Source organism: Sorex araneus, chromosome 1 (genome assembly GCF_027595985.1).
Source record: "Sorex araneus isolate mSorAra2 chromosome 1, mSorAra2.pri, whole genome shotgun sequence".
NCBI classification, from domain to species: Eukaryota; Metazoa; Chordata; class Mammalia; order Eulipotyphla; family Soricidae; genus Sorex; species Sorex araneus.
Window position 1 is genome coordinate 446,342,318 of NC_073302.1, and position 69,930 is coordinate 446,412,247.

Genomic DNA, 69,930 nt, shown 5'->3' on the forward strand with positions numbered 1-69,930 from the left:
TGCGGCCGAGAGCGTCCCCTTGGCCAACGGCGGCCACCTGCCCCGCGGTGAGTCAGCGCGGCCGCCCCGGGCCTGCCCGGACCCCCCTGGCCAAGCTCGCGGCACCCGGGTTCCCGTCTCCGGGGAGCTCTGCACCCTGCACAGCCGCGAGGTGGCCCCTGGGGGATCGTCCCTCCCCGGGCCCGCGCCCCCCGGGGGCCAGCGAGTGTCCCCGCAGCGGCCACGCAGTGCCCGGGGCCGCGCGCGCATCCTCGGACGCACAAAGGGTCGGGCTCGGGAGCCGGTCCCCGCGGCGCGGGGCGGGTCGCCATGGCAACGGGGCGGAGGGGGTCACCCCGAGCGCGCGCGCGGGCCCCGGCGCCCCGCCCCGCCCTCCGGCCGCCGGCCCCAGCCCGCGACTGACCCTCGGCAGCTCCTGTAGTCACGTGGCGCTGGGAACCGGGGGGGGGCCGGGGCCGGGCCTGGCGCCCTGAACTCGAACCTGCCGCTGTCGCCGCGGCGCTGCGGCCTCATGGACGCGCCCCGCGCCCCCGCGCCCCCCGCCGGACAGGTGCGTCCCGGGCAGGTCGCGGGGGGCGCCCCCTGCCCGGCGCGTGACGGCGCGCGCGGAGGCTGGGGGGCGCCCCCGGACCCGCACGGTGGGGGGCGAGCCCGCGCACCTGCGCACCTGCGCGGGGGGGGACCCCTGGAGGGCCCGTCCGGGGGGCGCGAATGAGGACGGAGGAGGGAGGGACACGCGCGGATGCCAAAAGGGGGGGCTGGGGGGCCGCGACCCTTGGCCTTCTGGGCTGCGTCGGGGGCTCTAGAGCGAGTCCTGGTGCCCGGCGTCTCGGCGCGGCCCCGGGAAACGGGGGGGGCCCGGAATTGGGGTCCGGAGGAGGCCAGGGGAGCCGGGTCCTGGAGAGGCGGCCAGAGGCCGGCCGCTGGCCATCGGCTCGGGGCCCCGTGCCCGTGACCTTACCCCGGGAGGAAGTGACCCCCAAACGCGGCCAGCACTTCCTCGTTGCAGGGGGCGCGCGCGCGGGCGCCCCCGTGTCCATGGGGTGCGGGGAGGGCCGCGGGGACGGGGGGCGGGGGGGAGCGCGGCGCCTCACGCTGCCCTCGCCCCCCTCCCCGCAGGTACGGCCCGCGGCTCTGCAGCCAGAGGCCTGAGCTCTGCCATGGGGGTAGGGGTGTCCTTACTGCTGCAGTTCTCGCTGACTTCTGGGGGCTACCAGAGTGTGGGCCGGACCAGGCGCTGCAGCCACCGAAGTCTCCCCGGGACTCGCCCCGACAGCAGCTGGACAAGGCCTCGTCTCCAGCCCCGCGGTCTCCAGGGTAGTGTGGCCCCTTGGCCCCGGCGGGACGCGCGTCCTTCTCTCCCTCGGGGTTAACTGTGTGCGCTCAGGGGGCCCCAGCCCCGCGCTGCCCCCGCGGCTCGCCGGGACTCTGGGCTGTGTCGGGAGCTCGTGGGCAGGCAGAGAGGGTCCCTCTGGAGTCTGCCCGCCACCCACCCCCCCTCCAGCTGGAGGCCGCCTCCCCTCCCCCCCCCCCGCGGGGCAGCCCTTGATGGGCAGGGGCCACCGACCCAGTGGCCCCCACCCCCTGGGAGAGGCTGGGCTCGGGCTGCCCCAGTTGGGGACCAACTCTGGGATGTCCCAGTGGCGTGAGGATGGAGGACAGGCCTGGCTCAGGCTGTGCTGGCGGGGGTACCTCACGCTCCCCCCTGCTCCCCCCAAGGGCTGTTCCCAGACTCCTGCTTCCTCCCGAGAGGGGTTTAGGAAGCCTGAGGTGCTCCCCCTGCACACAGCCCTGCAGCCCTGATTAGGTTGTGACCCGGAGAGGCTGCTGGCACGGAGATGCTGTAGAGGTTCTTCCCCAGGAGGCCTTCCGGAGCCTGGAGTGCCCGAAGCAGGGGTGCCAGTCCCCGAGGCCGGGTTCTGCCCCGTTAGGGTCCCCTCGGGCATGTCCCAGCAGCTCTGCCTCCTCTGCCCGGTTGGGAGCTCAGCCCTTCCCCGGGGCCTCTGCGAAGCTCCGATGCGGCCGCGGGAAAGTAGGGAAAGCAGAGGGCGGCGGGGAAGGCGGCAGGGGCTGGGCAGGGGGACCTGGGCTGAGCACTGTTGGGAGAGTGGGTGAGCTCCAAGGTGGGACTGTTTGCTTAGCCAATACCAGCGGGTTCCCCAGCGGGCCCGAGAGCGTCAGTAGAGGCGCAGAGACACGCAGGAAAGGGAAGTCGCACAAGAGCCCCGAGTGACAACAGTGCAGCGATCGCAGGAAGTGGCGGGGTCTAGTTCCAGGGCACTGGGGTCCCGGGCGGCGGGGGGCGGGGCGCGGAGCCCCCCAGTGACTGTGCCTTTCTGCCCGCAGAGGAAGAGCCCATGCTGGAACGGCGCTGCCGGGGCCCCCTGGCCATGGGCCCGGTGCAGCCCCCGCAGGCGCCGGGGAAAGAGCCCCGCGGGCTGAGGTCGCCGGGCCCTTCCGTGGCCCCAGCGGGCAGCCAGGCCCCCGTGAGGGCGCATCGCTGTGCCCACTGCCGGAGGCGCTTCCCGGGCTGGGTGGCCCTGTGGCTGCACACCCGCCACTGCCGGGCGCGGCTGCCCCTGCCCTGCCCGCAGTGTGGCCGCCGCTTCCGCCACGCCCCCTTCCTGGCGCTGCACGGCCAGGTCCACGCGGCGGCCACCCCCGACCTGGGCTTCGCCTGCCACCTGTGCGGCCAGAGCTTCCGAGGCTGGGTGGCCCTGGTCCTGCACCTGCGGGCCCACTCGGCCGCCCGGCGGGCCCTGGCCTGCCCCGACTGTGACCGCCGCTTCTGGCGCCGGAAGCAGCTGCGCGCCCACCGCCGGCGCTGCCCCCCGCCGCCGGCCCCCGAGGCGCGGCCCTTCATCTGCGGCAACTGCGGCCGCAGCTTCGCGCAGTGGGACCAGCTGGTGGCTCACAAGCGCGTGCACGTGGCCGAGGCCCTGGAGGAGGCGGCCACCAAGGCCCTGGGGCCGCGGCCCCGGGGCCGGCCCGCCGTGACGGCCCCCCGGCCCGGGGGCGACGCCGTGGACCGCCCGTTCCAGTGCGCCTGCTGCGGCAAGCGCTTCCGCCACAAGCCCAACCTGATCGCGCACCGGCGCGTGCACACGGGCGAGCGGCCGCACCAGTGCCCCGAGTGCGGGAAGCGCTTCACCAACAAGCCCTACCTGACGTCGCACCGGCGCATCCACACGGGCGAGAAGCCCTACCCATGCTCCGAGTGCGGCCGCCGCTTCCGCCACAAACCCAACCTGCTGTCGCACAGCAAGATCCACCGGCGCTCGGAGGGCGCGGCCGCCGCGCTGCTGCCCGCGGGGCCCCTGGAGCCGCCGGCGCCGCCGCCGCCGCCGCCGCCGCGCGCCGCCCCCGAGCCCCCGCCCGCGCCGCGGGCCGAGCCCCCCGCGCTGCTGTTCGGCTGCGAGGACTGCGGCCGCACGTTCCGGCTGGAGCGCTTCCTGCGCGCCCACCAGCGCCAGCACAGCGGCGAGCGCCCCTTCGCGTGCCCCGAGTGCGGCAAGACCTTCGGCAAGAAGACGCACCTGGTGGCGCACGCGCGCGTGCACTCGGGCGAGCGGCCCTTCGCCTGCGACCAGTGCGGCCGCCGCTTCTCGCAGGGCAGCCACCTGGCGGCCCACCGGCGCGACCACGCGCCCGAGCGGCCCTTCGTGTGCCCGGACTGCGGCAAGGCCTTCCGCCACAAGCCCTACCTGGCCGCGCACCGGCGCATCCACACGGGCGAGAAGCCCTACGTGTGCCCCGACTGCGGCAAGGCCTTCAGCCAGAAGTCCAACCTGGTGTCCCACCGGCGCATCCACACGGGCGAGCGGCCCTACGCCTGCCCCGACTGCGACCGCAGCTTCAGCCAGAAGTCCAACCTCATCACGCACCGCAAGAGCCACATCCGGGACGGCGCCTTCTGCTGCGCCATCTGCGGCCAGACCTTCGACGACGAGGAGAAGCTCCTGACCCACCAGGGGAAGCACGACGTCTGAGCGGGGCGGCGGTCCCCCTGGGGCCCTGGGTGGCCGCCGGGGTCGCCTGGTGATTGGCTGCCCGCCCCCCCAAGGGCTGGGGGAGGCGGGGAGGGAGCTGGGCCCCGTGAGGAGGTTGGGCGCCCCCTCCCCGCCATGCCCACCGCAGGGCCCCGGGCTCCAGCTGTTGGTCTGCCTGGAGAAGTAGCAATAGCAGCTCTGTGTACCCCGTAGGGCCATCTGGCTGAGGAGTCGCTGGCGCCGGAAGAGCCTCCGGTGCAAACGCCTTAACGTCCGTCTCTTAGTAGGTCCCTTCTGTGCTCTCCCGGAGGTCGCCGTGCTACAGAGCTTAGTAACCCAGTATCCGGAGGGTGCGCCTGTTGGGGCCGCCCCGGAGAACCCACTCGCCTTGTTGCAGCGCCTGGGAGGCGAAAACGAGCTCCTCCGGCCCACCAGACCCCCCCCCTGCGCTCCCGCCATCCGGCAGGGGACACGCGCTCCTGTTAGTGGCTCCCCGAAGACCTTCCTCCTTGGTCAGATCTGCTTTAGATGCCGCGAGAGTGGCCCCTGGCTGTTGGCTGCACCCCCGCGCTTGCCGCATCCCTCCAGAGCTCAGCACCCGTGGGGAGCAGCACCCATGGGGAGCACCACCCGCCCCAGCAGCGGGGGTGGGTGAGGGGAGAGGGCAGGGAGTTCGCTTTGCATTTCCCAGTCGCTGAACACTCAGGTGACAGGGATCCCCCCACCTGCTGCCACCCAGGTTCTGTCGTAGGGTAGTTGTTAGAAATTCTTCCGTACCGAATGGAATCTGCTGTCCTCTGATTTCTACCTGTTGGGCTTTGTTCTGTCCTCTGGAGCGGAACCACCACCTCTCACCCTCCTTTTTCAACTAGACAATAAAGATTCGGTTTTAGAGTTGGTGGCGAGGAGTGTTCTTTCTCCCGGAGACGGGCTGCAGGGGTGCCTGCTAGCCAGCCGAGCGCCCCCCTCGAGCCCCGCTGGGCCCTGCCTCTGGGTCAGCCTCTGCAGAGGGGCTGATTCTCTAGAAGCTTCACCGTTGTGTGGGGTCAGGGCAGACACAGGGGTGCCAGGCGGCAGGGAAAGGCCTGCCAGGTCCCGTCCCCCCCCCCGCCTGCTGGACAAGCTCCTGGCACGGCTGTGCCTACTAATTAAAGTGCCTATTTTTGACAGCTGTCACTAGGCCAGCTCTGTGCCTCTCGGTAGTTTCTTCATGGTGGGGGGAGGGGGAGCGTAGCTGGCCATGCTCAGGGTTTACTCCTGACTCTGTGCTCAGGTACCTCCTGGCAGGGCTGAGGGGACCATGTACAGTGCCAGGGATTGAGCCTCCGTTGACCACATGCAAGGCCAGTGTCGTACCCTTTGTATTGTCTCTCCAGCCCCAGTTTAATGATTTCTGCACAGGTCCTTGACACCTCGTACTGTTTGGTGCATAATAAGTATTACACTTTATTCTTCTAGTTTGCTTTTTATTTCGTTTTGCCACCTGCAGTGGTGCTCAGGGCTGACTCCTGGCCCTGCACTCAGGAATCACTCCTGGAGGTGCCGGGGATCAAACTTGAGTTGGCTGCATGCAAGGCAAATGCCCTACCCACTGTACTATCTCTCTGGCCCCACACTTTATTCTTGTGACTTGCAAAGGAGTTCACCGGAAATGATCTCAGCTAATCCTGGAGTTGGTGGGTCCTCCACCTGTGTGCGAGCGAAAACACTGGCTCAAGGTCATTCGAATTCTCGCCTGACTCTGAGACTTTGATTCAGTCACTTCAGCCACCATCACCACGACACCATCATCACCCCAGAGCCCTCCTGGCTGCTTCCCACCCCCTCCAGCACACGGCCCTCCACGGCTTTCAGCACCTCTACTACATCACCATCCTGTGTGTGTATTGGGTGACTGGAATATACCACTGCTGCCCCTTGCAAAGAAGAGAATTTTAAACGTTCGGGGAGCTGGTAGCAGGTTCACAGGGTTCAGAGCCAGCCCCACAGAGAGGCCGAAGCTGAGGGTGTCTGTGCACACACAAGGGCAGCGGTGGGTGGGTCTGGAGTGTGTAGGATGAAAGGGGCAGCTTCAAAGCTTCCCGTTGATTTATGGGGCTTGGGCACGTAAAGAGCCAGTGGCTGATAGCAGCTTGTTTTTCAAAGCCAGTGTGTGGGCATTGTCTCAGGAAACCTCAGTCTTCAGGAGGCCAGAGAGTCAAGGAAGGGGGGCAGGAAAGTAGGCAGGGGTCCGGAAACGCTGGGTAGGGAGTGGCGGACAGGTGGTCATGACATTCTCAGCTGGTGTCGGGCGCGGAGTGGAAGGGCAAGAGTGAGGAACCTGCCCACGGCTCCGGAGTTTGGAAGCAAAGGGCCTGGCCATGGGGAAGTGCACGTTCCCTCAGAGATCTCTCTGGCCCGCGGAGAGACAACAGTGGAAAGCGCTCCTAATTGGGTGGATTCTGTGAGCAGTCCAGATCTGAAATAAAACTAGTGAGGATAATAAATAGGGGGCTCAAGATGACACATGCCGATCAAGAGCAACTTTATTAACAGCCATAATGGTTTTATACTTTTCCTAGCAGGGGGTTGGTACATAAGTTGTCAATCATCAGGGAAGTGTCTTCTCAGACCAAATAAGGAAAGGTTCGGGGCGTACTTTGGTGGGCTTACAACATTCTCCAAGAGTAGGTTGAGAAATAGTGGGGAGGGGAAGGCAAGGGTTTATCTGGCAGGAGCATCTGGCAGGAGGAAGGCACAAGGCTTTTAATGTAGAGGAAGGCACTCTACTTTACAGGCTTTTAGGGGTCTCTTAGTTAACTGCCCTGGGCTACTTTTACCTCTTGAGTTTAGCTATTTCTTTGTCACAAGGGCACCTGTGCCTCAGGTCATGCAAAGCTGGTAATGGAATTTTCCGGTTTGTCCGGAGTAAAGGTTTTGGGGTCCTCTTTTGTTCAGGGTCCTGAGCAGTCCCCAACAGGGAAGGTGGTTGTGTTGCCTCTTCTGGCACCCTTTTGCCCACTCTTTTTTGGGCTGAAGTTCAGGGAAGTCTATGGAAGCGCCTGTTGGGGGGCGGGCCTGGGTTGGTAAGGAGGAACAGAGAGATCTTGGCAGTGGATCCTTCCGGAGCCCCCGGGCCACCGGGGACGGTGCTGTCAGCAGTCTGGAGGGAAGAACTGCCCAGACTGGAGGCTCAGGGCTCTGTGGCGGGGGTACCCTGTGTGCAGCTTCATTACTTCTGCAATTATAAACATTTTCAAGGGTGCGGAAACACTTTACCCATATGGAAGTCCTTTTTACCATAGAGTTTGAGGACATCCTTGGTGTATGCAGATACATGACTCCCTCCTCACCCCACTTTGTTCTTTATTCATTTTGTTTGTTTAATAGAAATAGGATCCCGGGGCCAGAGCGATAGCACAGCGGGTAGGGCGTTTGCCTTGCATGCGGCCGACCCGGGTTCGATCCCCGGCATCCCATATGGTCCCCCAAGCACTGCCAGGAGCAATTCCTGAGTGCAAAGCCAGGAGTAACCCCTGAGCATCGCTGGGTGTGACCCAAAAAGCAAAAAAAAAAAAAAAAAAATAGAAATAGGATCCCAGGTATGCTTCCTTCTTTCAACCCCTGACTTGCCCTTGATCATGAAATATCTGGAGGAATCCTTCACTCTGGGCACAGAGAGTAGAAGCAATACAGATTTGGAACCAGGATGCTGAAATTTCCTGTCCTCTAATGAGTCTCACTGGGTGCTCAAAAATGAGATGAGGGGCTGGAGCGATAGCACAGTAGGTAGGGCGTTTGCCTTGCACTCGGCCAACCCGGGTTCGAATCCCAGTGTCCCTTATGGTCCCCTGAGCACCGCCAGGAGTAATTCCTGAGTGTAGAACCAGGAGTAACCCCTGTGCATCGCCAGGTGTGACCCAAAAAGAAAAAAAAAAGAAGAGATGAATGAGACTTTCTAGTCAGTATCTGGTCTCCATGTACATATCACAGTGTGTGTGTGTGTGTGTGTGTGTGTGTGTGTGTGTGTGTGTGTGTATGTATTGCCAGTGATGGCCAGGGCCACTAAAGTCACACCAGGAAGCGCTTAGGGGCCACTAGGGTCACACCCAGCAGTGCTAAAGGGGTCATGTGATGCTGGGGATCAAACTTGAGGCCTTCCACATACACTCCTTTGAGCATCCCTCTGGCTACTGCCTTAAGGTTTTCCACTTTGCAAACGTTTCTCTTGAACCAGTTAGAGTCCTACAAAAACCCAGTCAAGTTTTTGTACGTAACCAGCCAACTCTTTTGCACTTATGACTAAGTCAAAGTCCAAAAAGAATCTTTTATAAAAATGGCCCAGGGAAATCTTGGCTCCTGGCTTCTGGCGTCAGGAAGTTAAAGAGCTGTCGGAACGTTGGTGGATGCATTGTTTAGGATAAGGCTTGTCGGCTGTTCCCTCCCAGGTCCCAAGGTGGTGTGTGCGCAGCTCCGAGAGAATCCTGCCAGTGGGAGCTCGCCTAGAGGATGAAATGGGAGGGATTTCATACACATAAAGGGGCATTTTCCTTCCAATCTGGATGGGTAGACAAGAACATTCTCTTTCCAAAAGTTTCCCTGGAACAGACTTGGGCACCCTGACTGCCTTGGCAGCTGGGGAAGACAAATCCACTTAAGTGAACTAAGTCCACCCAGGATCTTAACTTTGCCAGCCAGCTGTTTCCTCAACTAGAAAGTTCAGTGATTGGGAGAGGTCCCGCGGCTGCGGCCCGTGCGGGTGTCTGCCTTGTACCCGGGTGCGACCCCTGGCACGGCCAGGAGTGATCCCCGAGTGCAGAGAGGGCGTCGGGTACGGGGCAGGTGTCGGGGCCCACGTGCCCACTAGGTGCCTCTCCGTGCAGGGGTGGAGGGGTGGAGGGCGGCTTCTCTCCCTAGATACGCTACACTCCCCTAGCTAGAGCACCAGAGGCGCTAAAGCAAGCGCCCAACGCCATCGCCGAGTCTCACGCACAGTCGCGTATGCGCGTCAGAGAGCGTCATGGGCGTGTGCCCCCACCTGGCTGGCTCCTAGGGTTCGCGGCGGGGCGGCGGTGACGCGCGCCGCTGGGCCACCCGCTGCCCCCTCCCCTCCGGCCCGGGCCCCGCGAGGCCCGCGGGAGGCGAGGTCGGCCCGCCCACTCCGGCTATTGGCTCAGGAGAACAAAGGGGCCGCCCCGCGAGTTTCTCCGATAGGGCCGGGCTGGTCATCTGAGGGGAACAGCCAATCAGACGGCGGGGCGGCCCCCGAGACGGCCAGGCGCGTCGTCCAATCAGGGCCCCGGTCCCGCCCCGCCTGCCCCGGGACTGGCGGGGCCCGGGAGCCCGGTGCCCAAGGCGCCCTGGGGTGCAGTTCCCGTTAACCTTAGCCACAAAGTCAAGGTATTTATTCCCGTCCCCTCCCTCCGAACGCGGGCGGGGAGGGGCGGGCAGAGGGTGCGGGCCGTGCCCTCCCGCGCTGCCTCCACCCAGTTTCTGGCTGCAGGGCGGCCTTGGGGGCCCCCGGGGATCCCCCCGCCCCACCCCCCGCCAACCCTCTCTATAGCCCATAAGGGAGAAGGAGCCGGGTCGTGCGTGGGGAGGGCCTCGGTGGGGAGCCAGAGGGGCCCGGGAGAGTGGGAGGAACTGGGAGGTGAGCCGGGGGTGGGGGGGTGGGACTGCCCGCCCAAGGGGGCGCGCTGCAGCCCGTGCCCGACCCACGTTCGGGATGTCCAGGGGCTTGTGTCAGTCTCCCCGAAACACTGAGATTCTGGAAGGCCAGTGCTCGCCGCAGAGTGACACATAGTAGGTGCTTAATAAGTGACAAAATGAGCGAGATTAAGGATGGGGGTGTGAACAATGAAAGGGAAGCCCACAAGGGGGGTGCGTGTGTGTTGGGGGGTGCTATGTGTGTTGGGGTGTGTGTGTGTTGGTGTGGCATCTTCCTTCATGAAAGCCCCCTCCACTCCAGAGAAATGGGCACAGCCCAGATCTCGGTGGGTGTGCGGGCTGCAGGACTTTCCTGGTAAAGGCGTGGGGACGGGCAGGAAGAGCCCTGAGTGGGTTTTGGGCAGTGGAGCTGACAGTCACTGTGACCGGCACGCTAGAGGTGGTGACACCCAGACCCCACTTTGGTTTCTTTGGGGTGTTGGGGTGTGTGTCTGTTCATCTGTAAGAGGACGAGGTTAGAGAGCATTTGATGCCTTGCATTCTGAAGTTCTGTGATTTCACACTTCCACTCTCTTTGGGATTTAAATTTTAATGTTCTCTTGTTGAAACTTTTACATGGTTTACTGGGGCCTGTGGGTACTGGGTGGGAGAGAGAAATGCTGTAGCTTAAGATGTCAGTTTTTTTGTGGGGTCACACGGGGAGATACACAGGGGTTACTCCTGGCGGTGCTTAGGGGACGCTGGGAATCGAACCTGAGTCGGCCGCGTGCATGGCAAATGCCCTCCCCGCTGTGCTACCGCTCCAGTCCCTTAAGGGGTTCTTATTGTCAGTCTCACTGAGACGGATTATTATGCCATGTAGGTCGCATGGGGTCGGGTGGCTGCACACAGGGCCCCTGATGGAACCTGGTGTACCCGTGGGGGCTTCCTGGTCAAACAGCCCAGACCTGGGCGGGCAGGAGGGGTGTGGGCATGAGAGGACCCACACGCACATCTGCACCGCCCAGATGGGTGAGCGGAGGTTGGGTTTCTTTCTTTTTAGTGTTTTTTTTTTTTGGGGGGGTGGGACACACCCAGAAATGTTCAGAGGTTACTCCTGGCTCTTCACTTAAGAATTTGTCCTGGTGGCTCCATACTGGGTGCCGGGGATTCAACCCTGGTCAGCCGCGCGGCAGGCAGACGCCCTCCTCTGTCCTCTAGCTCTGGCCCCTGGATTTTAAACCCTTTTGCCAAGAAATTTTTAGCTCAATCTGAAAGTTGTTGGGGACCCACTGAGGTATTTCAAGCAAAGTAGCAACCTGTTCAGATGGTGACTTGAGGAGGATTAGAGTTCTGGTTGGTGGCGGGCTGTTGGGGGCCGAGGTGCCGGGAGGTGACAGTTCCCCATTCCCCGAGGGAGCACTGAGTCCTGAGCACAGCCGCTCTGGGCCACTTGGCCTGGGCCGTGAGGCCCCGAGCTCTGTGCTAGTCACGGGTCCTGAGGCCTAGAGATCTGCCCCGCCCCCCTCAGAGAGCCTCCCCAGAGGCTGGGGGTCCGGGGCAAAGGAGGCCCGAGTTGTCCATTTGTCCATGTGGTGAGTGGTCCCCGGAAGGATCCCAGGTTTCTGAGGGCAGGGGTATCTGGGCGGGAGACCCCAACGGGGTGTCGCCCCGGGCATGGGGTGAGTGGGGTCCCCCCCCCCCGGCAGGCTCCTGGCGTGGGGCAGAGGAGTGGGGCTGGGGGGAGATGGCCGGGCAGAGCCTGGGGAGGGTGCCAGGGTGGGGACACGCGTGGGACACGCATGCTGGAGGGGGGGCAGAGTGGGGATCAGATCGGGAGGCGGCTGAGTTGAGGGGGGCTGTCCATGGGATCATCCCGGGGCCTGCAGGACGGAGGCCCAGGAAATGGATCTTGGGGTGCATGCGTGCGGCCGAGGAGCAGAAGATGGGGGTCTGGAGGGATGGGGTCCTTTGGAAGTTGTCCGGAGGGTACTGGGAGCCTGGTGCTGGGCACAGGTGGGCTTGGGGGGCGCAGGGTGGTGCTGGGGACAGGCTGGACTGACCCTGGCCTTCTGGTAACTCTGAGAAGCGTCTGTTGGCGGCTGATGTGTGTGTGCGTCTCCGTCCCGCACTGCAGTGACTGCGCGGGGGATGGCACCTTGGCTCTGGGCTGAGGAGCTGCCCCCCCTAGCTCCCGGTGGCCGGCACACGTCCCCAGCCACTGCTGGGGCGTGAGGGGCAGTTTCCGCCTTCCTGCCCCAGGCGGGCCGGGTGGGTTCAGGGCCCAGCGGGCCGTGGCCGGGGGCTGCAGGGGGGCAGGGGACCTGGGTGCATCCCTGCCCGGCCTCTGCCCTGGGCCTTGCCCTTTGTGTGGCCACACCTGGCAGTGCTCAGGGGCTACTCCTGGCTCTGGGCTCAGGGATCACCCCTGGCAGTGCTCAGGGGACCAGATGGGGCATTGGGGACAGAGTCCGGACAGCCCTGTGCAAGGCCGGCACCTTCCCCACCGTGCTGTGACTCGCCCAGCTGTGCTCTGCTCCCCTTCCTGAGTCTCTCGTCACCCTCCCTGCTGTCCCCACCCCCAGCCTCGCCACCTGCTGCAGCCACAGTCAGATCGTCGCGGCCACAGCTGCCTGCGGGCTCATGTCCCAGCTGTGTCCAGGTCGGCAAAGACCAGCTGCACCCGGAGGGGAAGGGTCGGGGCCATGGGGGTGGGCCCGGGCAGCACGTTGCCGTGAGGTCCTGCAGGGAGATATTCCCAGGGGTGGCCAGGGACCGAAGCCCCATTTGCCAGCCCCGACGCTGACTCCTTCCTCCCATCTCTCCCCAGACGGCAGGACTGGGAGCTGCGGGGCGGATGCTGCGGGCGGTTGCCCCGCCATGGACAGCGGCCTGGCCGGCGCCAACACAGGTGAGAGAGGGCGGGGGACAGAGCTGAGCCGCCGGCTGTTCCGGTCTCGGGCTGAGCTGAGGGCTGAGGCTGGGTCTGAGGTCTCTCTGCTGCCCCACGCCGCAGACGCAGGGGCTCAGGCTGGGACGGACACTGAAGGGCGGAAAACGAGGAAACTGAGAAAACCACCGGGCACCAAGCCCAGCCCATGACTTGCCAGGTCAGAGACACACACACACACACACACACATGCACACACACACACTCACACACATGTACACACATGCACATGCACCCCTCCCCCAAGACCAGGGGCACCAACCCCAGCCTGTGACTTACCAGGTCAGTGACCACATACACACACACATACATGCATGCACTCACATGCACACACACACACACACACACAAACACACATGCACATGCACCCCTCCCCCAGGATCAGGGGCATCAAGCACAACCTGTGACTTGCCAGGTCAGAGACTACACACACACACACACACACACACACACACACGCGCGCACATGCACACACATACACACATGCACACACAAGAATGCACATGCATGCACACACGCACACACACATGTGCCCCTCCCCCACGACCAGTGGTTTTCAATCTTTTCACACCTGTGGGCTGCACGGCCTGTCGGTTGCCTGGCAGGGCCTTGTGTGGCCCAGCGCTAGTCCTTGGGCTGTGACTGGGGCAGTGTGCACCCGGCCAGGCACGGCAGGCCCAGCCGGTGTCAGCTGGGCCCTGAGGGTTCCCGGAAGCCTCTCCCCACCCAGCTGCTCTGCTCCAGGCCAGGGCCGCCCTGGCGACCATGCCCCTGTCAATCATTTCTCCCAGCCCCTGTCACCAGCCTGGTCACCGGGCAGCCAGCGGGAATCTGGATGGCATAGGAAAGGGGGGTGCCTGAGCAGAGGGGGATGCTCGAGGCCTGAGCGCAGGCGCTGACCCCCAGGGCCGCAGGTGCCCACCCAGGGCACCTCTCCGCTGGGCAACTTTTATTTCCCTGTCAAGTTTTCTTTCATTGGGGTTACATGAAATTACATGAAATTTGAACCACTGGTTGGTTTTTGGGCCACACCCAGTGGTGCGCAAGAATTACTCCTGGAGGTGCTTGGCGGATGATGTGGGGTGCTGGGGTTCGAGCCTCAGTCAGCTACATGCAAGGCAAGCGCCCTGCCCCTGTCCTGTCTCTGGCCTCATTACACCGAGTCTCATGGCAGGGGACAGGGAAGGGGCACCACTCACGCCTGCGCCCGTGGAAGCAGGCTGGCAGCAGTGTGTGCCAGGGCACTGGGCGAGGTGCCCCGCCAGGCACGGCTGCTCCTCTGGCTGCTGAGAACTTAGTCTCTTTTTCACGGGTGCAGGTGAGGTACAGACAGCAAGGTTCACGCAGATGAGGTGTTCTGGGCCAGGCTGGGTGCCCTCGGAGTGCTGGATGGTGGGGATCCAGGCTTAGCCTCCCAGACGCTGGTCTGGGTCCTAGTGCAACCCCCCTCTAAGAGGGACCGCGATGCCTCTGTGTAGGATAACATTGGGTGTGTCCTTTTAGCCTTGCTGCAGGGAACTTAGTTTACCTTAAAGCAGTGTCCTTCTGTATGGACACAAGAAGACAGTTAATATTGTGCTTTGTAACTTGGGAGTTGATTGACTCCAATAATATTTACTCCTGGGCATCTGCTTTCTCAACTCAGTTGCCTTTAGTTCCTAGGACCCCCAAAGCAGGGTCCCAACAAGGGACGGGATGGAATAGAGCCAGGGCAAGCTGTGAGTTAATCTCCTGTAGGAGTGGCCATCCCTTTTTTGTTGATTTGTTAATGTTCAACCCACCTTTGTATCGCCACCCTGACATGATTGCTATATAAATTAAGACTGTAAGAGCGGAGGGGCACAGAGTCAGAAGTGAGCGAGTGAGAATCCAGAGAAGCAGAAGGGCTCCAGAGAGAGAGATCGGGAGAGACCAGAGGAGAGACTACAGAGACAGTCAGAGATAGAGAGACATAGAAGAGAGCACAGCGGCACACACAGAAGCAGAGCACGGAGGAGGAGAGAGAGCCAGCCCGAGAGCCCGCAAACAACACACATCTCATCTCTTCCCCGCGCGCGAGTATATATATATTTCTTGCACCTCTGGGTAGGTCACTTTCTGCTCGCGTCCTGGGTTGGAGGATTCAGTTGGTTTGACATCCAGACCAGGATGGTGTCTGCCCATCTCGCTGACCCTCTGCCGTTCCCCCTTCCGCCACCCCCCCCTTTCCTCTCGCCCCTTTTCAGCCCTCCTCCCCCCAGTGCCCGCTGTCCTTCGAGGAATCCCCTGGCCGCGAGTGATTGTCCCTTTGCCTCGCAGGAGCTGGACCGATGACGAGGATCAAGCAGGAGAAGGCCGAGTGGCCGCTGCCCGCGCCGGCCGAGAGGGATAAGGAGAACATCTGCCGGCAGCCTCGGGGCCGCCCGCCGTGCCCGGGCCTGGGCAAGCCCCGCGCGCGGGGGGCGCAGGAGGAGGCGGGGGCGCCCCGGTGGGGCCCGCGGGCCGAGCCGGCGGGCGCGGCCCTGGCGCCGGGCGAGGGCCACTTCGCGTGCCTGGACTGCGGGAAGCGCTTCAGCTGGTGGTCGTCGCTCAAGATCCACCGGCGCACGCACACGGGCGAGAAGCCGTACCGCTGCGCCAAGTGCGGCCGCGGCTTCAGCCAGAAGCCCAACCTGGCGCGCCACCAGCGCCACCACACGGGCGAGCGGCCGTTCCGCTGCGCCGAGTGCGCGCGGCGCTTCAGCCAGAAGCAGCACCTGCTCAAGCACCAGAAGACGCACGCGCGGCCCGCCGCGCTCGCGTGCCCCGTGTGCCCGCGCAGCTTCCGCCACCAGCTGGGCCTGCGCGTGCACCTGCGCGCCCACGCGCGCGCGCCGCCCGCGCCCGCGCCGCCGCCCGCGCCCGCGCCGCCGCGGGGCTGCCGCCTGCGGGGCCGCGCCGCCTGGGCCTGGCTGGGGCGGGGCCCGGGCTGGTGGCGGCCGCCGGGGGGCGCGCGGCCCGACCACCCCGCGCGCAGGGCGCCCGGCGAGCCGCGCCAGTTCATCTGCAACGAGTGCGGCAAGAGCTTCACCTGGTGGTCGTCGCTCAACATCCACCAGCGCATCCACACGGGCGAGCGGCCCTACCCGTGCCCCGAGTGCGGCCGGCGCTTCAGCCAGAAGCCCAACCTCACGCGGCACCTGCGCAACCACACGGGCGAGCGGCCGCACCCCTGCGCGCACTGCGGCCGCCGCTTCCGCCAGAAGCAGCATCTGCTCAAGCACCAGCGCACGCACCAGCCCGCCCCGCCGGCCCCGCGCTGCGCCAGCTGCGGCCAGAGCTGCCCCAACCGCGAGGCGCTGCGGGCCCACCTGCGCGACCACCACTCCGCCCCCGCCCCCGCCGCCGCCGCCGCCGCCCCGGACCCCGCGGCCCAGCCCGCCCCGCCGCGCGGCATCCGGCGCGCCCGGAACCCTGGGGACGCGCTGTGGGGCCGCGCGCGCGCGGCGCCCGGCGAGCCGCGCCAGTTCATCTGCAACGAGTGCGGCAAGAGCTTCTCGTGGTGGTCGGCGCTCACCATCCACCAGCGCATCCACACGGGCGAGCGGCCCTACCCGTGCCCCGAGTGCGGCCGCCGCTTCAGCCAGAAGCCCAACCTCACGCGGCACCGGCGCAACCACACGGGCGAGCGGCCCTACAAGTGCGCGCTCTGCAGCCGCGGCTTCAGCCAGAAGCAGCATCTGCTCAAGCACCAGCGCACGCACCGGGGGCTGCCCGCGCCCGCCGCCAAGGACCCGACGCTCTAGCCCCGCGCCGCGGGTGCGCCTGACAACGGCCCTGCGTGGTGGCGGACCCGGGTGGCCAGGGAGGCGCCAACCCAAAGCGTTTTTCCCTCGAGGCAAAAGGACCCCAAAAACGGAATCCAGAAGTTTCCCCACAGGGACTGCACGAGGGCCCAGGGGCGCTGATGCTGACCCCCGTCCTAGCTGTGTGATTTGGTCCAGCTGCATCCTTGGCTTGGGTGGGACCGCGGGCCGCTGGTCCATCACTCTCGGGCGCAGCGAGAGTCCCCCTGGCTCCGTGGTGCCACAGCCCGGACGCCGGCGGGGACCGGGCAGTGTGAGGCTTGTGGCGATCAAGCATAAACAGGAAGGAACAAACGTCTCTTGGTCTCACCTATCCGGGACCCACTGCCTACGGTGCTGCTTCGGGGGGCCTGTGGCGCGAGGGGCCGGGTAGGGGTACTCCCAGAGTGCCCCAGGCCCCTGGTAGTGGGCCCCGTCAGGGGGGTGTTGTGGAGGAACAATGAAGGATTGTGTCCATCTCTGCCTCCTTGTCCTGGTTTGTTTCTGGGCCACACCCAGCGCTGCTCAGGGTCCTACTGGCTCTGCACTCAGGAGTCACGCCTGGTGGTACCCCGGAGACCATCTGGGACGCCGTGACCTCCACCCAGCCTCCCGCAAGGCAGACGCTCTCCCCGCGAGACGCCCATCACGAGGTGGGAGGGAAGGGGGACCCCAGCATGACGGCACTGCACCTGCCAGCCCCCCAGTCTCCACTCTTCGAGTGCCTCCTCCTTGGGGTGCTGTGCTGGGCACCCCGGGTTCTGCGCTTCCCTGGACCATGCACTGCTGTCGAGTGACCCAGCAGCTCCAGGGCACCCCGTACGGCCTGGCCCCAGCCTGGCCCCTGGAGAGGCAGAGGGGGGGGGGTCTATTCAAGGACCTCCCCGCCCCTCCCCAGTGACGGCCTTTACACTCTGCCACGGCTGGATGCTGCAGCTCCTGAGACCAACCCTAGCAAGGTCACCACCTCCAGGAGCGCGTCCCAGAGCAGCAGCCCTGCGTTAGGGACCCCCAGGGCTAAGGGCAGACCTGCAGACTATATCAGTGTAGGCGGGCCGCAGAGGGCTTGGGAGGGGGCTTTTGGACAGCAGCTGTGTCTTCCTGGAACGGTTTAATGAGCAAAGCGAGCAGGCCGAGAGGGGGTGTCACCAGGCCCCAGGCAGCAAGTTCTCAAGAGTGGCTTCTCCCAGGCCCCGGGCTCTGGCCCGTCAGAGGGAGGAGGACGGGTGTGCAGACCCCGCCGGCCACGTCAGGCAGCACAGCCGTGCTCCATCGGGGTCGCTGCCGCCTTAGCACACACCGGGTGTGCTTAGATGACAGACTTGGGGGTCCAAGCTGTGGGTTTGGGGTCCCAGGGAGGACCCAGCATCCCGAGGTGCTGACGGCCGCCACCTTCTGTGTCGTCAGAGCTGGGAGGGGCAGGGAGGCTGGGACGACAGCTGTCCAGTGTCTGAGCTGCCCGAGGACCCCGCCCTCTCCCTCATCCGCCCTAACACCCCTACAGAGCCCCGCCTCCACGGGCATGGTGGGGGGCCCGTGTATGAGTCTGGGGGCACATGAGCCCTGGAGCTCGTGAACGTCGGTCTAACACTTCTCAGCGCAGCTCAGGCGGGTTTCCTGATGCCGTCAGGGCTGCAGGAAAGGGGGTGGCCGGAGTCCACCAGGTCAGACGGGGGCACTTCCGCCTCACCCAGGCTTCTCCAGTGGCGGCCTGGCTTGGCAACTTTGCTTTTATTCCCGTTAATTTTATCATTATATTTTGTTCTGGGGGCCACAAGAGGTGGCGTGTGGAATGCAGGCGCCCTACCTGCTGTGCATCTGCCCAGCCCCCTGATGGTATTTCTATTTTGGCGGGTTGAGTCACATCTGGTGGTTTGGGGACTACAACTGGGTCTGTGTCAGGGCCGGAGCGATAGCACAGCGGGTAGGGTGTTTGCCTTGCACGCGGCCGACCCGGGTTCGATCCCTGGCATCCCATATGGTCCCCCAAGCACTGCCAGGAGCAATTCCTGAGTGCAAAGCCAGGAGTAACCCCTGAGCATCGCTGGGTGTGACCCAAAAAGCAAAAAAAAACAAAAACAACTGGGTCCGTGCTTGGGGGTCACTCCCTGGTCACTTGGGAGCCAGGTAATACCAGGGTCGGCAGCACGCAAGGGAAGTGCCCTGACTAGCCCCAGTGTGACTGTTTCGGCTTTTGGGCCTCACTTGGCGGTGCTCCTGTTTATTTTTAAAATCGTATAACGAGGCCAGAGATGGCTTAGGAAGAGGAGACAGACCCAGCCCAGTGGACGGGGCCCTGAGCGAGCTGAGACAGAAGGTGACTCGGGACGGGAAGTAGCCCCAAGTCAGCCAAGATGTCAGAGCACCAACCTCCCCCTGCCCGTGGCCAGGGGCCCAGTGGGACACGCCCGGGCCAGGGGAGCACGTGAGATCAGCTGCCCCTCTGTTGGGAGGGGCTGGCAGCTAAGGAGACCCACCTGCCTCTCGCCTCAGAACATGCTTGCCCGGGCAAAGGGCAGGTGCTTCCGGCCAGCTGGCAAGGGGCTGTCCCTGAGGGTGCTCCGGGGGCAGCCGCTGGAGGCAGCGTGATGCTTCGGGGGTCTCTTCTTCCTTGTCCGGTGGTCTGGGTCGGGCACAGCGAGACCCGGACGAGAACGCCATCACAGCGAAAGGACAGGTAGCAGGGCGCTGGGCTAGCTGACTGGGGGTCAGTCCTCGGCACCCCTTCTGGTTCCCTGAGCCCCGCCAGTAGTGACTCCTGAGCACAGAGCCGGAAGTAAGTCCTGTGCACAGCCGCGTGTGCCCCAAAACACAAAGCTTGTCCTTAAGAGGGACAACTGGTAGGGCAGGAATGGTAGCTGGCAGGAGGCCTGCTGGGTGAAGTGGAAACTCTCGGGCCCGGACATGGAGATGGTGCAAAGGGCTGGAGCACAGGCTCCGAAGCTTGAGGACCTGAGTTCAGACCCTGGCACCACAGTGCTCCTGGCCTCACTTGGCGGTGCTCAGGGCTCACTCCTAGATCTGTGCTCAGGGCTCACTCCCGGTGGTGCTCAGGGGGACATACGTGGTGCAGAGGGTTAGAACGGGGTCAGCTGTGTGCAAGGTAAGCACCCTCCGCCTCGGAAAGCGCTCCTGGAGCAGCGCTGGGAGTGATCCCCGAGCACCCGCAGGTGAGGTCCTAAAACCAAAAAGAAGAAAAAAGGACCAGAGAGAGCACAGCAGGGAGAATGCCTTTGCATGCGGCTGACCCGGGCTCGATCCTCAGCATCCCATAGGGTCCCCGCCCCCCCCCACCAGGAGTGCTCCCTGAGCACTGCTGGCTGTGGCTTAAAAACAGAAATGAGGGGCCGGAGCGATAGCACAGCGGGTAGGGCGTTTGCCTTGCACGCGGCTGACCCGGGTTCGATCCCCGGCATCCCATATGGTCCCCCAAGCACCGCCAGGAGTAATTCCTGAGTGCAAAGCCAGGAGTAACCCCTGAGCATCGCTGGGTGTGACCCAAAAAGAAAAAAAAAAAAACAGAAATGAAAATTCAAAAAAAGAAAAGAAGCGACCGTCTTCCACATTCCGCACGCAGATCTGGAGGGAGCAGGGCTCGAGACATCCCGGCCCGGGCGGGCAAACTTTCAGGGTTGATGACATAGGCCTGGCGTTGCCCTGCACCAGAGCACAGGCCATCGGAGGCAAGTGAACACCGGGAACGCGGCAGAGGCTAGAGCGGAATGGAAGACGACGTGATCGTGAGGTTTAGATCGCGGCACGCAGCGCTCAGACGGTCCAGAGCGAGAGCCAGCGTTCCCGCCCAGCGACAAGAAGCTAGAAGTCTAGGCATGCCTCCCAGCCTCGCCCTCCCCGCATCTGGAGTGAGCCTTTGTGGGGGTACTGGGTAGAGTCAGGTCATCCCGGGGGGCGCTGGCTTGGCGGGGCCGCGCAGCGATGCGCACAGCACGGCCTCAGCGCCAGCCTGATCTGCCCGCGGCTGCTCGCACGGCGGCTGTAGGAGCGGAGGGAAAGGGAGAACGGCTTCTGCGGAGGCCCCACGGGTGACAGGCACGCCTGGGCAGACTGTGCATGCATTTCCAGGCCCGCTCAGTAAGGACAATACCGCGAGAAAGTGGGCCACGCCGGCCTCTTATTTCCAGTGCCTCCAAAACCTCCATCTCCCCCACGCCCCAGTTTAAGCGTGCAGTAACATTCTGCCTACGAGATGTGCACTCCTGAATTAAAATATACTTTATTGCTAAAGATGAGGACCATCCCCCAAGCCTGCGGAGACCTGCAATCTTTGTGCCGGTGGAAAGTGCGGGGAAAGCAAAGACACACACACACACACACACACACACACACACACACACACACACACACACATACACACCACCACCACATGCCCTCCAAGTGTGATAAAATGGGGTGCACTTGTAAGCACCCCAGAGCTAAGCCTGCCGAAAGCTGGCTGTCCTGACGTCAGGTCCTGTGGAGGTCGATGTGGAGGTCTCGTCCTGTTCAGCAGGGAGAACCCTTCATGGGGCTGAGAAGGGCACGCAGCCGAAGGAACAGAGGCAGAGCCCGGAGGAGGGAGGAAAGGCGTTTATTCCACGGCAGTTACAGTATTCATACCTCCCTGCTGGGAGGAGGTGGTATAGGATGCACGCCGGGACCCCCAATAGAAATGCAGGGTGTGGCACGGGCCTTAGCTAGTGATAAACAATGGTGACAGGATAAGGTCAGTAAGGTAAAATGGCTCCTACAAGGTCCCATCTGGGTTTTAAACCTGAGGTAAAGAGAACTTTAGAGCACATCAGAGCCTGCCACCTGAGCCCACTTCTCCAGGGGCTGTGACCCAGCGTCCGCCCCCGCTGGCCTTGCGGCAGTGAGCTCATGCGCACAGCAGTGACCCCTGGGGGCTGGGAGACAGCCCCAGAGCAGCCAGACCCCCGCTCTCACAGGTCTGCTGAGGCCCAGCCTGAAGCTAGCATCGGCCGGCGGGGTGCTGGGGAGCCCAGGAGCTGGGTAGGTGACTCCAGTGCGGGGGTGCAGCCCCGGGGGAGGGGCCCGGGCGGGATGGGCCTCCCAGAACTGCAGGGTCAGTGGGCCCAGCTGTCCGGGGGAATCCACGTTCCTGCCGCTGGGGTGTCCCCGGGGTGAAGGTGCAGGAGCCCGAGCAGGGCCACGGGTCAGCTGGTTTCTGGGCCAGTGTGTGTGTGTGTGTGTGTGTGTGTGTGTGTGTGTGTGTGTGTGTTACAGGGCCTGTCTGTGTGTCTGAGCAGCTCTGTGTGTGTGTGTGTGTGTTACAGAGCCTGTGTGTGTCTGAGCAGCTCTGTGTGTGTGTGTGTGTGTGTGTGTGTGTTACAGGGCCTGTTTGTGTGTCTGAGCAGCTCTGTGTGTGTGTGTGTGTGTGTTACAGAGCCTGTGTGTGTCTGAGCAGCTCTGTGTGTGTGTGTGTGTTACAGAGCCTGTGTGTGTCTGAGCAGCTCTCTGTGTGTGTGTGTGTGTGTGTGTTACAGGGCCTGTCTGTGTGTCTGAGCAGCTCTGTGTGTGTGTGTGTGTGTGTTACAGAGCCTGTGTGTGTCTGAGCAGCTCTGTGTGTGTGTGTGTGTGTGTTACAGAGCCTGTGTGTGTCTGAGCAGCTCTGTGTGTGTGTGTGTGTGTGTGTGTGTGTGTTACAGGGCCTGTGTGTCTGAGCAGCTCTCTGTGTGTGTGTGTGTTACAGAGCCTGTGTGTGTCTGAGCAGCTCTGTGTGTGTGTGTGTTACAGAGCCTGTGTGTGTCTGAGCAGCTCTGTGTGTGTGTGTGTGTGTGTGTTTGTGTGTGCAGAAAAGCAGGGAAACCAGGCGACTCAGCAGAAATCCTGCCAGGGCAGAGGCCGGGGGTGCCCAGGATTCTACCAGCTGGGTCCTGAGGTGGGGGGAGGGGAAGTTTCGGGGCCAGTATCTGCACCTCCTGGCCCCCAGCCTAAGTTCTATTTTGGTACATCCTACCCCAAAGATGCAGCTAAAACGGTGGGTGACCCCTCTGAGATGTGTTTGATGCTCCGGTTGAAACCCGGGCGGCGAGGTGTGTGGCTCTGGGGGTGACACGGGCTCAGGGGCTGCTCCCTCACCAAAGGTCCTGGGGGGGGACTCACTGGAGGACAGGGGGTCCCGTGTCCACCGAGGCCTCTTCTGCTGTAATCCCCTCCCTGGGCCCCACAGTCTCTTTGTGTAACTCAGGAACTTCATGGTCGGTGCCTGGGAGACAGGCCAGAGCACAAGGTCAAGCCCGCTGACAGGGGCTGGCAGACCCCAGGGGACTTTCCGGGACACACAGAACCTCTGGGGAAGCCGGTGGGCTGCCTCCGGGCTGAGGCTGGAATAAGGGCTGGGTTTTAGAGCCGTGCACCCCACCAGCAGGTTTCAGTTCCCTGCTCTGCAGGAATGCAGCCCCCCACGGGCGCGGGGAGGCAGCGTGTCGGCCAGAGGACCCAAACAGGGGCTGGGCAACCCCAGCCCTCACACCCGACCCTCCCCCCTCTGCACAGGACCTGCCCACTGGAGCCTCCCTGCCTCTAGCAGCTACAGAGACCCCAGAGGAAAGGGCTGGTCCCAGCGGTCTGTGCATCTCGAGATGTGGGTTCAGAGCCAGACCTGGCTGAGCGGATCTGGGTCACCAGCCCCTCCCCTGCCTGAGTCTAGGTCCAGCCGAGCCGGCTGCAGTGCGCTGGACTTTGGCGCTGGGCCTGGCAGAAACCAGTCTCCCACTTCATTTTCTTTTCCCATCTATAACCCGGGCTAATCACGCCTGTCCGGCCTTGGGGTGCGGGTTATTGGCGGCTCCCACGAGTTAATGGGTGGGAAAGAGCTGCACCCAGGGGAACGCGTAGGTGCGGGCTGTAGTTACTGCTGGCCCCAAGGCGCATCCAGCCCTGGGCACTGCCGCAGCTGTCCCGAGGTGTTAGAAGTGGCTCTTTTATGGGGTATCTTTGGCTCCACGGGGCTGGGTTCAGGTTTAAGGGCGGTGTATCTGCGGTGGGGGGGCATGACCCGGTCAGACAGCGGGGGTAGGCTCGGGCCAAGCAGCTCCTGGGAGCTTTCTGGTTCTCCCCTTCCCTGGGGAGGGGGGTCTCTCCCCATCCCCCCCAGCCTGGAAGAGCGCCCCCTCTTTCTGCTGCAAGGGAAGGCTTTGTTAGCCCCAGCCCCGCACCACCAAGGCCTTCCTAGAATCCTGGGGGTTGGGGGGGCGTTGGCGCCCTGCCCAGGGGTGAGGTGAGAAGGCGAGGGCGAGGCTCCCGGCGCCCAGGGGTCCCGCTTGCGGCTGGGCGCGGGGGGCGCGCCCGCGGGTGCGGCGTTAGACCTCCCCGCCTCACGGGGCTGCTGTGCGTCTGTGCGCGGCGACGCGGGCGACTGCGGCGCTGCGGCGGGGAGGGAGGCGGCGCCACGTGAGTCCCGGGCTGGGCCTGGCCGGGCCGCTCCGAGGTTACCGTATTTACCGAGGCCCGAGCCGGACCCTGGGGGGCGGGTCACTGCGGGCGCTACCGTATTTGCCGGGAGCCGCGCAGACCTTTTTCCGGAGCGGGGAGCGCCGCGACTCAATTGCGTATTTATCCGGCGTTGCGTGCTCGCCCCGGGGGGCGCCGCGGGGGCTCGGGGCGGGTGGCACTGGATCCCGGGGGGCGTCGGGGCTGGCGGCAGGGTGGGGTGCCTGGCGGCAGGCCGCGGGGTGGGAGGCCTACGTTTTTCCGTGGGGGTGGGGTTGCGACGCAGTTTCCCCCCTTTCTGCAAGGGTCGCCCGGCCGCTGGAGTTGGCGGCGCTGCTGGCCGGGCCCGGGTGGGTGGGGTCCGCTCTGTGCATGGACGCGGCGGTCTGGGGCGGACAGCGGCTGGGAGGCGGCTCTCTGGGGGCGGGGGCGCAGGGGGCGCTGCGGGAGACTTACCGTATTTGCGGGGCGCAGCGCAGACCCTAGCGGAGAGAATCCCTGCTGGAGCCCGGAGCTAAAGGGGGCGCAGCCTGGGCTGTGAGTGGGGGATGAGGTGGAGGAAAGTGGGGGAGCGCGAGCGCGCCGCGGCCTCGGCGCCGCGGGGTGGGGCGGGGCGGTGGTCAGGGGTGCAGCCGCGAGCAGGGGGCAGGCTGCGGGGTCCTGGGCGAGGTGGCAGGGTGGGGCCCAGTGAGTGCGGCTTGTCCTCTTCCCGGGGGAGAGGGTCTGAGAGGGGGCTGGGGGCGGGGGCGCCGGAGCCCCCCTGCAGTCAGACCCACTGAGGCCGGCGCAGCGTGAGACCGGAAGTGGGGTGGGCCTGCCTGCAGGTGGGGTCAGCCTGCTGGTCCCAAGGGGAGGGGCTGGGGCGGGACCGGCAGCTCCGTGCTCAGGAGCAGACTTGACGGTGTCCCCCAGGAGACCCGAGCAGTGGCCCGTTGGGACCTGAAGGCCCTGGGGTAGTTGGGGGCGTTGTTGGTTTTGGGGTGTGTGTGTGTGTGCTTTGAAGCGCGTTTACTCCTTGGCCAGCTGGGACCCCTAGAAGAGCCATCAGCTTTAAGCCTAGCCCTGGTTCACCTTTACTTGGTGACCTTGAACAAGTGTGATGACTTCACTGAGCCTCAGTTTCCCCATCTGTGAAGTGGGGTTCACAGGGAGCACAGTCCGTTCCGCAGGCCTCTCTGAGGACGACGGGAGCAGTTTATTTCCCAGGAATACGGAGCCTGGGGGCGCTGGGGGGGCCTTTGGAGTGCTCGGGTCTTGCTCTCGGGCCTGGCTTCTCTGGGTGGGGGGGGGGTTTGCCCAGAGTAGCAGGCTGGGGCGCACATTCTGGCGGGGGGGGTTTGCGGGGGCGGCCAGCCCTCCCCCGCGCGGCCTCGTTTTGATCGACGGAGAGCTGTTGCCTTCTGTGTAGAATAGGTCACTTTCAAGCACAGGGTTTGTTTTGTTCAAGTTTTGCCAAAGTATCTTTCCACCCCCGGCCCGCCCTCGCCTCCCTCAGCCTGTCCTTGAGAGTCGGGTGGCAGAGAGCGACTCTCGCAGCAGGATAACGGCAGGCGCCCGGTCGCCCGGGGCTTACCCACAGGTGTCTGGCTCGGGTGTGCACGCGTGAGCGCGCGTTTGTGTGCGGGAAGCAAGGGGCTTCGTGTTGGGGACCACGGAGCGCGGCGTTGTCCCCTTAAGGCCCCTTGCAGTGGTGGTGAGCGGGGGTCCCAGGATGGTGGTGGAGGGGGGCGGGGGTGCTGGTGGAATCAGGGAAGGCCTCTGGAGGAGGGGGCACTTGCCAAGGTCCTGAAAGAGGGGCAGGGTCGGGGCAGAGGAGGAAGAGGGCCCACGGAGGGGCCGGGGCTGGGGTGTCCCGCGGGTCCCCCCCCACCGACTCCTCTCTCTGCTTCCGCCACCGCAGGGGCTGGTGATCGCCGCTGGACGTGCCCATGACCGAGCTGGTGCCCTCCGGGGGCGGGTCCCCGGCGGGGGACGGGGAGGAGGGCCTGGGCGACGAGCGAGGCCTGGTCATCCACCACCCGGCGGAGGAGCCGCCGCACCGCTGCCCGCTGTGCGGCCAGACGTTCCCGCAGCAGCCCAGCCTGGTGCGGCACCAGAAGCTGCACGCCGGGGCGGGCCGCGCGGCCGCCTTCGTGTGCCCCGAGTGCGGCAAGGCCTTCAGCGTGAAGCACAACCTGGAGGTGCACCAGCGCACGCACACCGGGGAGCGGCCGTTCGCCTGCGCCGAGTGCGGCCGCTGCTTCAGCCTCAAGCAGAACCTGCTCACGCACCAGCGCATCCACAGCGGCGAGAAGCCGCACCAGTGCGCGCAGTGCGGCCGCTGCTTCCGAGAGCCGCGCTTCCTGCTCAACCACCAGCGCACGCACGCGCGCATGCCCGCGCCGCACCCCCGGCGCCCCGGCGTCTTCGGGGAGCGGCGCCCCTACTTCTGCGCGCGCTGCGGCAAGAGCTTCGCGCGCGAGGGCTCGCTCAAGACGCACCAGCGCGGCCACGGCCACGGCCCCGACGGGCAGGGCGCGCACCTGGGCCGCGTGCTCTGACGCCCCGCGCTGCGCCCCGGCCCCGCGCATCCCTTTCTCCACGTGACCCCCCACACCCGGACGGCCCCCGACCCCCGGGGACCCTGGAAGAGCCGGCCGTCTCCTCCCTTTTCTCTCCGAGGCCCGCGCGCCGTCGGAGGGCCCCACGCGGGGTTTCTGTCTCGCCTAGAGCAGGTGAGAACAGGAGGTGAGAACTGGGGGGGGGGGCAAGGAAGGGGGCGGGACGGGGAACCGATGGGAGGGACGGGGCGGCCCTGGCCCGGGCTTCTTATTGGATCGTCATTCCCAGAGTGTCCGTGAAGCACCCCGAAAGTCCCTGCCTCCGTATCGCGCACCCCCAAACTCCCAGCCCCGGCGCGTTCTCTACCGTGAGAAGGTGCTTCAGACCCGCTGTGGGACTCGTACCGCGAGGTGCGGGGAAGCGGGAGGAGACATCCGGCAGGAGCACAGCGCCCCCGAGTGTCCCCTTGACTCAGGGGGTGGCGTGGTTGGGGGGTGGGGGGTGCGCATACGTTGCCCGGTGCCCGAGGTTCTCACAGGGCTCTGGGGACTGTCCCCGGGACATGCTGTAAAGACAGTTCCCACCTATTCACTCGTGGGAGCCGCCAGTAACCCGCACCCTGAGGGGGAGGTGGGCAGGCGTGATTAGCCCGGGCGGTAGATGGGGAAAGGAAACGAAGTGGGTAGGGCGCTTTCTGCCCGGCCCGGCGCCAGAGTCCAGAGCACTGCAGCCGGCGCCGCCGCTGGACCACAGACAGGGGCGGGGCTGGTGACCCGGGTCTGCGCTCTGAACTCACATCTCGAGATGCATAAACCGCTCGATCCAGCCCTTTCCTCTGGGGTCTCTGTTGCTGCTAGAGGCAGGGAGCGTCCAGCGGGCAGGCCCTGTGCAGAGGCCAGAGGATTTGGTGTCTGGATTGCCGAGCGCCTGTCCAGGGGCTCTGGCCGACCCGCTGCCTCTGCGCACCCCTGGGGAGGCCTCCTGCGGTCCTGCGGAGCAGGGAACTGGAACCTGCTGGTGGGGTGCAGAGTCTCTAAAACCCAGCACTGCTGCTGGCCCAAAGGTTCCGTGGGCCTGTGTGTCCCGGAAAGTCCCCTGGGGTGCTCTGAGCAAGGGCAGGCAGAAAGGTGGGGTGGGGGGCAGGGGCTTGGACTTGCCCCGGAACTTGATTTGGAGTTGGGGCTCAGAGGCATGGGGGTCGTGTGCTGGAGGAGAATGGGAAAGGGGGTCCTGCTTGCCCCACCCCTCCCTGCCCTCTCCCTCAGCCCCCTTAGGGCCCGGCTTCCGGTGGGGGACCCCCAAACTCTTCATCCACCCCGCCGGGAGAGGGCTGGGAAAGGCCTCGGAGGACTTGGCTCTAGCCAGGGACAGGCAGGTGGGGAGGGAGGCGGGCTGGGGGTCCTTGGAGGGGGTGTGGCACCCCCCGTGGGGGAGGTGCAGGCTCACCGCCCTGGCTGTGTCCTGTCGGCTGGGCCCTGGGGTCCTGCTGGCGGCCTCTCCTGGGGTCTGTGCCCCGCCCTCTGAGCCTGAGACCACAGTGCGGTTGGGGAGCTCTGAAGCCGGTCACCAAAGTGTCCTGCCCGTGACTGTGGTCATTCCAAGTGCTTGGGGGGGTGGGAGGAGAGGGATGTCCCCCCCCCCAAGCCCCCACAACTGACCATCCCCTCGGCTGCGGAGTCCCCTGGCCCTGAGCCCGGTCTCTTGGTTCCGTGGACAGATGCAGGACCAGCAGGACCTGGGACCCACGGAGACCAGCCCAGCACCCCAGCCTCGGGACACGCCCCCCCAGAAGACCCGCCTTGGCAGAGGGGACGGCACGGAGCCCGGAACGTGGAGCAGGTCCCTGGAATGGGTGGAAAAGCCCCAGGACTTGGGGGGGTTCTCGTCTGGGATGGCTCCGTCCCACAGCGACAGGAAGTCTCGCCCCAGAGGACCGGAGTGGACACCACGGGGCGCCCCTCCCCCAGGCACCGGCTCCGCTCCAGGCCCGGACAGTGGTTCTTAGCGCTGGGGATTGAAGCTCTCTAAAACTCTGACAGAGGTTCTGGAACGTTCTGGAAACTTCTCCCCGGGAAACACGCCTCCATACAAAGACTGAGTCTGGGCCAGCGGTTCCCGGCACTGCCGCTGGCCCTCCTCCCGCTGCCCGGTCTGGGCAGGGGCCCCCTCAAGTACAAGCAGCGTCTCCCCTGCCCCCACCCCCTTCCAGGCTGGGAATAAAGAATTCTGTGGGGGCAGGGGCTGCTGTTCTTGTCGTCTCCACAGCCCCAGCTTGCACGCTGGCCAGGTTCTGACCCCGCGCCCCAGGGCCTGGCCCTGCGGCCTCTGGCCTGGGCCTCCTGGTGCAGCGGGGGGGGGGGGGGCACCGGGGGGCAGGTGGCAGGGAAGGGCGGGCAGGGCGGTGGCCACCCAGGGTACCCGCCTGCTCCCCGCAGTGAACTGCCCATCACGAAGGGTGTGACCCCCAGACCGTTCCGGGGGCGGGAGTGACCTTTAGGAACTGAGTGGGCATGAGGGTGGTTGGGGTGTGGCCAGTGGTGGGTTGGGGACTCTGGGATACGGTGGGACCCCTCGGCCCGTTGCCACAGGGCTGCAGGGAGGGGTGACACGTTCCCACACTGGTGTCCCCTTCTCAGTGATGGTCACTCTCATGTCCCTCCTGTGCCCTGGCCTTGCCCCCTGCCTGGCCACGGGCCCGTTTCTGGCCGTGTTTCCCCGCCTTCCCTCCGCGGTGCCCTGCCTTGGAGCCCCGGAGCACCAGGGACCGTGTCCATCCGTCCGTCGTCCCGAGGGTCAGGCACGGTGGCTCCGAGCTCTCAGGAAACACCCCTGCTGACCTGGGTGTGGCGGGGTGCTGGGAGGGCTCCGAAAGTGGGGGCAGCCGCTGGCCCCGTTTCGGAGGCGAGATCCAGCGAGGTACCAGGGGCCACTGAGGGCGACCGCTCCCCTGCCAGGGCTGCCACGGGAATAAGCGTGCCGTCTGCCGCGGCTGGTGTGAGTGGCCACTCGGGGTGCGGTGGGAGGGCGGCCCCTGGGGGACACACGAGGATCGTAGTGGCCAGAGGCTGTAGGAAGCGCAGCCCAAGGCCCCTGACCAGGTGAGCTCGGACCCATGGGGCCGCTGGAGTCTGCAGGCGGGAGTGGCTGAGGGCCCCGGGGCCCCTGGACCGGCCCCCTCAGGGCACCCAGAGTGTGGGGCAGCCTCGGGCGGGCGCCTGGAGGACGGCAGGCTCAGGGCCGGGAGCACGCAGGGCTCGGAGGCACGGGACGGGCTTCCCGCCCCTTTCCTGGGCGTCCCCGCGGGGTCCCCGGTGAAGTGTGGCCGGACTCGGGGTGCACAGGCAGCCGGCACCTCGATCCCAGCCCCCGGCTCAGACTCACTCCCTCAGGGCCCGGCTGCCCGGCTCTGCCTCCCCCTGCCCCTCGCCCTGCTCGGCCTGGGCCGCACGGTGGGTCCCTGGGCGGTGCCCGAGGAATCTGGGTCTGTGGGTGCGAGTGGGCCCAGCCAAGCTGCTTCCCGGGGTCCCCCACGGGCGGCCCACAGGAAGCTCGGCTCCTTTCCTGCTGGGGCCCGTGGTCGGCTGCTCCCAGGCTCGGCCCTGCCCCCAGCTGTGGGTGGAGCAGGGCCCGAGAGCAGACCCGGGAGTCCCCTCTGGTCCTGCCATTCCCACCGCTGCCTCGCGTCTCCCTGTCAGCAGAAGGGCTGGTCCCCAGCACGGGGGAGTCGCCCGCCAGCAGGGCTTAGTTCCTGGAAGGTCGCTGGATGGAGCCACAGAGAGAGGGAGGGAGAGGGAACGTGTGTGCGTGTGTGTGTGTGTGTGCATGTGTGTATAAATATATGTGATTGTATGTGTGTATATGTGTGTGTGCAAGGGTGTTTGAATACATGGGAATGTGTATGTGTGGAGTGATTGTGTCTGTGTTCATGTGTGTGAGACTCTGAGTATGTGACTGTGACTTGTGTGTAGGCGAGTGTGTGACTTGTATGTAAGAGTATGTATGTGTGACTGTATAAATGTGTTGTATATGTGACTGTGTTGTGAGAGTGTGTGGCTATGTTGTAAGACTGTTGTGCCTAAGTGTGTAACTGTGAGACTTGTGTGAGTGTTGAATGTGTGACTGAGAGAATGTGACTGTGTTGTGTGATTGTGTGTGACTGTGTGACTGTGTTGTGTGGGGGTGTGTGAATGTGTGTTCTTTCAGTCCTCAATCATGTAATGAATATTTCACGTACATGACACTTTCCTCCATTTAAACATTTTCACAAGCCGCCCTTCAATCCTGACAATAAATGTCACTGGCCTGACCTGGGTTCCAGCCCTGGCCCCCGTAGGCTTCCCTGAGCCCCACCAGGGAGGATCTCCGGACGCAGAGCCGGGTGAGCCCTGAGCACCGCCGAGTGAGTCCCCCGTGCAGTCTTCACGCAGATGCCTCACAGGCTTCTCCGTGACCCCTGGGGACAGGAGGAGGCGGGAGGGAGGGGACGGGTGGGTGCCCTCAGCTGCCCTCGCCCTGGGAAGCGTTTCTCTGTGAGGAACGTGTGCTACTGCCCAGGGGGCCGGGCTGCCGCCCGTCGCTGTCCCCGGGACCATCAGCTGTCGGGGACACGCAGCTGTCCCGAGGATCGGCTGTTCCTAGAGCAGCTGGCCGTCCCCGGGAAACACCCGGCTGTCCCAGGACCCATCACGTCTCCCCGGGCCCACCCAGCTGTCCCTGGGAACTCCCCAGCTGTCCCCGGGCCCACCCAGCTGTCTGTTTTCTTCAGGAATCCGGGCCTGGGCCTTGTCACCTGCTTGGGGACGCGTGTCTCCAGTGCAGTTCCCAGCCCTGGCTACACCCCACCCCGAGGCAGTGACATCTGCCTGCTCCCCGGTTCCTGAGCCAGCCCGGGGAGAGGGACCGTCTCCAGGGAGGCTCTTGGCTGGACGTGAGGGGCCACGTGCTGGGCTGGGACTTGGGATCCGCCGTGGGTGAGGCCTCGGTGTGCCCGCTGGACTCTTGTTTGGGGCGGGGGGTGGGGGGGACATGGCTGTCGGTGCTCAGGGCTGACTCCTGGTTCTGTGCTCAGGATCACTCCTGGCTGGGCTCGGGGGACCGTATGGGGTGCCCGGATTGAACCTGGGCTGGGGGGCGCTGAGTGCAGGGCCGGCGCCCTCCCCGAGGGGCGATGTTTGTGGCTCCTGGGCTTGAGCCTCCCCCGGGGCGCCTGTTCCCAGCTCCGGGCTTGGCGTCACTCCCGGTGAAGCTGCAGGGACCCTGAGGCCGGCCCGGCCCTGGCACGCAGAGTCCGGCTCAGCCTGGGGTCGAGACCTTTGTTCCCGGGGCTGAGCCAGGGACGCTGGCGCCTGTGTGCCTCCCCCTGTGCCAGGAGTCTGTGGCGTGTGTGTGTGTGCGTGTGCATGAATGTATATGTGTGTGTGCGTGTGCGTGCGGGTGTGTATGTGTGTGTGTGCATGTGTGTGCGTGTGTATGTATGTGTATGTTTGTGTGTAGATGTGTATGTGTGTGCGTGTGTGTATGTGTGTATATGTGTGTGCGTGTGTGTATGTGTGTGCATGACTGTGCATGTGTGTGCGTGTGCACGTGCATGTGTGTGTATGTTTGTGTATGTGTGCATGTGCATGTATGTATGTACGTGTGTGTGCACGTGTGTGTATGTGCATGTGTGTGTGCGTGTGTGTATGTGTGTGTCTCCCCCTGGTCTTCCTACGCGTGTTCCATGGGCTGGGTGTTACTTCCCACCGCCAGCCACTGTGCCCCTCTCGGGCCTTGCTCCAGGCTGCACTTCTCTGTCCCACACCAGGCTGGGGTGACCATCGCTGTCCTTTAGGGGAGCCCCGGGCAGGTCCAGCTCTGCCCATGCCGCACAGGGGCTTGTGACGGCTCCTGGTGGCCCTGCTGGGCCCAGTGGCTCTGAGGGGGTGACAGGCGGCCCCGGAGGGAAGGGCGCTCAGGGCTCTCTGGGCAGGGCCGGCCGCTGCCTCCTCCCTGATGTCACCGAGCGCGTCTCTCCTCGGGGCCTCCTGCTGCTGCTTCCTGTGACCGGCCTTTCTCGTGACCTGGCGACACAGCCGTGTGCGCAGACCCTGAGCTCCGCTGTCATGCTGGGGACTCCGCGAGGCGTGGCTGACCCCTGGCTGGGCCCTGCGGGTTGGCGCTGGGGTGGCACAGACGCGGCTCTGGAGGGTGTGATAATAATCACTGAGAGCAGAGCCAGGAGCAACCCCCGAGCATCGCCGGGTGTGACGCAGAAAGGCAAAAAAAAAGGTCAGGAAGGTTCCACACCAGAAAGCACGTGAAGGAGACAGGAGGTGGACCTCGATGGCCATGCAGGACGGCCCCTGGCAGCCCTAGGCACTTGCTACAGTTCCACGTATTTGTGAGTAACTGTCCGAACCTGCGCTGGAGGGCAGGAGGCTCTGACCCTGCCTCGGCCTCCTCAAGGTCAGTCCCTGGCACCTGAGGTCCCCCTAGCCCTGCAGGAGTGACCCTGTCAGCCGTGACCCCTGAGTACAGCCTGGGGCTGCCCCAATCCCCCAAATCCGACAAACAGTGAAAACCAAGTCACCTGCGTCCTTTCCATGGTGGCCTCATCCTCCTCATCACCTATAGGATTACATAGCTTCAGGTAATTTAGGTTTATTGGGTTACTCCGGTCACAGTGCTCCCATTCCTCTGTTTATTTGTACCTTCTTTCTTAGTGTTCTGTTGACTTGTAAATAATGTTTTTCTCTTCTCCTTGAATCCTTTGCATAGTTTATTCAGAGCAAGTCCTTTTTGTATGGACAAAGAAAGACATTTAATTGGCCTTGAATATTATTAATTCCCGGGCATCTGCTTTCTTGACTGTAGCCTCAGCTGCCCTTACTTCCTAGCATCCCCAAAGAAGGATCCCGACGTGGGACAAGACGGACCCAGGGCAAGCGGTGAGTTATGTGCTACCCTGGCATCGAGATGGGCCTGGCCAAAGTGCCTCATTCTTAACTGTAAGTTAAGAGTCTGATCATGGACAAGTGCTGTCATCATCTTAAAGTAATGATGGGACTAGGACCCTGCTAGGGATAGGAAAGACTAATCTGGCCTGAGCACTGTAGTCTGAGATTGAGATGACCCCAGGAGAGCAATTCTAAAAGTTTAATGCGTCTCTTGCTATGCCCATACAAAACTCATATGTTTGTTGGACAAGGAGAAGAGAAACACAACCATGGGATTTCATCATTGATGGGTCCTGCTGAAAGCTTGAATTGTTACATTGTAGATTCCAGGCTCTGGCCCAGCCTAGCCTTTGGGATGTAGATTTCAGGTGCTGCCTGGTTTGTAATTGACAGTGTAGATTTCATGTGGCAGCCCAGCCCAGTCTTTGGGATGTAAATCCGAGTGCTTTCAGCCCAAGGAAGGCTTTGGTTTTGGTTCTATATCTTCTTTCCGGAGGCCTAGATTACTGGCCTGCAGATACAAGAGAATAATGTCGCCTCAATGTTCTTCCTGTAAGATCTTTTGGTGCCTTTGGTGACTGTCAATGTATTGCACCATGAGCAAAAAGGGGTTCCGAGAGAGAGACATGAGGAAGGCGCGAGTAGAGAAAAGACAGAGGGGTAGATCCGGGGAGAGGCGGGAGCTGGGAGTGCTGGAGAAGTTTGAAGATTGAATAAACAGTAACAAGTCAGCAACCAGCTGGGTCGTTGTCCTTTATTCGCCTTTCCTTGATCTGTTCCAGTCCATGGCGAGCCAAAGTTTTTTACAATCACCCTGATCTTCACCCTTTGAAAACTCAAACTCTCAGCCTGGAAGGTGGGGAATTTCCCAAGCTGTCACCTGGCGGTGCTCTGGGACCCTATGGGGTGCCGGGGATCGAGCTCCAGTTGGCCACGTGAACCCCGTGTTTCCGTTTTCCTTAGGAATTTTAGGATGGAAATAGACTTTAACATTTTCCTAGCTGCAGAAGCCCAAGCCCTAGGCATTCTGCCTGTAGCATGGAGGGGGCAGCGGATCTTTGCGGGGCACGGTAAGAGCTGGAGCTTCCCCTCTTCGTGTGTGCATCCCATGAGCGGAACCGGCTTTGCTTTAAGGTCCTGTGAGATTCTTCGGCTCCAGGAGCCGCCCGCGCCACATGTTTTAGCCGATGGCGCCCTCTGGCGCACGGTTTGTGAACTGACGTTGGGCGACGCGCTTTGTAAGGCTGTTTCTGGGGCTCTGTGGGCCGGGTTGACACCAGAACGTGCAAGGCGGGGAGGGTCTCTGTAATCAGAGGGTGTGTGTTGGATGAACGAGCAGGACTAGCAGGCTTTCCAGAATTCTCTACTGGAGCAAGTAATTGAAAAAAAAAAGAAGCAAAGTGAATTGTCCCTTTAGGAAACGCACAGCGAGAAAAGTGATAATGAAGTTTGATGTGAGCCTTTCCCGAGCTCCAGGGAAATGGGCAGAAATCAGAGTTTCTCCAAAGGGAACTGACGCCCGGAATGAAAGTCGCTCACAAAATCCTGAAGCATCTCAAAGGGAGGAGGCTGAAATGGACGGCAGAGGCCAAGAGGATGGCAGAAGCTGATTGGACTGCAGAGGCTGAGTGAGAGATGGCAGAGGCTGGGTGGACGGCAGAGGCTGGGTGGACGCCAGAGGCTGAGTGGACGGCAGAGGCTGGGTGGACGGCAGAAGCTGATTGGACTGCAGAGGCTGAGTGAGAGATGGCAGAGGCTGAGTGGACGGCAGAGGCTGGGTGGACGGCAGAGGCTGGGTGGACGGCAGAGGCTGAGTGGACGGCAGAGGCTGAGTGATGGCAGAGGCTGGGTGGACGGCAGAGGCTGGGTGGACGGCAGAGGCTGGGTGGACGGCAGAGGCTGAGTGAGTGATGGCAGAGGCTGAGTGAGTGATGGCAGAGGCTGGGTGGACGGCAGAGGCTGCGTGGACGGCAGAGGCTGAGTGGACGGCAGAGGCTGAGTGATGGCAGAGGCTGGGTGGACGGCAGAGGCTGGGTGGACGGCAGAGGCTGAGTGGACGGCAGAGGCTGGGTGGACGGCAGAGGCTGGGTGGATGGCAGAGGCTGGGTGGACGGCAGAGGCTGAGTGGACGGCAGAGGCTGGGTGGACGGCAGAGGCTGGGTGGACGGCAGAGGCTGAGTGAGTGATGGCAGAGGCTGAGTGGACGGCAGAGGCTGGGTGGACGGCAGAGGCTGAGTGGACGGCAGAGGCTGGGTGGACGGGAGAGGCTGGGTGGACGGCAGAGGCTGAGTGGACGGCAGAGGCTGGGTGGACGGCAGAGGCTGAGTGAGTGATGGCAGAGGCTGAGCGAGTTGGGGACTAGAATCCAGAGTGCAGAGACGGAAGCTTCCCGCAGTGCTGACCGTCGGGGGTCCTGTCTGCTCTACCTCCCCCTCTGGGAGAATCTCCCCTTCAGCCCTTTTCATGTCTGTTTATCCGGGAAGCTACCGCCCTCGGGTATGTAAGAGAGAACAGGGCAGGCCCAGGTTGTCAGGCGCCTGGCCAAGGAACGCTGCTCTCTTAAGCATCACTGGCTGTAAGCAGTGACCACTGTTCCCGGGGACAGTCGGGCTCGCAGACCACGACTGTGAGCCCCTCACTCCATGCTTTTCCCTTTTCTGTCTCTTTTCCAAATCTCACGGCGTCTCTGCTTCAGGTCTGCTCACCCCGGCCTGGGCTGACAGGCCCCTCTGGCCCCGGCACGAGCAGACGCAGGAGCAGAAAGAATCCACGGGAACAACAGACAGAAGGCCGGGACTCCCACCTGCAGGCGCAGCTGCAGAGGTCGGACCCGAGCAAGAGGACTGCCCCCCACCCCAAGAGCCAGAGGGGAAGCGGGGCCTGTGCATTCTGCAGTTAGTCCGGGCGAGGGCCGAGGAGCTCTAGGTGAAGTAGCCTGACTCCGTGCTAGTGATGTGAACTCACCCAGGGCCCACCACCCCCTTTGCCATAGCCAAGTGGCAGGGTGTTTCCATGGCAACCATTTAGTGTGTGTTTCCATGGAATCCTTCTTCCCTTTCAGAAATTACTTTAAAACAGAAGAAAGAAGGGTGGGGGCTGGAGAGAGTGGGCAGGGCCTGGCACGTGGCTCACCTGGGCTCTGGCCTCGGCACCTCCTGTGGTCAGGGGCGACTCCTGAGCACAGAGCCAGGAGGGAGCCTGCGAACTTCTGGATGTGACCCCAAAGCAGAACAAAGAAACACACACACACACACACAATGGCAGTTGAGATAGTACAGCAGGTGGGGTGTGACTGAAGCAACACCCTATCGGACCCTGGGCACCACCAGGAAAGATCCCTGTGTGCAGAGGCAGGGGTCACCCTGTATGGAAGCTCCTGGAATCCCCCACTAAGGGTCTGTCCAGTGACTGACAAAGGAAGGGGCTTCCTCTTTCTCAGTCACTCCCATCCACTCTCACTCACTCTCCCACCCACTCCCTCTCCCACCCACTCACTCACTCACTCTCCCACTCACTCACTCTCCCACTCACTCTCCCACCCACTCTCCCACTCACTCTCCCACTCACTCTCCCACTCACTCTCCCACTCACTCTCCCACTCACTCACTCTCCCCCTCACTCTCCCACTCACTCTCCCACTCACTCTCCCACTCACTCACTCTCCCCCTCACTCTCCCACCCACTCACTCACTCACTCTCACTCACTCACTCTCCCACTCACTCACTCTCCCCCTCACTCTCCCACTCACTCACTCTCCCACTCACTCTCCCACCCACTCTCCCACTCACTCTCCCACTCACTCACTCTCCCCCTCACTCTCCCACTCACTCACTCTCCCACTCACTCTCCCACTCACTCTCCCACCCACTCTCCCACCCACTCTCCCACTCACTCACTCTCCCACTCACTCTCCCACTCACTCACTCTCCCCCTCACTCTCCCACTCACTCACTCTCCCACTCACTCTCCCACCCACTCTCCCACTCACTCTCCCACTCACTCACTCTCCCACCCACTCACTCTCCCACCCACTCACTCTCCCTCTCACTCACTCTCCCTCTCACTCACTCTCCCACCCACTCACTCACTCACTCTCCCACTCACTCTCCCACCCACTCACTCTCCCACCCACTCACTCACTCACTCTCCCACTCACTCTCCCACTCACTCACTCTCCCCCTCACTCTCCCACCCACTCACTCTCCCACCCACTCACTCACTCACTCTCCCACTCACTCTCCCACTCACTCTCCCACCCACTCTCCCACTCACTCACTCTCCAACTCACTCTCCCACTCACTCACTCTCCCACTCACTCACTCTCCAACTCACTCTCCCACTCACTCACTCTCCCACTCACTCTCCCACTCACTCACTCTCCCACTCACTCTCCCACTCACTCACTCTCCCCCTCACTCTCCCACTCACTCTCCCACTCACTCTCCCACCCACTCTCCCACCCACTCTCCCACTCACTCACTCTCCCACTCACTCTCCCACTCACTCACTCTCCCCCTCACTCTCCCACTCACTCACTCTCCCACTCACTCTCCCACCCACTCTCCCACTCACTCTCCCACTCACTCACTCTCCCACCCACTCACTCTCCCACCCACTCACTCTCCCTCTCACTCACTCTCCCTCTCACTCACTCTCCCACCCACTCACTCACTCACTCTCCCACTCACTCTCCCACCCACTCACTCTCCCACCCACTCACTCACTCACTCTCCCACTCACTCTCCCACTCACTCACTCTCCCCCTCACTCTCCCACCCACTCACTCTCCCACCCACTCACTCACTCACTCTCCCACTCACTCTCCCACTCACTCTCCCACCCACTCTCCCACTCACTCACTCTCCAACTCACTCTCCCACTCACTCACTCTCCCACTCACTCACTCTCCAACTCACTCTCCCACTCACTCACTCTCCCACTCACTCTCCCACTCACTCACTCTCCCACTCACTCTCCCACTCACTCACTCTCCCCCTCACTCTCCCACTCACTCTCCCACTCACTCACTCTCCCCCTCACTCTCCCACTCACTCACTCTCCCCCTCACTCTCCCCCTCACTCACTCTCCCCCTCACTCTCCCCCTCACTCTCCCACTCACTCACTCTCCCCCTCACTCTCCCACTCACTCTCCCCCTCACTCTCCCACTCACTCACTCTCCCACTCACTCTCCCACCCACTCACTCTCCCACCCACTCACTCACTCACTCTCCCACTCACTCTCCCACTCACTCACTCTCCCCCTCACTCTCCCACCCACTCACTCTCCCACCCACTCACTCACTCTCCAACTCACTCTCCCACTCACTCACTCTTCCACTCACTCTCCCACTCACTCACTCTCCCACTCACTCTCTCACTCACTCACTCTCCCACTCACTCACTCTCCCCCTCACTCTCCCACTCACTCTCCCACTCACTCTCCCACCCACTCACTCACTCACTCACTCTCCAACTCACTCACTCTCCCACCCACTCACTCACTCACTCACTCTCCAACTCACTCACTCTCCCACCCACTCTCCCACTCACTCACTCTCCCACTCACTCACTCTCCCACCCACTCCCTCTCCCACCCACTCTCCCACTCACTCACTCTCCCACCCACTCACTCTCCCACTCACTCTCCCACTCACTCACTCTCCCACCCACTCACTCTCCCACCCACTCTCCCACTCACTCACTCTCCCACTCACTCTCCCACTCACTCACTCACTCTCCCACTCACTCTCCCACTCACTCTCCCACTCACTCTCCCACTCACTCTCCCACTCACTCACTCTCCCCCTCACTCTCCCACTCACTCACTCTCCCACTCACTCTCCCACCCACTCACTCTCCCACCCACTCACTCACTCACTCACTCTCCAACTCACTCTCCCACTCACTCACTCTCCCACTCACTCACCCACTCACTCTCCTACCCACCCACTCTCCCATTCACTTTCTCTTTTTTTTTGAGGTTGCACATTTATGCAATTTATTTATTTTTTGATTTTATTAATTCTTTTATTGATTCACCATGTGGAAAGTTACAAAGCTTTCAGGTTAAAGTCTCAGTTATACAATGCTCAAACACCCATCCCTTCACCAGTGCACATAGTCCACCACCAAGAATCACGATATACCTCCCCCCTTCCCCCCACCTCCCAGCCCCCCACCCCACATGTGTAACTGGTAAATTTCACTTTACTTTCACTTTACTTTGATTACATTCAATATTTAAACAAAAAATTCACTATTATTGATTTGGAGTTTCTCCCCCCTAAAGTCGATCTGCTGAAAAGAAAGCATTTGGTAATTTGTTTTCCATTGCTGAGAATGAAGAGATATGAGGTCAGGAGGCCGCACCAGCAGCAGCATAGTTTTGGATTTCTGTATTTTAGTATTTTAGTAACTAAGTCCAGAGAAATGTCTGCCAGGAATCGCAACATTGTAAGCTTGTACCTCTCAGCTACTTTATATTCCACATATGAGTGCGATCTTTCTATGTCTGTCTCTTTCTTTCTGACTCATTTCACTCAGCATGATACTTTCCCATTCACTCTCTTACTCACTCACTCTCCCATTCACTCACTCACTCACTCACTCACTCACTCACTCACTCACTCACTCACTCACTCACTCACTCACTTACTCACTCACTCACTCACTCACTCTCCCACTCACTCACTCTCCCACTCACTCTCTCACTCACTCACTCTCCCACTCACTCACTCTCCCACTCACTCACTCACTCACTCTCCCACTCATTCACTCTCCCACTCACTCTCCCCCTCACTGACTCTACCTCTCACTCCCTCTCCCACTCACTCTCCCACTCACTCTCTTACTCACTCTCCCTCTCCCTCTCACTCTCACAGTTACTCTCATACTCCTTCACTCACTCTCCTACTCACTCCCACTCTTGCCTCCCTCTCTCCTTCACTTTCCCACTTCTCTCTCTCACTCCCCCTCCCTTCCACAGATGTGTCAGTTGCTCCCCAGGTGCTGATGCCTCCCAGGAGGTTACCCAGCCTTGTTCCAGAGACAGAAACAAGCCCAAATGGCACAGACAAGCACTTAGGAGGGAGATCAAATTCTGGCTGAATCTTTGCTTTTCTACTTTCCTTTCTTCCTTTGCTGCTTGGCCATTCCCAGTGTGCAGTGAGGGGATTACATTTGTCTGTTGCCTTGAATCCATCACACCCGTCCCGCCTTGTCATCTCGTAAACTGGAAACGGAAGCTCTGCTCTGCCTGTTCAGGCATCCCCTCCCCATGTAAAAAAACTAAAGCATGCCGAGGGGCAAGTGCACTCGAAGGCTCTCCGGGAGGCTCTGTCTCACCACCCACGTTCGGTGCCCCGGAACTGCTGTGTGTGCTGTTGGTCAAGGGCAGGAGACGGAAGGAAGAAGGCCAAACTGGTTGCTCGATCAGTTTATTTCATTCTCTCTCCCTGCTTCTCTCCCGGCTCTCGATCTCTGGATCAGGCCCCCCTACCCACTCTTACAGCCTAGTTAAATCTCCCCAGCATGAGGGGGTTGGGGCATACACATAGGTGTGGTCACAATCAATAGGGTAAGGTTCCTTTCCCTCAGGGGATGTGTCTCCTAGGACTGAATTTATTTCAGCAGGAGGATCCACCCAAGGGTGGAGTCCCATGAGTGTGTTTCTCCTCTCCTCAGCCAGCAAACATATAAGAATTCATAATATTAATCATTTTGTATGGACACAATAAGAAATGCATTAAAGCTTATAGAATTGCTCTCCTGGGGCCATCTCAATCTCAGACTACAGTGCTCAGGCCAGATCAGTCTTTCCTATCCCTAGCAGGGTCCTAGTCTCATCATTACTTTTGGATCATGACAGCGTTTGTCAATGATTAAACTCTTAACTTATAGTTAAGAATTAGGCACTTTGGCCAGGCCTATCTCGATGCCAGGCTAGCCCATAACTCACCGCTTGCCCTGGATCCATCCCGTCCCTCATCGGGACCCTGCTTTTGGGGTGCTAGGAACTGAGGGCAACTGAGGCTTAAGTGGAGAAAGCAGATGTCCTGGAGGGAATAATATTCGAAGCCAATTAAGCCCCAAGTTACTAAAACATAATATTGTCTTCTTGTGTCTAAAAAAAAAAGACATAGCTTTAAAGTAAATCATTCAAAAGGTTATTTATTTAATTTATTATTAAAAATTAAAAATTATTTAATTTATTTAAATTAAATTATTCAAAAGAGGGAGAAATGGCAATATTATAATATTCAGTGTCCTAGGAACCTCTGACTTTACAAATTAGCACAGTCGGACCCTGCTCCCTGCCGAAGAGCACTCGGATCTCCTCCGCGTCCACAGTCTGGGGCCCGGAGCCCCCAGGCCAGTCTCGTGCCTCTCAGTCTCCCTGAGGCAGCCCTGACCTCTCCCTCTCTCGGCTTCCGAGCGGCCGAAGATATTTTTCTCACTCATTGCATTGTGCTTTGGCCATAATCGATAGAATCTATTCCTCTGAAGAATACCCTCGTCGTCTTAGTCACTATATGTTAATAGTCAACTGACCTTGCCTATCCTAATTTTACAAAAACTGTCAGTGAATACATCAGGCTGCACACAAAGTTCTTTTTAAAAAGATCATAGCCCCATGCTTTCTCTTGAGACTCTGCTCAATCTAAGGAGAGCGCCCTACAGTAAAACCCATAACAACATGAAGAAACAGCAAAAATCCCCACCACCAGCAGAGATGGAAGGGAGGATATCAGCAAACACAGCAATGACTTCCCAGAAATACAGTCTCCTCTCTGATAAAGATTTAGGAGAGGAAATTGTGAAGATGGTTGAAGAACTCAAAGCAACTATGGAGTGAACATCCAATAAATTAAGGGAGGATATGGATGTAGCATTGGAACGATTCACCAAGATAATCCAGGAAGAAATGAGAGCAGAAATTTCAAAGCTACAAACAGAAGTGACGCATTTAAAAGAATCGGTAGATGAAATAAAAAAACTCAGTAGGAGCCCATAATAGGAGAATGACTACTGCCGAAGAAAGAATCAGTGATCTTGAAGACGAGCTGCAGAAAGCATATAGGCAACAACAAATAATGGCAAAAGACCTCAAAATGGCTCTAGAGCGAATTAGAGTCCTAGGGGATGACCTCGAGAGAAACAACATAAGAATCATTGGAGTACCAGAAGCACAGGGGACAAATCCTAATGAAAAAAAACACAATAAAAGACATCATTGCTAAGAAATTCCCAGAGCTAAAAAAATATGGACATCCAGATCCAAGGAGTCCGAAGGGTACCCGCTAAAATGGACCCAAATGAAAAATCCTCAAGGCATATCATAGTCAGTCAGAATGATGGATGCTATGGATAGAGACACAATACTGCAAGCAGCAAGATCAAAGAAGGAGATCATATACAAAGGAGCACCCCTTAGATTTACAGCAGACCTATCAGAAGAAACCTTCCAAGTCCGAAGACAATGGTGGGATATAGTGAAAAAACTCAATGAAATGAATGCCTCACCAAGAATACTTTACCCAGCTAAACTCTCAATTCAACTTGAAGGAACCATACACTATTTCACGGAGAAACAACAGCTCAGGAACTTCATAGACTCAAGACCAAATTTAAAAGAAGAACTCAAAGGGCTACTTTAAGACAAGGAAAAAAACCTATAAGAACCACAAACCCTACAGAAAAATGGCACAAAATCCCATGACAATAATTTCTCTTAATGTTAACAGTCTAAATGCACCAATCAAGAGGCACAAAGTCAGAGAAAAACAAAAAACAAACAAACAAAAAAAAACCAAGAGGCACAAAGTGGCAAAATGGATTCGGAAAATAAACCCAACTTTCTGCTGCCTACAAGAAACACATCTAAATAGTCAGAACAAACACAGACTCAAAATCAAAGAATGGAAAACAATCCTGCAAGCAAACAGTTCCCTCAAAAAAGTGGGGATGGCCATAGTAATATCCGAAGCATAGATTTCAGGTTGAAAAAGATTAGAAGGGACAGCGAAGGTCATTTCCTATTCATCAAGGGATATGTACAACAGGAAGAAATCACACAATTAAACGTACACGCACCTAATGAAGTACCAGCTAAATACTTAAAAGAACTCCTAACAGAATTTAAGGAGGGCATAACTAGCACCACAATAGTAGTAGGAGACTTCAACAATTCTTTATCACCTCTGGATAGATCGACAAGAACAACATTCAGCAAGGAAACAATGGCTCTGAAGGAAGAAATGGAAGAGACAGGGCAAGTAGACCTATACAGGGCTATACACCCCAAAAAGAAAGAATATACATTCTTTTCCAGCGCACATGGATAATTTTCCAAAAAAGACCACGTTCTGGGTCACAAATTATACGTTAATAGAATCGGGAAGATAGAAATTGTATCAACTATCTCCTCAGACCATGATGCACTGAAGATGGAAGTTAATCACACACGGACTCGGAGAACCAAATCAAACACTTGGAAATTAAACAACTCACTATTGAACAATGAGTGGGTCACGAAGGAAATCAAGGAAGAAATCAAGAGATACCTCGAAACAAATAAGAATGAAGACACAAGCTACCAGAACCTATGGGACGCAGCTAAAGCTGTGTTAAGGGGAAAATTTATAGCTCTGCAAGCCTTCCTCAGAAAGGAAGAAAAGGCCTATATAGATAGCTTGACTTCGCAGCTCAAGATCTTAGAAGAGGACCAGCTAAAGGAACCCAAACCAGATCGAAGGAAAGAAATAATAAAAATTAGAGCAGAAATTAACGATATGGAAACCCAAAAGATAATCCGAAAGATCAATGAAACAAAGAGCTGGTTCTTCGAGAAAATAAATAAGATTGATAAACTGCTAGCAAGACTCACAAAGAAAGAGAGAGATAAAACCCTAATAAACCAAATCAGAAATGAAAAGGGGGACATCACAACAGAAACCAAGGAGATTCAAAAGATCATCAGAGATTACTTTGAAAGTCTGTATGCCACGAAACAAGAGAACCTAAAAGAAATGGACGAATTCTTTGATTCCTACAATCTCCCAAGACTGAACCAAGAAGACTTGAGATACCTGAATAGGCCCATAAATATCAAGGAAATCAAAACTGTGATCAAAAGTCTCCCCAAAAACAAAAACCCAGGTCCATACGGATTCACTGGCTAATTCTTCCAAACATTTAAAGAAGACTTGTTGCCAGTTCTCCTCAAGCTTTTCCAGGAAATTGAAAAGACAGGAACCCTTCCGAACAGTTTCTACGAGGCACATATCTCCCTAATACCAAAAGCAAACAAAGACACCACTAACAAAGAAAACTATAGACCAATATCCTTGATGAACACCGATGCGAAGATCCTCAACAAAATACTAGCAAATAGAATCCAATAACTCATCAAAAATATCATGCACCATGACCAAGTGGGATTCATCCCGGGGATGCAAGGATTGTTTAACATTCGGAAATCAATCAACATAATTAATCATATCAACAAAAGTAAAGATTAAAAACCATATGATCATATCAGTAGATGCAGAGAAAGCATTTGTCAAGATCCAACACCCATTCATGATAAAAACTCTCACCAAAATGGGTTTTGGAGGAACTTTCCTCAAGATAGTCAAAGTCATCTAATACGAACCTATGGCAAGCATTATCATCAATGGAGAAAAACTAAGGGCCTTTCCTCTATGATCGGGGACAAGACAAGAATGCCCACTCTCACCACTTCTCTTTAATATAGTACTGGAAATATTAGCAATAGCCATCAGGCAAGAAAAATATATTAAGGGGATTCAGATCAGAAAGGAAGAAATCAAGCTCTCCCTATTCGCAGACGATATGATACTATACCTAGAGAAGCCTAAAAGCTTTAGTAAGAAACTCTTAGAAACAATCGACCTGTACAGTAAATTCGCAGGCTATAAAATCAATACCCAAAAGTCCATGGCTTTCCTATATGCAAACAATGAGACAGAGGAAAGGGGCATGAAAAAAGCAATCCCGTTCACAATCTGCCCCAGGATATCAAATACCTTGGAATCAGCTTAACTAAAGAAGTAAAGGACCTCTACAAAGAAAACTATAAAACGCTACTCCATGAAATAAAAGAGGATATGAGGAAATGGAAACATATCCCCTGCTCATGGATAGGGAGAATCAACATTGTCAAAATGACAATACTCCCAAAGCATTATGCAGATTTAACACAATCCCTGTAAGGATACCCATGTCATTCTTCAAAGAAACAGATCAAGCAATCCTGAAATTTATATGGGACAATAAACGTCCACGGATAGCTAAAACCATTCTTGGGGAAAAGATGATGGGAGGCATCACCCTCCCCAACCTTAAACTCTACTACAAAGCAGTAACAATTAAAACAGCATGGTACTGGAACAAAGGCAGAGCCGAAAACCAATGGAACAGGGTGGAATATCCCTACACACAACCTCAAATGTATGATCATCTAATCTTTGATAAGGGAGCAAGAGATGTGAAGTGGAGCAAGGAAAGCCTCTTTTTTTGGGGGGGTCACACCCAGCGATGCTCAGGGGTTACTCCTGGCTTTGCACTCAGGAATTACTCCTGGCGGTGCTTGGGGGACCATATGGGATCCCGGGAATCGAACCCGGGTCGGCCGCGTGCAAGGCAAACGCCCTACCCGCTGTGCTATCGCTCCGGCACCAAGGAAATCCTCTTTAACAAGTGGTGCTGGCACAACTGGACAACCACATGAAATAAAATGGGCTTAGGCCTTGACCTGACATCATGCACAAAAGTCAGATCAAAATGGATTAAAGACCTCAATATCAGACCACAAACCATAAGGTACATTGAAGACAAGGTCGGCAAAACCCTCCACAATATTGAAGATAAAGTTATCTTCAAAGATGACATGCAACTGGCCAACCAAGTGGAAACAGAGATCAACAAATGGGACTACATAAAACTAAAAAGCTTCTGCACCGCAAAAGATACAGTGACCAAAATACAAAAACTATCTACAGAATGGGAAAGGATATTTACACAATACCTATCAGATAAGGGATTGATATCAATGGTATATAAAGCACTGGTTGAACTCTACAAGAAGAAAACATCCAACCCCATCAGAAAATGGGGCGAAGAAATGAACAGAAACTTTCCCAAGGAAGAGATACGAATGGCCGAAAGCATAGCCCCCCCTTTCCCCCACTTCCCGCTGCCGTCTGCGTCCCCCGAGTTTCTGAAGCCACTCCCCGCCCGCCCTGCGCACCCCGTCTCCCGAACCGGCTTGTAACTGCGCACGTCCTTCAGGTACGAGGACCATCCCTCGGCCACGCCCTCCCTTTCCCCCCATCAACAGGAAGATACTGGGGGCGTGACCTGTGTCTTAGTGGGCGTCGTCTCAAAGTGGGCGTGGCCTACTTTCGGAGAGGCGGCCGCTAACGTGGCCGCAGTTATTCTTTGCTACCTCAGCTCAATCGGTACTGTGTATTCCTTTGAAAATTCACTTTTGCGATCTCAAACACTTACGCAAAATAGCCACTAGCTTAGGCTGACAGTATAAAAGCTATCAGTGAATAAGGGAAGTTTAGCACAATCGGAGCCCCTTCTTCCCACAAAAAGGAAGAGGAATAAATAACTACAAGTTGCCAACTCTATACTTCCGTGACAATATGAAGAAGCAGCGAAAATCCCCTCCGCGAAGAGAGGGGGAAGAAAAGATACCAGAAACCTCAACAGGGGCTTCTCACATCTACGACCTCTCAGATAAACAATTCAGAGAGGAAATCTGGAGGAGAGTCGACCTACTCCAAGCAAATATGGAACAGACATGCAATAAATTAAGGGAGGAGATGAATGAAGCGCTGGAACGGTCTACCAAGAAAATACAGGAAGAAATGAGAGCAGAAATGAGAGCAGAAATTTCAAACCTTCGAACAGAAGTCTCACAAATAAAGGAATCGGTAGATGAAATAAAAATCTCATTAGATGCCCTCAACAGCAGAATGACTACAGCCGAAGACAGAATCAGTGATCTGGAAGATGAGCTGCAGAAAGCTTATAGACAACAACAAATCATGGCCAAAGACCTCAAAATGGCTATAGAGCGAATCAGAGCCCTGGGGGATGACTTCAAGAGGAACAACATAAGAATCATTGGAGTACCAGAACCGCAGGGAAGCAACCCCAATGAAAAAACACAGTCAAAGATATCATTGCTAAGAAATTCCCAGAGCTGGAGAAGGCAGGCATCCAGATACAAGGAGTCCGAAGAGTACCAGCAAAAAGAGACCCGAATAAAAAGACCCCAAGGCATATCATAGTCAGAATGACGGATACCATGGATAGAGACACAATTCTGCAAGCAGCAAGGTCAAGGAAGGAAATCACATACAAAGGAGCACCCCTCAGATTTACGGCCGATCTGTCAGAAGAAACCCTCCGAGCCCGAAGACAATGGTGGGACATAGTGAAAAAACTCAATGAAATGAATGCCTCACCAAGAATACTTTATCCGGCTAAACTCTCACTCAAACTCGAAGGAACCATACACTATTTCTCGGATAAACAACATCTCAGGAACTTCATAGACTCAAAACCAATCTTGAAAGAAGGTCTAAAGGGGCTACTGTAAGACAAGGAGGAGCCCCATAAGAACAACAAATTCCACAGAAAGATGACACAAAACCACATCACAATAATCTCTCTCAATGTCAATGGCCTAAATGCACCTATCAAGAGGCACAGAGTGGCTAAATGGATCCGGAAATTAAACCCAACATTCTGTTGCCTGCAAGAAACACACCTGAACAAACAGAGTAAACACAGACTCAAAGTCAAAGGATGGAAAACAATCCTGCAAGCAAACAACTCCCTTAAAAAAGCTGGAGTGGCCATCCTGGTATCCGACAACATAGATTTCAGGATGAAAAAGATCAAAAGGGACAGCGAAGGTCATTTTCTGTTTATCAAGGGATATGTACAACAGGAAGAAATCACACTCTTAAACGTATATGCTCCTAACGAACGACCGGTTAAATATTTAAAACAACTCCTAACAGACTTCAAAAAGGACATCACTAACAGCACAATTGTAGTCGGAGAACTCAACAAGGAAACACTGACTCTGAAAGAAGAAATTGAAGAGAGAGGCCTAATAGACCTATACAGGGTCTTACACCCCAAAAAGAAAGAATACACATTCTTTTCCAGTGCACATGGAACATTTTCTAAAATAGACCATGTACTGGGCCCCAGAATATACCTCAATAGAATCGGAAAAATAGAAATTGTATCAACCATCTTTTCAGACCACGATGCGCTGAAGATAGAAGCTAACCACTCACAAATACGGAAAATCAAATCAAACACCTGGAAATTAAACAATTCCATATTGAACAATGAGTGGGTCAGGAAGGAAATCAAGGAAGAAATCAAAAGATACTTAGAAACAAATGAGAATGAAGACACGAGCTACCAAAACCTATGGGACGCAGCTAAAACCGTGTTAAGGGGAAAATTTATAGCTCTCCAAGCATTCCTCAGGAAGGAAGAAAGGACCCACATAGATAGCTTGACTTCACGACTCAAGACCTTAGAAAAGGACCAGAAAAAGGACTCCAAACCAGACCGAAGGAAAGAAATAATAAAAATTAGAGCAGAAATTAATGACATCGAAACCAAAAAAACAATCCGAAAGATCAATGAAACAAAGAGTTGGTTCTTTGAGAAAATAAATAAGATTGATAAACCGCTAGCAAGACTCACAAAGAAAGAAAGAGAGAAAACTCTAATAAATCGAATCAGAAATGAAAAGGGGGACATCATAACAGAAATCAGTGAGATTCAAAAGATCATTAGAGACTACTTTGAAGGTCTTTACGCCACAAAAAAGGAGAACCTAAAAGAAATGGATGGATTCCTTGATTCCTACAATCTCCCAACACTGAAGAAAGAAGACCTTGAATACCTGAATAGACCCATCAATGTTAAGGAAATTGAAACTGTGATCAAAAACCTCCCCAAAAACAAAAGCCCAGGCCCAGATGGTTTCACTGGCGAATTCTTCCAAACATTTAAAGAAGACATATTGCCTGTTTTCCTCAAACTTTTCCAGGAAATTGAAAAAACAGGAACTCTCCCAAACAGTTTCTATGAAGCACATATCTCCCTAATACCAAAAGCAAACAAAGACACCACTAAGAAAGAAAATTACAGACCAATTTCCCTGATGAACACCGATGCGAAAATCCTCAACAAAATACTAGCAAATAGGATCCAACAACTCATCAAAAAGATCATACATCACGACCAAGTGGGATTCATCCCAGGGATGCAAGGATGGTTTAACATTCGGAAATCAATCAACATAATCCAGCATATCAAGAAAAGAAAGATAAAAACCATATGATCATATCAATAGATGCAGAGAAAGCATTTGACAAGATCCAACATCCTTTCATGATGAAAACCCTTGCCAAACTGGGGTTTGGAGGAACTTTTCTCAAGATAGTCGAAGCCATCTATCACAAGCCTACAGCAAGCATTATCCTCAATGGGGAAAAACTAAGGGCCTTTCCTCTGAGATCAGGCACAAGACAAGGATGCCCACTCTCACCACTCCTCTTCAATATAGTACTGGAAGTACTTGCGATAGGTTTAGACAAGAAAAAGAGATTAAGGGCATCCAGATAGGAAAGGAAGAAATCAAACTCTCACTATTTGCAGACGATATGATACTATATCTAGAGAAGCCTAAAACCTCTACTAAGAAACTCTTAGAAACAATAGACTTATACAGTAAAGTTGCAGGCTACAAAATCAATACCCAAAAATCCATGGCCTTCATATATGCAAACAATGAGGCAGAGGAAAGGGACATGAAAAAAGCAATCCCATTCACAATCGTGCCCCAGAAAATCAAGTACCTCGAATCAGCTTAACCAAGGAAGTAAAAGACCTTTACAAAGAAAACTACAAAACGCTACTCCATGAAATCAAAGAGGACATGAGGAAATGGAAACATATACCCTGCTCGTGAATAGGGAGAATCAATGTTGTCAAAATGGCAATACTCCCTAAAGCATTATACAGATTCAATGCGATCCCTATAAGTATACCCATGACATTCTTCAAAGAAATGGATCAAGCAATCCTAAAGTTCATATGGAATAACAAACGTCCAAGGATAGCTAAAACAATTCTTGGGAAAAAGACGATGGGAGGCATCACCCTCCCCAACCTCAAACTTTACTACAAAGCAGTAACAATTAAAACAGCATGGTACTGGAACAAAGGCAGAGCCGTAGACCAATGGAACAGGGTGGAATATCCCTACACACAACCCCAAATGTATGATCATCTAATCTTTGATAAGGGAGCAAGAGATGTGAAGTGGAGCAAGGAAAGCCTCTTTAACAAATGGTGCTGGCACAACTGGACAACCACATGCAAAAAAATGGGTTTAGACCTTGACCTGACACCATGCACAAAAGTCAGATCAAAATGGATTAAAGGCCTCAAACAGACCACAAAGCATAAGGTACATTGAAGACAAGGTCGGCAAAACCCTCCACGATATTGAAGATAAAGGTATCTTCAAAGGTGACATGGAACTAAGCAATCTAGTAAAAACAGAGATCAACAAATGGGACTACATTAAACTAAAAAGCTTCTGCACCGCAAAAGATACAGTGACCAGAATACAAAGACTATCCACAGAATGGGAAAGGATATTTACACAATACCCATCAGATAAGGGGTTGATATCAATGGTATATATAAAGCACTGGTTGAACTCTACAAGAAGAAAACATCCAACCCCATCAAAAAATGGGGCGAAGAAATGAACAGAAACTTTACCAAGGAAGAAATACGAATGGCCAAAAGGCACATGAAAAAGTGCTCTACATCACTAATCATCAGAGAGATGCAGATCAAAACAACCATGAGATACCACCTCACACCACAGAGACTAGCACACATCCAAAAGAACAAAAGCAACCGCTGTGAAGAGGATGTGGGGAGAAAGGGACCCTTCTTCACTGCTGGTGGGAATGCCGACTGGTTCAGCCCTTCTGGAAAACAATTTGGACGATTCTCAAAAAATTGGATATTGAATTCCCATTTGACCCAGCAATACCACTGCTGGGAATATATCCCAGAGAGGCAAAAAAGTACAATCGAAACAACATCTGCACATGTATGTTCATCGCAGCACTGTTTACAATAGCCAGAATCTGGAAAAAACCCGAATGCCCCAGAACGGATGACTGGTTGAGGAAACTTTGGTACATCTATACAATGGAGTACTATGCAGCTGTTAGAAAAAAGGAGGTCAAGAATTTTGTAGTTAAGTGGATGGGCATGAAAAGTTTCATGCTGAGTGAAATGAGTCAGAAAGAGAGAGACAGACATAGAAAGATTGCACTCATCTATGGTATATAGAATAACAGAGTGGGAGACTAACACCCAAGAACTGTAGAAATAAGTACCAGGAGGTTGACTCCATGGCTTCGAGGCTGGCCTCACGTTCCGGGGAAAGGGCAACTCAGAGAAGCGATCACCAACTACATTGTAGTCGAAGGCCATGTGGGGGAAGGGAGTTGTGGGCTGAATGAGTGCTAGAGGCTGAGCACAGCGGCCACTCAACACCTTTATTGCAAACCACAACAGCTAATTAGAGAGAGAGAACAGAAGGGAATGCCCTGCCACAGTGGCAGGGTGGGGTGTGGGGGAGATGGGATTGGGGAGGGTGGGAGGGACGCTGGGTTTACGGGTGGTGGAGAATGGGCACTGGTGAAGGGATGGGTTCCCGAACTTTGTATGAGGGAAGTATAAGCACAAAAGTGTACAGATCTGTAACTGTACCCTCACGGTGATTCTCTAATTAAAAATAAAATAAAAATATAAATATCTAAAAAAAAATAAAAAAAAATAAAAAACTTTTTCTAAAAAAAAAAAAGAAAAAGTGCTCTACATCACTATCATCAGAGAGATGCAGATCAAAACAAGCATGAGATACCACCTCACACCACAGAGACTAGCACACATCCAAAAGAACAAAAGCAACCACTGTTGGAGAGGATGTGGGGAGAAAGGGACCCTTCTACACTGCTGGTGGGAATGTCGGCTAGTTCAGCCCTTTTGGAAAACAATATGGACTATTCTCAAAAAACTAGAGATTGAGCTCCCATTTGACCCAGCAATACCACTGCTGGAAATATATCCCATTGGAGCAAAAAAGTATAGTCGAAATGACATCTGCACTTATATGTTCATCGCAGCACTGTTTACAATAGCCAGAATCAGGAAAAAAACCCGAGTGTTCTAGAACAGATCACTGGTTGAAGAAACTTTGGTACATCTATACAATGGAATACTATGGAGCTGTTAGAAAAAATGAGGTCATGAAGTTTGCATATAAGTGGATCAGCATGGAAAGTATCATGCTAAGTGAAATGAGTCAGAAAGAGAGAGACAGACATAGAAAGATTGCACTCGTCTGTGGAATATAGAATAATAGAATAGGAGACTAATTCCCAAGAATAGTAGAAATAAGTACCAGGAGGTTGACTCCATGGCTTGGAGGCTGGTCTCTCATTCTGGGCAACTCAGAGAAGGGAACACCATGTAAAATGTTGTCAGAGCTCATGCGGGGGAAGGGTGATGCGTGCCGAATGTAGACTAGAGACTGAACACAATGGCCACTCAACACCTTTATTGCAAACCACAACACCTAATCAGAGAGAGAGAACAAAAGGGAATACCCTGCCATAGTGGCAGTGTGGGGTGGGGGGAGACGGGACTGGGGAGGGTGGGAGGGATGCTGGGTTTCCTGGTGGTGGAGAATGGGCACTGGTGAACGGATGGGTTCTCGAACTTTGTATGGGGGAAACATGAGAACAAAAATGTATGAATCTGTAACTGTACCCTCACGTTGATTCACTAATTAAAAAATAAATAAACAAACAAATGGCACTACATGAAAAGAAAAACAAATTAGCAGAGTCAGATTAAGGGAAAGTGGATTAACTGTTTTGGGAGAAGAGAGCATACAGAAGTGATTACAGTTTAACAAAGGTATGGGAGAGATTCGGGAACACCTTGATGGGTGAGACTGGGGTAAGCCTAAACTACGGGAAATACCGGGACAAGCAACTCATGGCAAGGGGGGAGAGGACAAAGTAATGTCATCCTACACCCCACATCCGTCTCTAAACCTCACCAAACATTAAAATCTGATCCCGGTATAGGTCACATGCTCACGATCATGTTAACACTCGTAGTTTTGCTGTACAGTCACACCCCTTCCCTGTCATCCATGCCCAGGAGCCTCCACCAACGTCCCAATGACACTCCTGTGTCCCTCACCACCCCCTCACGCTGTGTCTGGGGGTGGCCTTGTGCAAGGTCTCCCCTGCCCGGCTGACTCTCTGCCTCAGTTCTGCACGATTCCTGCTCCTGCGGAACAAAGTGAAACAAAGTCTCCTCTCCCGGGAGGTCCCGCCTGGGCCAGCAGCCCTGCTTGGTGGGTCTCTGGGTCCTGCTCTGGCTGGATCTGTCCTTTGCTCCTGGCTGCTCTGGCAGATTTGTCACTCTGAATGCTGCTTGAGTGGTTTTCAGTGCGAACAATGTGACGTTTGTGACACAGGGGTCAGCCCTGACCTCAGCCCTGTCTTGCCAGAGAAGCAGTGCCGCTAAGCAGCAGATGACACCAAAGTCATCTCCCCCCAAATGAATCTCTCACGGCCTCTTCTTCCTTTTTTTTTGGGGGGGGGGTCACACCCGGTGATGCTCCTGGGTTCCTCCTGGCTCTGCACTCAGGAATGACTCCTGGCAGTGCTCAGGGGACCATATGGGATGCCGGGGACCAAACCCAGGTCAGCCACGTGCAAGGCAAACACCCTCTCCGCTGTCCTATCACTCCAGCCCACTCTCACGGCCTTCACATGAAAGGCACCAGCAAGTGCCACAATTCCAGAACATTCCACAGCCAATAAACGTGACCACCAGCCCTCAAGGTGACCCAGAATGTGGTGTTTCTGCTTTAAGTTAAAAATGTCACGTGAGGGGCCGAGAGTTACTACAGCGGGGAGGGCGTTTACCTTGCATGCAGCCAACCAGGGTTTGGTCCCCAGACTCTCACACTGGCCCCAAGCACGGCCAGGAGTAATTCCTGAGCACAGAGCCAGGAGTATCCTCTGAGCATCACTGGTGTGGCCCCCAAACAAAACTGTATCACTGTCATTCTTATAAAAACGGGTACTCCGAATAAGATATTTTATTCCATCAGAAAATTGTCAGAAAATACAAATTTGGCTCTGACACAGGGCGCTGCCATCGCCCCGGGAGGGGGGTGGGGAACACACGTTTCCTCCCCTGGGAAACACCAGAGGTTTGGGGAGCCGCAGCGCCTCAGAAGGCGCCTCCTGACCAGGAGGACAGCAGCCCTGGGGTCTCCCTGGACTCACTATGCAACTCCAATAACTCACTTTGGTACCGACTGCAAATGGTTTGTCCATTTCAACTCCTCATTTTCCAAGTAATTGAGTACTTCAAATCTGGCCTTTGGCATTAGCTGACAGTCTATAGTCAAGCATTCATTGGTCAGTTTTGCTCAGGCAAGTTGTAAATGAAGACACAGCTGTCATCAGTACGTAGGAAATTTAAGATTCTGACACATAGATGATGAATTTACAGTATTTACAACAGAACATGGCAATAACTGAATGTATGATGTATTTTTGGACAATATCCCCTGTTCATGGATTGGGATGATTAACACTGTCTAAATGGCAATAGTTCCCAACGCATTATACAAATTCAATGCAGTCCTTATAAAAATATTAATGAGGGGGGGCTGGAGCGATAGCACAGCGGGTAGGGCATTTGCCTTGCACGCGGCCGACCCGGGTTCTAATCCCAGCATCCCATATGGTCCCCTGAGCACCGCCAGGAGTAATTCCTGAGTGAAGAGCCAGGAGTAACCCCTGTGCATCGCCAGGTGTGACCCAAAAACCAAAAAAAAAATATTAATGAGGGGCTGGAGCAATAGCACAGTGGGTAGGGCTTTTGCCTTGCACGCGCTGACCCGGGTTCTATTCCCAGCATCCCATATGGTCCCCCGAGCACCACCAGGTGTAATTCCTGAGTGCATGAGCCAGGAGAAACCGCTGTGCGTCGCTGGGTGTGACCCAAAAAGAAAAAAATAAGAATATTAATGATAGACTCAGCAATAAATCTCTTGGAAGATAGCACAGAACAACATTGCATAGAGATGCCTGGAGTCACCTCACCAGGTTATTTAAGCAGGGGCAACCCAGAGGGGAATATGGTGAGTTACCCTTCCTGCCCAACAGAGCCAGTCTCAGAAGCTGAAAGCCTCCAGAACTCAACGCCTCCATGCTCACGGTTGCTCTCCACACGACCAGACAAGGCTCACCCATGAGTGACATCTCATACTTTACACCAATGATATTCCAGTAGCAGCACACCACAGTTGATGGAGTTTAAAGTAAAAGGCAACCCGTCCTAGAGGGAATATATATATATATATGTATATATATGTGTGTATATATATATATATATACACACACAGATATATGATAAGCATCCAGGGCTCAACCTTTAACAACATGTTAGTAATCTCTTATAGAAGGGTTTAACGTCTTCTTGGTGAAATGCAACAAGGTTCAGACACTTTTCCCTAAGAAAACATTTTTGGATAAATTTTTACCGGATTATTTATAACAAGCAATACAAAATAAAGTGCTTTGGAGACAGGATTTGGGGTCCGGGATGGAAACATTCAAAATATGGTGGTGGGAAGGTGTAATGGTGGTGGGATTGGTATTCAAATATAAAAAAGAATTGATTATTGTGAACAACTCTATAAAAATGAAATAAAATTTAAAAAAGATCACTTGTATCACTTGTCATCCCGTTGCTAATCAATTTACTTGAGCAGGCACCAGTAACGTCTGGCATGAGGTGCTAACAGTGGGGTGGCAATGGTGCAAAAAAAAAAGAAAATTCATGATATTTTACAAAAATGCATCAAACTTTCCTGAAATTCATATGGAACAATAACCCCCCATAAATAGCTGTAGCAATCTTTTAGAAAAGAAGATTGGGAACATCACCTTCCTCATTCAAGTGCCATAGATAAAGGGTAGTCTTAATAATAAATAACTCTAGAAAAATGATGTTAGACATGAACAAGACAGAACATAGAGTCAGAGAGCCTTCCTTTCACAAAATTTAGCTCATGAGAAACCATTATTAATAGTGTTCTGCTACAAAATCTCAAACAATAAAAAATTAGCTCAAAATCAGCCAGAGAGATTGATGTGAAATGCAAAACAAACACTTAAATACAACATTGGAGAAAATGTAGGTGATGTGGTGCTTGAGGTGGACTTTTCAAATATACACTAAGAGCGTACACATGAGATAAATAATGGAAAGTTACATGAATTAGAAAGAGAGTTGGACTTCATTAAAATTCAAACTGTCCTGGGAAGATGTGGTTTCTTGAGCAGTCACCCAACGTGACTGTCCTCTCTCAGAAAATGACCTGGACCTGATAGGACTGAACTTTTCCACTAGAGAACTGGCAGGAGTCAGCAGGATGCAAAACCTTTGTCAGCAACCAGAAAGGACCTACTTGGACCCTGACCTCTGTTAGGGAACCAGCAGAACTCTACCTAAAGGAACAGGTGTGTGGTTCCTCCCACAATTCATATCAGCAATGGGCGTGGTTTCCTGAGCCGGCACCTGCTATGGCTCCCAGATAATCTCCCAGTCCTTATCACATGAAGTTCATACCTTGGCCTCTTTTACTGAACTTTCACCAGGGAAGCATGATAACCACAACCATATAAAGCTAACAGTGTGTCAGCCCTGATTCTTATCAACATTCACTCAAAACCCCCAAAATAACTGTTGGAGCACGAAACAATAGAAGTAAGTTGAGCCCCAAACAATGCATTCCTTAAACTAGTGCCAGAAGCTCCACACAATTGCACAGAAACTCCAAATCGGAAGGGAATATCTTTGACTAGGAAAGAGTCTGACAGTGGGGAAACATTGATAGTGTATTGGAAAGAATTACCCACGGACTATCACAGTCACCATGGGAAAACTGCACAGAAACCCATCACCAGAGGTGAATGAAGATAAGAGTCCATAAGTCCCAACCAGGAATGTTCAAAGGTTGGAAGATAATCCTTCAAGCAAACAACTCCCTCAAAAAGACCTGACTACCAGTTAATGCGGAACTTTGTGACCTTGGACCCTGGGCTCAACAGGACCTGGAGTGGAGATTCTCTGCCTGTTTCCCCCGAGTCTCTGGTGACCCAGGTGTCACACCCATAAGTCACTTCCTGCCTGCACCAGATAATCTCCTTACTGGCCAACATACAGATCACACGGCTTTTTCTCCCGGAAGAGAGCAGCATGACGCCCGCCATAGCCAAGCCACTGGACTCTGTGCCAGGCTGTTTCACTTAGGACACCCCAGAGGGGGTTGGGTGAGAGCCCCCTCCCCCCGTCCCAAGGGACCCATCACTGGCAGCTGAAAACCTCCAGAACCAACTGCTGCCACGCTCAAGGCTGCTCCTGACACGCATGTGCTGAACCTCACACATGAGTGAATGTATTTCTGGACCATGTGGCTTTGAATTTGGCCACATCAGAAGACACTCCCTACCCATTCTCCAAAAGAACCACACCACATTTGATGGGGTTCAAGTAGTAGGCAACAAACCATTGAAGGAAATATATATATATATATATATACATATATGTATGTGTATATATATATGTATATATATACTTGTGTCACTTGTCATCCTGTCATCCTGTTGATCTTTAATTTGCTGAGTGAGCACCAGTAATGTCTCCATTTGTCCCTGTCATGTGCTAGTGTAGCCCAGTGATATCTGCTCGCTCCAGGAATAGGAAGAGCCTCAAACCGTTCATTCAAAGTTTTGATGAAGAAGTCTGACCATCTTGTTGGTGGGTGGCCACTTGGTCTTTTTACGTCCCATAGAATCCAATCGGTAACAGCTTTAGTCCAGCGGTCGTCTCTGAATCGCATTACATGTCTGGCCCATCTGATTTTTGATGTCTAGGCTAATGAGACAGCGTCCCTGATTCTTGACCATCGACGAACTTCGGAACTCTGCGTTCCTTCTCTCACTTGAGTGAGACGTGATACTCCTAGCATAACTTTTTCGATTCCTCTTTGGGATACCAGGATAGCGTACTCATCCTGTTTTTATAGGGCCCAGGTCTCTGAGGCGTATGTTAGTTCAGAAAGAATGGTGGAGTCGAAAAGATGTGCCCGGAGCCAGAGCTTCTTCATCCTCTAAACCAGTTATTTGACGCTGTTGAAGGCGTTCCACACTGCTCTCTTCCTCCTGAGCAGTTCTGCCACCAAGTCGTTCCTCATGTTGAGTTCTCGACCCAGGTATACATAGCTGTTGCATTTGGAGATGTTCGTTCTGTTGAGAGCAAATGAAACGTCAGGAACTAGTTCGTTTTTCATGAACATTGTCTCGGTGAGATTCAGCTGTAGTCCGACCATTCCACACTCGTGATCAAAGTCAGCCAACATTTGTGCTGCTTGGCTAATGTTTGGTATTATTAGAACGATGTCATCAGAGAAGCAGAGGTCTTGTAGTTGCTGACCATCTACCTTCACTCCCATTCCTTCCCATTCCAGTGGTCGCATGACTTCCTCGAGGATGGTACTGAAGAGTTTTTGAGAAATGGTATCACCCTGCTGAAACTCTCTCTTTATGTCAATGATCACTTCCTTGTAGAATGGTGAGATCCTGGTGGTGAATCTGCAATTCAGCTCTTGGAGGATCTTGAGGTACTGAGTTTGAATGCCCTGTTTGGCTAGGACTTCGATGACCACTTCAGTCTCAACAGAATCAAAGGCCTTCTTTAAATCCATGAAGTAGACAGAGCGGCATCTTGAACTCTCATGAAACTTCAATGAGCTTGGTTACTGTGTGGTTATAGTCGATTGTGCTGAATCCTTTTCAGAACCCGGCTTGCTCACACAGTTATCCTTCATCTAGTGTTCTGCCTATCCTATTCAGGATGACTGGAGTGAACAACTTGTAGAAGACAGACATAGAAACTGCCGGCAGTAAGCCACATCTATTCAAGCGTAATTGTCTGATTCAGGTTGTTAGGCATTCGAATGAATCAATGGTCATGGCCAAGTTTGTGTTGACAAGGACACTGACACCACCGACTCCTCTGTTGTTGCATGTTCCAAGGAACAGTTCTTATCCAGTGTCGAAAATGGCATGATGTGATTGATGCCTTCATGTTTCGGTCAGACCGATGATGTCGTACTTGATCTTCTGTGCTTGCACCATCAGATCCTCGATGGATACTTCTGATGCCAGCGTATGTGCATTGAAAGTACAGTCATTTTAGTCTTTCTTCGTTTTGGCAGTTTAGTTTGTCCCTGCGATTTTATCAACCTCTCCTTGTTCATCCTTCTTAACACTGTCCTATTGTGGATACAGGAAAGGGAGGTCACATTTTTTGTTGTTTTCACTCCATCTGAATGAGATGAGGGTAATTCCCACTGACCCTGGGGGTATCAATGTCTTTGGGGTTTAATCTGGGGCCAGTGGCCCTGTTTCCTACACTTAGCTGAAGTATAGAAGTGAGCAGCCTGCCACTCAGCCTTTAACAGCAGTTTTTCGAGAAGTTCCCAGGCAGCCTCAAGAGACAAGGGGCCACATTAGGGAAATCTGCCTGAAGTTGAAAGACCACATAAATGCAGGTGCCAGAAGACATGATTTTCAGGGCAAAAGTGACCTGGCCCACTATCAAGGGAGATGGGTGGTCGTGACAGAAGAGGTGTGCTAAAAAACTGAAAGATGGTTTGGGGAATTGAAGTGGTCTCTAGAGCCAGAGGAGGTAGTGAGAGCTCAACAGAAGAAGAAAGTAACTGAAAGTATCCGGGACAGAGGAAGGAAAAGCCAGTGTCCTCAGTCAGAGAATACTTTCCTATCTCATAAAAGAAGTTGGGCCCTAAGAATGAAAGACAAAAACACGACCAGTCATTTAGAAGAGGCAGGTTCACTTGTATCACTTGTCATCCCATTGATTTTTGATTTGCTCAAGCAGGCACCAGTAACGTCTCCATTCATCCCTGTTGCGTGCTAGTGTAGCCCAATGGTATCTGCTCGCTCCAGGATCAGGAAGAGCCTCAAACCGTTCATTCAGGGTTTTGACGAAGAAGTCTGGCAATCTCGTAGGTGGGTGGCCATGCAGTCTTTTGATGTCCCGTGGAATCCAGTCGGTTATAGCTCTAGTCCAGTGGTTGTCTCTGAATCACTTTATGTGTCCGGCCCACCTGATATTTGACAAATGAGACAGCGTCCCTAATTCTTGATTTTTAAAAAAAAATTTTATTGAATCACCGTGAGATAGTTACAAGCTTTCATGTTTGGGTTACAATCACACAATGATCCAACACCCATCCCTCCACCAGTGCACATTCCCCACCGCCAATATCCCGGGTATAACCCCCCTTTCCTACCCTCCCCCTGCCTCTAAGGCAGACAATATTCCCCATACTCTCTCTCTACATTTGGGCATTATACCTTACAACACAGACACTGAGAGGTCATGTTTGGTCCATTATCTACTTTCGGCATGCAACTCCCATTCAGACTGGTTCCTCTAGCCATCATTTTCTTAGTGATCCTTTCTCTATTCCATTTTCCTTCTCCCCTCTGCTCATGAAGCAGTCTTCCAGCTATGGGGCAATCCCCCTGGCCCTTGTATCTACGGTCCTTGGGTGTCAGCCTCATGTGATGCTACCCTACAGTCCACAAATGAGTGCAGTTCCTCTATGTCTGTCCCTCTCTTTCTGACTCATTTCACTTAGCATGATACTCTTCATGTTTATCCATTTATAAGCAAATTTAATGACTTCATCTCTCCTAACAGCTGCATAGTATTCCATTGTGTAGATGTTCCAAAGTATCTTTAACCAGTCATTCGTTTTAGGGCACTGGGGTTGTTTCCAGATTTTGGCTATTGTGAACAGTGCTGCAGTGAATATACAGGTACAGATGTCATTTATACTGTGTGCTTTTGCATCCTCGGGATATATTCCCGGAGATGGTATTGTGAGGTCATATGGAAGCTCAATTTCTAGATTTTGAAGGACTGTCCATATTGTTTTCCAAAAAGGCTGGACCAGTAGGCATTCCAACCAACAGTGAAGGAACATCCCTTTTTCTCCACATCCATGCCAGCACTGGTTGCTTTTGCTCTTTTGAATATGTGCCAGTATCTGTGGTGTGAGATGATATCTTATTGTTGTTTTGATTTGCATCTCCCTGATGACTAGTGATGTGGAGCATTTTTTCACGTGCCTTTGGGCCGTTTGTATTTCTTTTTTTCTTTTATTTATTTATTTATTTTTTTTTTTGCTTTTTGGGTCACACCTGGCGATGCACAAGGGTCACTCCTGGCTCTGCACTCAGGAATTACCCCTGGCGGTGCTCAGGGGACCATATGGGATGCTGGGAATCGAACCCGGGTCGGCCACGTGCAAGGCAAACACCCTACCCGCTGTGCTATCACTCCAGCCCTGTATTTCTTTTTTGAGGAAACTTCTGTTCATTTCTTTTCCCCATTTTGTGATGGGGTTGTAGGTTTTTTTCTTATACAATTCTACAAGTATCTTGTATATCCTGAATATTAATTCCTTATCAGATGGGTATTGGGTAAATGTTCTTTCCCATTCTGTGGGCTCTTTCTGTATTTTGGTCACTGTTTCTTTGAAGAGCAGAAGCTTCTTAGTTTGATGTAGTCCCATTTGTTTATATTTGCTTCCACTTGCATGATCAGTGCTGTTTGTTTACGGAGGTCAGAACCCAGGATTCCTTCTCTCACCTGAGTGAAACGTGATATTCCAAGCATAGCACTTTCAATTTCTCTTTGGGAAACCCGAACAGCGTTCTCATCCTGTTTTCCTAGGGCCCAGGTCTTTAGGCATAGGTTATTGCAGGAAGAATGATGCAGGAAGAACGTTGGACTCAAAAAGATGTGCCCGGAGCCATCTTTGTCCTCTTAGACACTTCTTTGATGCTCTTGAAGGCGTTCCACGCTGGTCTCTTCCTCCTGTGTGGTTCTGGTGCCAAGTCATTCCTAATATTGAGTCCTCGACCCAGGTACACATAGCTGCTGCATTCAGAGTTGTTCGTTCCGTTGAGAGCAAATGGAACGTCAGAGACAGGCAGGTTAAAATGAGGAAATTAGAGGTGGCGATGGAGATTGGGACCAAAGAGACAGATCAGACAGTAAAATAGCATTAACAAGAAGGAAAGGGACCCCAGAGCAGAATGCCTCAGTCTACCCCACTCCCAGGGAGTTACTGCTAACAAACCAACAAGGATAATCGGTGCCGGGGGGGAAAGAATGACAAGGAGTAAGGGTTATAACAGTACATGGAGAAGTCAATGGCAACTTTGAACCTTAAAGAAAAGAGGTGGTCACTAAATGAAACTTACTATGGATGGAGAGATAGAAAACAAGTTTCAAACAAATAATAGATTTATAATTGGACAACATAGAATGCAAATATGGATTGGGCAGAAATCAGGATTTTATCTGTTTGCACTCCTCTCAGGATCTTAAGACCCCACTGGCATTGGATTATGGGTATAATTCCCCCTGCCATCCACCCCCAGTTGCAATTGCAAACCGAAATTCATGAAGTGGAGGGCAAATCTCCATTAGGCTTTATGGTGTCCACAGAACTCACTAAGATTCCATAGTTGATGCCATGGGTCTGCCAAACTGTCAACTCAAGCACAATTTCATACACTGCCATTCAAATCAAATTGCAGATAGAGATAGACAACAGTGGTCGAACCACCACCACCTCTGAACACCACATAGTGGAAATCAGCAGTGATCCGTCACCATAGCTCTGATTAATCACCAGATACCAGGCAGAAATCAGCAGAGAACCAGACCTCAGGGGAACCAGCAAAATCAATCACTAGTTAAAACAAAGAACCGATGCTGACCAATGGCCTCTCAAGCTCACCAGATGGTCACCAGAAACAAGTGTTCTTAGGTCACATCCTACCTACCCTGTATGTTAATCTTCCCAGTTCAGATGCTTCCCTCCAGAGGTCATCAAGGTGCTCTGCTGAATACTTTTTGCGGGGGAGCATCGACAGTGAACTTAGGAGACCTGCTCAAGAGACCCAGGGAGTGTCCATGCTCCTTGTCAAAAGAAAAGTAGTGCCAGCCTAGCAAGTACTCCAAGCATGGGCCAGTTTTCCCTCGGTCACTCTGAGGCCTGAAGTTGCTTGGGACTCCTGGACTTCACTCTTTATCTCATTGGAGCCCCCAGATATTGCAGAGTGAGATTACCCAAGGAGTCTTAGCACACACTTGTTATCCCAATTGAAGAAACTTTATTAACCCGCAGGGGCTGCCAAGCCTGAGAGAAAGGTTTTAGCACACTGAACATCCCGAACCTGAGTCCAGGCATGGCTTTTATGCATTATTTGTCACATCCTGCTTGGCAACATTAATCGGCTTCCTACCAGCTAAGGAAGTATGATTTTGCTACAGAAGTCAGATTTTTTTTTTTATTAGTGAATCACCGTGAGGATACAGTTACAGATTCATACATTTTTATGCTGTGTTTCCGTCATACAATGTTTGAGAACCCATCCCTCCCCCAGTGCCCATTCTCCACCACCAGTGAACCCAGTATCTCTCCCACTCCCCAGTCCCATCTCCCTCACACCGCCCCACCTCTGTGGCAGGGCATTCCCTTTGTTCTCTCTCTCCTTTTGGGTGTTGTGGTTTGCAATAGGGGTATTGAGTGGCCATCATGTTCAATCTATAGTCTACTTTCAGCACGCATCTCCCTTCCTGAGCAGGTTCTCCAACCACATTTTACTTGGTCTTCCCTTCTCTATCTGAGGTATCTTTTCCCCCAGCATGTGAGGTCGGCTTCCCAGTCATAGAGCCAATCTCCTGGTACTTATTTCTACTATTCTTGGGTGTTAGTCTCCTATTCTGTTATTTTATATTCCACAGATGAGCGCAATCCTTCTATGTCTGTCTCTCTCTTTCTGAGAAGCCAGATGTTTTTGATTAGCTTTGAACAGTTAAATTTTCTCTACTTGGCAGCTGAAAAGAACAATGAGTTATACTTCTTATGTCTAAACTCATGTTGTTTTCAGGGCATCCTGTCCCTATATCTTTGGAGAGTCTCACCCTGCTTCTCAGCTATCTTTTAGCAGCCATCTGATTTCTCTGCTAACTTTGGGTCACCTCATCACATAGAATGGGGCAAGGAATAAAGAATTACTACTGTTAAGTCCTTGGCAGCAACCAGGCATTCTCTCGAGTCTGTGGTCTCTCCATGGGAAGTATAAGCACGTGCAGGATGAGGTGTGGTGAACAGAGTTGTTGCAGATGAAAAACAAACTGGTCCCTGAAGCTCTATTTGCTCTCAATGGAACGAACATCTCCAAATGCAGCAGCTATGTGTACCTGGGTCGAGAAATCAACATGAGGAATGACTTGGTGCCAGAACTGCGCAGGAGGAAGAGAGCAGCGTGGAATGCATTCAAGAGTGTCGAAGAGGTGGTTAAGAGAATGAAGAACCTCCAACTCCGGGCACACCTTTTTGATTCCACCATTCTTCCTGCACTAACATATGCCTCAGAGACCTGGGCCCTATGCAAGCAGGATGAGAATGCTATTAGGGTATCCCAAAGAGGAATTGAAAGAGCTATGCTGGGAATATCACGTTTCACTCAAGTGAGAGAAGGAGTCCAGAGTTCTGACCTCTGTCGACGGTCAAAAATCAGGGATGCTGTCTCGTTTGCCAAGGCATCAAAAATCAGATGGGCCGGTCATGTAATGCGATTCAGAGATGACTGTTGGACTAGAGCTGTTACCGACTGGATTCCACGGGATGTCAGAAGACCTCGTGGCCGGCCTCCAACTTGATGGTCAGATTTCTTCGTCAAATTTCTGAATGAATGATTTGAGGCTCTTTCTGTTCCTGGAGTGAGCAGATATCATTGGGCTGCACTAGCTCGCGACAGGGACAAATAGAGATGTTACTGGTGCCCTCTCGAGCAAATCGAAGATCAACGGGACTACAAGTGAAGTGATACAAGCTGTTTCCTGCATATCTGTGCCTAAATGTCTTTCTTTTTATTCATCTTTACTCATTTATTAAATTTTTTAAATGAATCACTGTGAGATACAGTTACAGATTTACAAGCTTTCATGATTATGTTTCAGTCATACAATGATCAAGTACCCATCCCTCCACCACTGCTCATCCTTCACTACCAATGATCCCAGTATCCCTCCTGCCACCCCTGCAGCCCCCATCCCCCCGCATCTGTGGCAGGCACATTCACTTTTACTCTCTCTCTCCTTATGGGTGTATGGTTTGAAATATGGGTACTAAGTGGCTGTCACGTTTGGTCCATAGTCTACTTTCAGCACACATCCCCCATCCATGACAGGCGAGCCCACCAATCAACATTTACTTGGTGGTCCTTTCTCTATCTCAGCTGTGAAAGAAAATCCTGGCCCTTATCTCTGCTATCCCTGGATGTTAGTCTCCCAGTATGTTCCTTTAGATTGCGCAAATGAGTGCAGGAATTTTATGTCTGACCCCTGTCTGTGGCTCATTTCACTTAGCATGATACTCTCCATATTGATCCACTTATATGCAAATTTCATGACTTCATCTTTTTTAACAGCTGCATAGTATGCCACTGTGTAGATGTACCAAGTTTTCTTTAGTCATCTGTTCTTGGGAAAGGGTTTTTTTTTTTTTTTTTTTTTTTAGATTCTGGCTATTGTGAATAGTGTTGCAATAAACATAGCAGCACTGTAGTAACACTGTCCTCCCGTGGTTCACCGATTTGAGGAACTTATGAGATTTTTTTTTATTAGTTTATTTTTAATTAGAGAGTCATCGTGAGGGTACAGTTACAGATCCATACATCTTTGTGCTCATGTTTCCCCCATACAAAGTTCGATAACCCATCCCTTCACCAGTGCCCATTCTCCACCACCAGTAAACCCAACATCCCTCCCCCCCTCCCCAGTCCCGTCTCCCCCCACCCCACCCTGCCACTGTGGCAGGGAATTCCCTTTTGTTCACTTATGAGATATTTTTATTGCATCAAAGAGCATTTGAAAATCTAGGGTCAGTGTTCAAGAATCATAAAATATAACCTTTGGGTTATATATTCTGCACTACTGATTATGTGCAATATATGTCTGAGTCTACAGTCATAAAATATTAACAATTTTCTAGCCAGGACCACACAGAATGAACACTCTGTAAAATCTTTTATGAATTTTCATATTTTACAATATTTTAATAGACTTGTTCTCATGATCTCATAAACAATCACATATAATTGTTATTAATCTTCATATTTGTCTTGATGATCATAATATGACTTCTTGAAAAAGAAAAATTTTAATTAACCAGTTAGACTTTCTTGGGGTTTTGCAGATATGCTAGACTTTAACAGTGTTAAGCAACTTCTAATTCTGAGGATTAACCTGTAGATTCTTGGAGAATCTGGGAAATTGTCAAATGACTATTCAGTCAGACATTCAAAGGTATAGTTTTTTTTTTTAATGTTTTTTCTGTCCTAAGTGTAAGAAACCAAGTACTTTCTGTTTATCTCTTTTTTCTATACTATGAAAACTTAAAAAAATTTATTTTCATAATTTTAGTTTAGTTTAGTAAAGCACCATGAGGGCCCAATGCTGGTGGCAGTTTCAAACTAATGGTGGAAATTACAAGGCGCTGACAATTGGAAATTTACAGGTAGAAGACAGACCGGCATGGTTTTCTGAGTGGCCAGTTAATCTCCCCTCACTGTATCCTGTAAGATGCACGAATTAACCTCTTATTTGGAACTCTAACCAGAGCAGCCTGGCCACCCCAACCACATTAGGCCAATAGCCAATTAGCCCCTACTCCAATCAACATACCCTCCCTCAAACACAAAAGCACAAAATCAACCAGTAAGTGAAAGAAACAATTCAACCCTAATCAAAAAGTAAGAGTAAATGGAACCTGTAAACTAAAAGGACAGGCAGCATGACATTGGGACCTTGTATCGAATTCAGGAGCAGCACAAGTATTTGGGTGCTCATCCTGCTAAGAGCACATTTCTTCACCTCTTCATAACTTACTGTAAAAATACAGAGACATAATTGTAGGTCCCTAACCACACAAAGGTCAATAGAAATAGGGGCCTATAGAAATGGTCTTGGTTAGAAGTTGCCCACAAGGGTAGTGGAAGAGGGCAGTTAGGATAGAGAAGGGAACACAACAATAAAGATAGTTGGAAATGACCACTCTTGGCAAGAACTGAGTGCTGAAACTAGTTATAGAGACAAAGATGAGAACCTTTCAGTACCTGTAGTGCAAACCATATGCCAAAAGGATATATATATATATATATATATATATATATATATATGGAGAGAGAGACAGAGAGAGACAGAGAGTGACAGACAGAGAGAGACATAGAGAAGTGCCTGTCATAGAGGCAGGTTGGGTTGTTGTGGTGTGAGAGAAAAATGGAAACACTGGTTTTGGGAAATATACACTGGTGAAAGGATGGGTGTTGGAACACTGTATGACTGCAACCTAATCACGAACAACTTTGCAACTGTATATCTCATGGTAATTATTCAATTTTAAAATGCACCATGGGCAAAAATTTATTCATAGTTTTTTTTTTCACAATGTTTCATAACCAATCCCATCACCAGTGTCAACTTCCCACCACCAGTGTTCCCAGATTTCCTCTCCTACATGACACCTCTGGCCCCAGCCAGTCCACCCACACACCAGCGCCACTCCGCCATCTTGAGAGATATCTTTCAAGTCTAGTAATTAATATTAATATAGAAATAGGAATTCTTATTTCTATATCGTTGATTTCTGTTCTGGTTTTCATTTTTCCCTTCCTTCTGGTAGTCTTTGAATTCATTTGTTTTTGGTCCTCCAGATGCTTGAGGTTTGCATTTAGGTTGTTGATTTTATCTTTTTATTCTTCCCTAATGTAGGCCTGTATTGCTATGAGTTTTCCTCCAAGTATGGCTTTTGCTGTGTCCATATATTTTGATAACTTGTGTATTTATTATCATTAGTCTCAAGTAATTTTTAAAATCTCTTTATTGATTTCTCTTTGATTCAACTGTAATTTAGTAGTGTGTAGTCAATTTCTAGGTGTTAGAGTTTCTTCATGTTTTCAATTTTTTATTAATTTCTATCTCCATACCATTGTAGTCTTATAGAATACTTAGTATGATTTTTATGTTTGGGAATTTATGTAGGTTCGTCTTATGTCCTAGTATGTGATCTATCATGGAGAATGTTCCATGTGCACTAGAGAAGAATGTGTATTTGGCTTTTTGAAGATGTAAGGTCTTGTATATACCCAGTAGTCTCAGCTCTGACAGTTCTTTATTTAGTACTCTTATGCCTTTACTAGCATTCTAGTTAGCTGGTCTCTCCAGTGGTGACAGTACAATGTTGAAGTCCCCCACTGTTACTGTGAGTCAGTCATATGTTTCATTATACCTTATGAACTTTGTTGATTGATCCTATATTTGGTTTGTATATATTAATAATAGTTATACTTGATCTACTGGTCCTATAATTAATAGTGTCCACCGCTATTATATATACAATTATTATTATATAAATAACTATGTACTTGTTAACAAGTAACAGGCCATAATAGCAGAGTTGCACAGGTAGAAAAGCATACAGGCATGCTTGAAGACAAAAACAAGACAGCATTGATGACAAAGAAAAGAAAAGCACTAGAATAAAAGAGAATCTAAGGTATTTAATGGATGACAGCAAGAGGACCAATCTCTAAATTATAGAAATACCCAAACTGAAGAAATCGGAAAAGGAAAGAACAAGTGATGGGAGAGACCAGAGCTGAGAACTTATCTACTCTCTGGAGGGAGGCTGATGTGGAGATTCAAAGAGCTGAAACCCAGACAGGACAATGATACAGTAATAAAAATGGTAAAACCCAAAGAGAAAGACAGACTTCTTAAAGCTTCTAGAGAGAACTGAAAACTTAAATGTAAGAAAAACAACATGAAAATCACAAACAGACCTCTCATATGGAATGGTACAGGAAAGAAAAGAGTGAGATGACATTCAAATTATTCACCTAAAAATTTTCAGCTGAAAGTGCACTACCCTCCAAAGCTCTCCTTTAGGTGGGATGTAAGAATAAAAACATTCTCAGACAAAAGCCAACAACATTTTCCATAAGTAAACGGACTCTGAACGAATTACTGAAAGACCGTTATATAAGTCAAACACCTAATTGTAGAAGCTTATGCAACCATCCAGAATAAAATGATAGCACAGCCCTTTATGTCAATGGTTTCTCTGAACTCTCCCATCCATAGACACAGAATGGCAGAAAGGATCAGAAAACAAAATCCATACATTTGCTGCTTACAGGAAACACATCTAAAATCAGAAGATATAAATAGTGTCAGACTGAAAGAATGGAAAACAAACA

At 54.3% G+C, this 69,930-nt stretch overlaps 3 protein-coding genes across 11 annotated transcripts; all 3 read left to right on the forward strand.

The window, feature by feature from the left end:
• The first annotated feature begins 296 nt into the window (after positions 1-296).
• On the forward strand, positions 297-4,883 carry REPIN1 (replication initiator 1). 2 transcript variants are annotated; one of them, XM_055143712.1, is made up of 3 exons: positions 297-550; positions 1,171-1,317; positions 2,347-4,883. In XM_055143712.1, exon 3 carries the CDS (start codon positions 2,358-2,360, stop codon positions 3,987-3,989), a length of 1,632 nt encoding a protein of 543 aa, XP_054999687.1. In that variant the 5' UTR covers positions 297-550; positions 1,171-1,317; positions 2,347-2,357; the 3' UTR covers positions 3,990-4,883. The 2 variants fall into 2 exon arrangements, with proteins under 2 accessions (XP_054999687.1, XP_054999682.1); XM_055143707.1 differs by having other exon boundaries at positions 298-550; positions 1,120-1,317.
• A 4,373-nt stretch (positions 4,884-9,256) lies between these two features.
• Positions 9,257-16,844, forward strand: ZNF775 (zinc finger protein 775). Of its 2 annotated transcripts, none has more exons than XM_055136608.1 (3): positions 9,257-9,368; positions 12,445-12,525; positions 14,863-16,844. In XM_055136608.1, the coding sequence occupies exons 2-3, from the start codon at positions 12,495-12,497 to the stop codon at positions 16,326-16,328; spliced, it is 1,497 nt and encodes a 498-aa protein (XP_054992583.1). In that variant the 5' UTR covers positions 9,257-9,368; positions 12,445-12,494; the 3' UTR covers positions 16,329-16,844. The 2 variants fall into 2 exon arrangements, with proteins under 2 accessions (XP_054992583.1, XP_054992573.1); XM_055136598.1 differs by lacking the exon at positions 9,257-9,368 and adding an exon at positions 12,236-12,276.
• Positions 16,845-23,647: 6,803 nt separating this feature from the next.
• On the forward strand, positions 23,648-28,541 carry LOC101544516 (gastrula zinc finger protein XlCGF49.1). Of its 7 annotated transcripts, none has more exons than XM_055135580.1 (3): positions 23,648-23,780; positions 25,720-26,533; positions 28,078-28,541. In XM_055135580.1, the coding sequence occupies exon 2, from the start codon at positions 25,748-25,750 to the stop codon at positions 26,357-26,359; it is 612 nt and encodes a 203-aa protein (XP_054991555.1). In that variant the 5' UTR covers positions 23,648-23,780; positions 25,720-25,747; the 3' UTR covers positions 26,360-26,533; positions 28,078-28,541. The 7 variants fall into 7 exon arrangements, with proteins under 7 accessions (XP_054991555.1, XP_054991577.1, XP_054991530.1 ...); XM_055135602.1 differs by lacking the exon at positions 23,648-23,780 and adding an exon at positions 23,788-23,938 and having other exon boundaries at positions 25,720-26,546; XM_055135555.1 differs by lacking the exon at positions 23,648-23,780 and adding an exon at positions 23,788-23,938.
• The last annotated feature ends 41,389 nt before the right edge of the window (positions 28,542-69,930 follow it).

What these genes read in the sequence shown, in the direction of transcription:
- LOC101544516 (XM_055135580.1), top strand. Translation starts at nt 25,748, where the DNA reads ATGACCGAGCTGGTGCCCTCCGGGGGCGGGTCCCCGGCGGGGGACGGG.
- REPIN1 (XM_055143707.1), top strand. Translation starts at nt 1,161, where the DNA reads ATGGGGGTAGGGGTGTCCTTACTGCTGCAGTTCTCGCTGACTTCTGGG. An exon ending in CCAGCCCCGCGGTCTCCAGG is followed by an intron (nt 1,318 to 2,346) that starts GTAGTGTGGCCC and finishes TTCTGCCCGCAG; the next exon opens with AGGAAGAGCCCATGCTGGAA.
- ZNF775 (XM_055136598.1), top strand. An exon ending in CCTGGCCGGCGCCAACACAG is followed by an intron (nt 12,526 to 14,862) that starts GTGAGAGAGGGC and finishes TTTGCCTCGCAG; the next exon opens with GAGCTGGACCGATGACGAGG.